The 64,389-nt window shown below is 55.4% G+C and overlaps 1 protein-coding gene across 2 annotated transcripts; it reads right to left on the bottom strand.

Annotated features, from left to right (window-relative positions):
- Nucleotides 1-24,709: 24,709 nt before the first annotated feature.
- UACA (uveal autoantigen with coiled-coil domains and ankyrin repeats) lies at nucleotides 24,710-51,752 on the bottom strand. Of its 2 annotated transcripts, XM_066328156.1 has the most exons (19): nucleotides 51,636-51,752; nucleotides 41,020-41,153; nucleotides 40,454-40,542; nucleotides 39,605-39,669; nucleotides 38,748-38,805; nucleotides 37,269-37,339; nucleotides 37,077-37,183; nucleotides 35,189-35,370; nucleotides 34,706-34,743; nucleotides 33,392-33,475; nucleotides 32,602-32,709; nucleotides 32,092-32,124; nucleotides 31,500-31,598; nucleotides 31,269-31,305; nucleotides 30,449-30,501; nucleotides 26,658-29,318; nucleotides 25,935-26,087; nucleotides 24,929-24,994; nucleotides 24,710-24,822 (listed from the first exon to the last, which is right to left on the bottom strand). In XM_066328156.1, the coding sequence occupies exons 1-19, from the start codon at nucleotides 51,690-51,692 to the stop codon at nucleotides 24,751-24,753; spliced, it is 4,167 nt and encodes a 1,388-aa protein (XP_066184253.1). In that variant the 5' UTR covers nucleotides 51,693-51,752; the 3' UTR covers nucleotides 24,710-24,750. The 2 variants fall into 2 exon arrangements, with proteins under 2 accessions (XP_066184253.1, XP_066184254.1); XM_066328157.1 differs by lacking the exon at nucleotides 32,092-32,124.
- Nucleotides 51,753-64,389: the final 12,637 nt, after the last annotated feature.

Raw genomic sequence — 64,389 nt, 5'->3', positions numbered from 1 at the left:
GAGGAGGAGTGTGGCTGAGGAAGGACACGGAACACTGAGTTCTGCCACTCGTGGCCTCCGCCTTCCCCACTCCCACCGCACGCCGTGCTCTGCTCTGCCAGGCGGGGACAGGAGCCTGGGGGAAGGTCGCGCTCCGTGGCCGCACAATCAAGGCGCTTTAGCACTCTCCCCGATAAGCTGTGATCCCTGAAAGACGCTCCCCTGTATCCTGCCGTCTTACCCGGCGCTCCCCCCGCCAGCCGGGAGGGCGCTTTGAGCTGCAGCCTCGGCTTTAAATGGAGGATCAGAGGCGCAGGTGGGATGTGGCAGCGGGGAGGTGACAATCTCTCGTTTCCCCAGGAGCATCCGCAGAGCAGGAGCCTCCGAGCGAAGCTCCTCTGCCCCGAAATAGGAAAGAGAAGGAAAAGAGCAAGGCTTCAAAAATCAGAGCTGCCCTTTGCAGGGGTTTAAAAGGGAAAAGATGCCGTGAATTTCTCCTCTGTGCGAGGCAGAGCTGTGGAGGGGAGAGCAGCAACAGCCGTTCCTTTCCTTTCCTTTCCTTTCCTTTCCTTTCCTTTCCTTTCCTTTCCTTTCTTTCCTTTCCTTTCCTTTCCTTTCCTTTCCTTTCCTTTCCTTTCCTTTTTCCTTTCCTTTCCTTTCCTTTCCTTTCCTTTCCTTTCCTTCCTTTCCTTTCCTTTCCTTTCTTTCCTTTCCTTTCCTTTCCTTTCCTTTCCTTTCCTTTCATTTCCTTCCTTTTCCTTTTCCTTTCCGTTCCTTTCTTCCTTCCTTCCTTCCTTTCCTTTCCTTTCCTTTCCTTCCTTTCCTTTCCTTTCCTTTCCTTTCCTTTCCTTTCCTTTCCTTTCCTTTCCGGGATTCTCTGGGAGCCTTGGGAGGGACGACACCGGTTTAATCAGGAAAATCCTGGATCCCTTTGGAGCTGCAGGAATTGTCACCACGGCCTGCCCTGAGCCCTGGCCGCGGCACCCAGGGGTGGGACAGGGCACCCAGGCGGTGAGGAAGAGCCGGGAGGATGAAGGCGCCGCAGGGATCGGGAGGAGCTCACACCCAGCCCCCGGCAGAGCTCCGGCTGCTGTCACACCTGTGGTGGCACCTGAGGGTGACACCCAGGGGTGGGGACACGGGGAAGAGTCACCTGGACGCTGCAGAGGTGCTGGGGCTTGGGAGGAGCACAGAGGCCTCTGTGCCCCTCATCAGCTCTGCATCCTGAGGCAGTGTTGGAGTCCAGGACATCCCCTTGGATGGAAGGGAATTGGAGCCCTGCACAGGGGGGTGTGGAGCCGGTCGGGGGATCAGAGACCTTGGCACAGAGCCCAGGAAAACACCGGGTTTGATTTTAATCCATGGGAAAAGCTTCCAGCATTGCAAAAGGAATTACAAACCACCGGGATGTGAAAACTGTAGTTTAGTACAGTAGACGATACAGAATTCAGTAGTTTTAGAGTTTATAGAATAGAGGTAAATGGGGACAAGATGGTGGAATTTGGGTGGTACCTCATGTACTTCTCCTTCTTCCTCGTCCTCCATCTTTTGGGTGGTGATGGCACAGAGTAGTTAGAGTGGATTGGGTCAAAGTAGAAATGTCACTTTTAGTGTGGGCACTGGGCATTGGCACAAAATAGTAAATAACTAGTACATAGTTATCTGTATAAATGTCAGGGGACGTCCCATCTGTGGGGCAGTCCCCTCGTGTCCCAGCTGCTGTCCGGACCTCGGCTGGGAGCAGAGAAAATTCTGAGATATCAAATAATAACGCGAGAAACCTGAAAACAAACCTTTCTCTGCCTTTTTACACCGACGCGACTCGGGGTTTTTGGAGGGCCAAGGACTTTAAACCCCCGAAATCTCGGGTGAGGAAACCCCCCCGACAAGGCAGCACCGCAAAACAAGCCCAAAGGCACGGTCCGGCAGGAACGGGCTGTCCCTTGTCCCCGTCACTCCTCCGCAGGGCAGGAAAGGATTGACAGAAATCAAGGATTCAAGCCTGGGAATAATGTATCAATCAACAGCCTCTTCTTTTGGGCTCACCGAGTGCCATTCAAAGCGCTCAGGAAAAAAAAAAAAAACAACCCAGTGATTCATCCGTGGTGTTATTGTTCAAAATCCACACCGAGGTGCTTTTAACAAGTGTCAAGTGCTCTGAGGAAGAGCACCAGGAATAAAGACCTTTAAAAAAATTAGTGTTTTTTTTCAAAGGAGAGCTGATTTCTTACATTTGAATGCCAACAACCCACAGAGAGTCCAGAGGAGGCAGGGCCTGGCACAGGGTGCCCACAGCTCTGCAGTGTCCCACGCCGGCCTGGACAGGCTGGGAGCAGCCTGGGACACGGGGAGGTGGTCTTAAATCCCGTCCTGCCACGGCAGGAGTGGCCCTGGGTGGGATTTAACGATTCCTGACTGTGGCACTGGGTGGATTTAAGGATCCCTGCCATGGCCCTGGATGAGATTTAAGGATTCCTGACTGTGGCCCTGGATGAGATTTAAGGACCCCAGCCCAAGGCCCTGGATGGAATGGGATGAGATTTAAGGATCCCAGCCCAAGGCTCTGGATGAGATTTAAGGACCCCAGCCCATGGCCCTGGATGGGATTTAAGGATCCCAACCCAAGGCTCTGGATGGAATGGGATGGGATTTAAGGATCCCAACCCAAGGCTCTGGATGGAATGGGATGAGATTTAAGGACCCCAGCCCATGGCCCTGGATGGGATTTAAGGATCCAAATCCAAGGCCCTGGATGGAATGGGATGAGATTTAAGGATCCCAGCCCAAGGCCCTGGATGGAATGGGATGAGATTTAAGGACCCCAGCCCATCCCAGGACCCCGAGCAGGGCAGGGGGCTGCTGTGAGCACCTTCCAGCTCCCAGGGAGGGATGCAGGGATTGCTCCCGAGCCTCTGGAGCTCCCCACGTGCTGCCGAGCCCTCGGCACGGGCGGGACCAGCCGGGATCTGGGCTCGGGCCCAGCAGCAGGAGCTGCACAAGGCTTTCATCAGCCCCGGCTGCGAGCCCCGGGGGCTCTGCCGGCGCAGGAGGGGAACCGAGGGCACAACCGAGGGCTCCAGGATCCCTCCCCAGCACGGGCGGCCCCAAACAGCTCGTGCGGGTGCCAAACCCTTGTAAAACGCCTGCTGAATTCTGGGGGAATTAGGAAATTTCCATTTCAATTCAAAGACAAATTAAACTCCGAGTTGTCATCAAAGAAAGAAGAAGATGAGGATCAAAGTGATGCAACACTCTGGGAAAGGAAAAGATTAAAGAAAGTAAATTGAACAAGATTTTAAAGAGATATTAAAAGGTGTTAATGCAAGCTAATGCGGCTAATGAAGAGAAAGGGAGGCTATTCAATTAACATTTGCAGCAAGGAGAGGAGAGCTTTCTACACCTCCGCTACAACATCAAAGGCTGGATGCTACCTCTTATTAAAAGGGAACATAGAATATTTAAAAGGCAGAATAGATTAAATAGATTCCAGATAATTACGTCTACCTCCATAATGGCAACAGTTTATCATTATATTCCAAAAACAAATCTAATAATACGTGCCACATACTGCGGTTAGAAACATTCTTTGAAGTGTTCCAGAAAAGCAGCAATTAAACGCGGGCGCAGACGGGGCTGCGGTTTCTCGGGGCGATGGGAAGCTCGGGATGTCCAGGCTGGAGCTGGGAATGTGCTGGCCAGGGACATCGAGGGCGGCAATTAGGGGTTATCCCCAAATGCCTAAATGAGTGTTAGCCCCAAAACCCCGGCTGCCAGCCTCTGAGCCGCACATCCCGCTGCAGCGGGGCGTGGGAAGGGGGAAAACCCTGGGAGAACAGCCTGAGCCTGCCTCCCCAGCGCTGAGCAGCCAAACCCCGTGGGGATGGTCCCGGTGCTGCGGGGACACCCCTGGGCAGCGCTGCCTGAGCCCGGAGAGGCCGGCTGGCTGCTTTCAGCAGTAATCACCCGTAATTGGGGGGTTTGCAGACACCTCCCACCCAAAGGGCACGGCCCTGGAGGGATCGGAGCTGCGGGCAGCTCCCCAGAGCTCGGCATTCCCGAGGGGATCCCACGGCAGCGGCAGCGGGAGAAAGGGCAGAGCTGGGAGCACCAAAGGGCAGAGCTGGGAACACCAAAGGACAGAGCTGGGAACACCAAAAAGGACAGAGCTGGGAACACCAAAGGGCAGAGCTGGGAACACCAAAGGACAGAGCTGGGAACACCAAAAAGGACAGAGCTGGGAACACCAAAAAGGGCAGAGCTGGGAACACCAAAGGACAGAGCTGGGAACACCAAAGGACAGAGCTGGGAACACCAAAGGACAGAGCTGGGAACACCAAAGGGCAGAGCTGGGAACACCAAAGGGCAGAGCTGGGAACACCAAAGGACAGAGCTGGGAACACCAAAAAGGACAGAGCTGGGAACACCAAAGGACAGAGCTGGGAACACCAAAGGACAGAGCTGGGAACACCAAAAAGGACAGAGCTGGGAACACCAAAGGACAGAGCTGGGAACACCAAAGGACAGAGCTGGGAACACCAAAAAGGACAGAGCTGGGAACACCAAAGGGCAGAGCTGGGAACACCAAAGGACAGAGCTGGGAACACCAAAGGACAGAGCTGGGAACACCAAAAAGGGCAGAGCTGGGAACACCAAAAAGGACAGAGCTGGGAACACCAAAGGGCAGAGCTGGGAACACCAAAGGGCAGAGCTGGGAACACCAAAAAGGACAGAGCTGGGAACACCAAAGGGCAGAGCTGGGAACACCAAAAAGGACAGAGCTGGGAACACCAAAGGACAGAGCTGGGAACACCAAAGGACAGAGCTGGGAACACCAAAGGGCAGAGCTGGGAACACCAAAGGGCAGAGCTGGGAACACCAAAGGACAGAGCTGGGAACACCAAAGGGCAGAGCTGGGAACACCAAAGGGCAGAGCTGGGAACACCAAAGGACAGAGCTGGGAACACCAAAGGACAGAGCTGGGAACACCAAAGGGCAGAGCTGGGAACACCTAAGGACAGAGCTGGGAACACCAAAGGGCAGAGCTGGGAACACCAAAGGGCAGAGCTGGGAACACCTAAGGACAGAGCTGGGAACACCAAAGGGCAGAGCTGGGAACACCAAAAGGCAGAGCTGGGAACACTAAAGGGCAGAGCTGGGAACACCAAAGGGCAGAGCTGGGAACACCTAAGGACAGAGCTGGGAACACCAAAGGACAGAGCTGGGAACACCAAAGGGCAGAGCTGGGAACACCTAAGGACAGAGCTGGGAACACCAAAAAGGGCAGAGCTGGGAACACCAAAGGACAGAGCTGGGAACACCAAAGGGCAGAGCTGGGAACACCTAAGGACAGAGCTGGGAACACTAAAGGCCAAAGGCCGGCCAGGAGCAGCCAGGGCAGGGCTGGGGAGCACCGGGGGGATCTGCGGCTCTGTGCTGGGATCAGCTCCAAATTGGAACCTTTGGAGAGGCTGCAGGGGTGGGCTGCAGGTGTCCTGTCCTGCACAGGTGTCCTGTCCTCTCCAGGTGTCCTGCATTGCACAGGTGCCCTGCACCAAAGCCGACCTGCACCCCGCAGGACCCGAGCGTTCCCCTGCGATGGAATCAGTGACCCCGGCGCTGGAGGACAGGCAGGAGCCCCTCACCGCCGCCAGGACGTGTGACAGCCTCAGCAGAGCTCCGATGTCGCAGCGCAGAGGGTTTGGGGCTGCAGCAGGAGCTCAGCACCGCCCTGTGATCAGCATCGCCCTGAGACCATCTCAGCTCATGGTCACATCCATGTGCCTCAGCCCACGGCAGCTGGAGCAGCTGGAACATCTGGAGCGGCTCTGGACACCGAGACCCCCGAGATTGCCCCTCCCAACCCCCCCGAGCCCTGCGGAGCCCGTCCACAACACCCCCCGGGAGCCCCTCTGACCCCTGCCCGGAGAAACCCCCCGTTTGGGGAATCGTTCACAGGCAAATGTCAGCTCTGCTGAAACATTGGAATTCTCCCACGGGAGACGTCTAAACAAAACATTAACATTTTGACTTAAAATGTCATTTCATTCGGGTTCTTCAATTAAAAACAAAATGACATTTCAAGTCAAAACGTTGGTTTGAAACGGATTTTTTATTTTTTTTTTCTTGTTGTTTTACTTCAGAAACCAAAATTCTGTTTCAAGTAAGAGAGACAAGAAAGGCTCCTTCCGAGCTGGTTCCTCCCAGGTTTGCCCAACAAACGCCCCAGGAAACCCAAATTCTGGGAACAACCTATTTTAAGGGTTTCATTGTGGAGTTTTTTATTTTCATTTTAAAAAGATGTGACAGGAAGATGCTGGTTCCTGGGCTAATTCATCCCACAGAGGAGGGAAGCTCAGCGAGGGGGGCTGGGATTGTCCCCACGTCCCCGGGGCTCCGCAGGGGTTGAGGGTGCCCTGCCCGGAGAACCCCTCACCCCCCGCCGTCCCCACTTGTCACTCGTGTCACCCACGGGCAGCCTTGCCTCGTGTCCTTGGCACTCAACATCACCACTGCAGCAAGATTTTCCCCTCTGGTAAAATCCGAGTCCAGCAAAAAAAAAATTCCCTGAGCGATTTACTGGAGGAATTTAACATCCTTTCCCTGCCTCGTTGTCGTCTCTCTGCACATGAAATATTCTTTTTCCGCGCTACAAAAATACTTGGAAACCACTTTATCCTTAAGTGCTACAAGGGCCTTTTCCTTCCAGCTGCGAAAACATGGTGGAGCAGGTTGGGCTGTCCCCAGGGGCCCCGGCTCTGCGCCGTTTGGAAAGCCGAGGGAAGGCTCTGGAGTGTCCCAGGGAGTGCCCAGCGCTGTGGTTTAAACACGGAACGAGCAGTCTCCAGAAGAGCAGCTCTGTGCTCCAACCTGGGGAATGGAATGGTCAAACCCCAAAGCTTCAAACCCCCCAAAAAGCACTTTGGTTTTGGGGCTGGGGGCTGATCCCAGCTCAGGCTGGGTCTGCCCAGGGCTCATTTCAGAGCCAGCCCAGCCGGGGGTTCTACTGCGGGAGGAATTCCACTGTGCAGTTTCCACCTGGAATTCAGCCACTGCAGCCACCTTTGGGTGGGGCTGTGGGGCTTTGGGAAGGGGCAGAGCCGGAGCTGTGACCCCACTGTCACCTGTCCCCTGGCAGGGACACGGGGCTGGGCACGGCCGTGGGGCAGGAGAGGGGTGGAGGACACTGAGGGTGCTGAGTTCCACCCTCACGGGGCACCATTTGTGACACACCTGGCTGCTTCTCCTCCTTCCTTTCCTAATCCCAGGATTGGGATTAACACACAGGAGTCGCTGTTCGTGTTTGGACTTGGATGATTATTAATTCGTATTAATTACAGACTCACCAGCCATGAGCTCTAACCAGCAATCAGAGAAATTAGGTAAAATGGAGCACCTCTGACTCTTTCCAAGGCTATTTAAGTGCTAATCACCCACTAACGGGGTGACACCTCTGTTATTTATATTTCTGACCCAATAATGACCATCCAAGGCCCACAGTGAAGACCTTTTCCACCCAATTACAGAAAACCACCCAAACCCAGGAAGAAGAAGAAGGTGAAGAAAGACTCAGACAATGCCCAAAGTCCTCCATCTCCACTCACCCGTGCTGCTGTGTACTAAACCCTTAAATCCAAGTTTCCAGAACTCCAGCAGAGGAGTTTGGGAGCACCTCTGGGTTCGGGTTTGGTGGTGTCCTGGGTTGTAGTTTAGGATGTATTCTATCACCATCTTCAGTCAATGGCCCATCAATGCCTTGTGCATGACTCACAGATAACTCCCTCTGGAGTTATCTCTCTTTAATGGGCCCTCAAGGACCTCCTGTATCACTCATCATCCCATTGGGAGGTGCTCCGCCCACGGGGAGGAGCCAAGCATTCTCACCTGGATATAAACTGGATTTGGGACAGTAGAAGCAGCCCTCACCCACTGGATTCCCAGAGCTACCAGACCTTTCTATGGGATCACTGCTTCAGGAAGAGCACCTCACCTGGACTGCTTCCCTCACCCTGATCAGGCTGTATTCTGACTCTGTCAGTGGTTTTTCTTTTTGTATTTATTTTATTTTATTTTATTTTATTTTATTTTATTTTATTTTATTTTATTTTATTTTCCTTTTCTTCTCATTAAATTGTGACTTGGAGCCTCTCACTCGGTTTGTTCTCAAACCACAGCGGGTGTGTGTGGAGTTTCAGGGTGAGAAGCCCATGGAGGGACGGTGCTGTGTGAGCCCTGCAGTGACACTGCAGACAGGGACTGAGGCACCTGGGGCTGGGCCAGTGACCCCTGCGGGTCCATCCCGGCTCCAGCTGCTCCAGGGCTGTGTCCCGTGCTCTTCCACCTCTCCTGGCGGCTGCTCCAGAGGCTGCTCTGGCCCCCGTGGGTCTGGAGGTGGCAGCTGGGGGACACCCAGCCCAGGGTGCACCCCGGGGTGGGGCAGAGCCCAGCGGCTGGACACGTGGAGATCCAGGACTCGCCTTCCCCATCTGGGCGCTCACAGGAATAGCAGAGCCGCATTTAGAAGCCCCAGGTCGTTTTGGGATGGAGCCGACGTGGCTCCCAGCAGGATCCAGGCCTGTTATGGACACATAGACGTGGTTTTGCTCCAAGGAGGTCACTTATAAGGCAAGGCTGGCAGAGAGGAGGAAAAGCAGCCCAGGGCTGAGCAGAAATTTGCTCGAGGCCGCCCCAAAGCAGTGCCAGGGCAGGGAACAGCATCCAGGGCTCAGCTCCCAGCCCCGGCCCTCGACACACAAACCACATCCAAGGCTCCCGGAGAGGAGCCAAACCCACGCACAGACCCAGGGCAGCGCTCTCAGCTCCCTTTGTCTGCGGAAAACAAAGGCGTGGGGAGAGGAAAACCCACCCTTTCCCTCTGATCCTTCCCGAAGCTTTCTCCCGACAGGACGCTCCGGCGGAGCCGAGCCCAGAGCAAAGGCAGGGTGAGGTTTGGTGGATTCACCGCCCCTGGCAGTGCCCAGGGCCAGGCTGGCTGGGCTTGGAGCAGCCTGGGACAGCGGGAGGTGTCCCTGCCCACGGCAGGGTGGCACTGGGTGGGCTGCGGGGTCCCCTCCCACCCAAACCATTCCGTGACCCCTGGGCTCCAGCCCCGAGCCGTGCTCCAGGGCTGCCTCCAGGAGCTTTGGAGGCTGTTGGCATCGATCTCCTGCTTCCCACGGGACTTCCAGCCCTGAGCCAGCAGCCACAGCCCCGTCCCCACATCCCCTGTGCTCCCTGCAGCCCGAGTCCCTGCACACGGCGACTGTCACCCCCTGTCACCCCCTGTCACCCCCTGTCCCCTGCGGGTGGGCGCTGGCAGCCGGGAGCTCTGCAGTCACACCGTGTTCCTTCTCCGTGCAGGGGAGAAACTGTCACTTGGCTCTAATTAGCCAATTAGGTCCCTAATTAGCTGATGTAATTACTCCGAGGAAGTGATTTCATGTATGAAAAACCTTATTCCCGAAAGCAGACGGAGCCAGCTCGGCACCGGCAGGGAGGGCCCGTGGTGGCTGTCACCGGGGTGGGGACAGGACAGGGATGGGGACAGGACAGGGATGGGGACAGAGATGGGGACAGGACAGGGATGGGGACAGGACAGGGATGGGGACAGGACCGGGGTGGGGACAGGACCGGGGTGGGGACAGGGATGGGGACAGGACAGGGATGGGGACAGGACAGGGATGGGGACAGGGATGGGGACAGGATGGTGTGGAGATGGTGGACGAAGGGGACAGCACAGTGTGGGGACAGGACCGGGACGGGGACAAGATGGGGATGTTGGTCAGGGGGACAGGACTGGGATGGGGACAGGACCGGGGTGGGGATGGTGGACAAAGGGGACAGGATGGGATGGGGACAGCACGGCGTGGGGACAGGGCAGTGTGGGGACAGGACAGTGTGGGGACAGCACGGTGTGGGGACAGCACGGTGTGGGGACAGGGCAGTGTGGGGACAGGGCAGTGTGGGGACAGGACGGTGTGGGGACAGGACGGTGTGGGGACAGCACGGTGGGGGGACAGGGCAGTGTGGGGACAGGACAGTGTGGGGACAGCACGGTGTGGGGACAGGGCAGTGTGGGGACAGGACTGGGATGGGGATGATGGACAAAGGGGACAGCACGGCGTGGGGACAGCACGGTGTGGGCACAGGGCAGTGTGGGGACAGCATGGTGTGGGGACAGCACGGTGTGGGGACAGCACGGTGTGGGGACAGGGCAGTGTGGGGACAGCACACCGTGGGGACAGCACGGTGCGGGGACAGCACAGTGGGGGGACAGCACAGTCTGGGGACAGGGCCAGGCTGTCCCAGCGGGCCGAGGCCCGGCGGAAGAGGCTCAGTGTCACGGCCACCACCCCCCAGGCCGGCAGAGTCAGAGTCACCCACAAAGGCTTCCCACCAACAATTTGTTCTCCCTCAGGAGATCAGATAAACTAATCACAGCGGCTCCATCTGTCCAAAGGACGGGGGGAAGGGAATAATACTGCTTATTTACATTTTTTCCCTTTTCTTGATGTAACTCCTAGATCTAATCAGCACCAAGCTGCGCTTTAATTGGAATTACGGAGCTGACGTGCATTTCTCTACAGCTCGTTTGTCTCCTCAGCACAAAAATATTCCTCAGTCTGGTGCCAAAGGTGTCTGTGGGCATCCTCTGACCTGGGGCAGGGGTGGTGGGAGCTGAGGGATGGAGGGAGGGATGGAGGGATGGATGGATGGATGGAGGGATGGATGGATGGATGGATGGATGGAGGGATGGAGGGATGGAGGGAGGGATGGAGGGATGGATGGAGGGATGCACGGATGGATGGAGGGATGGATGGATGGATGGAGGGATGCAGGGAGGGATGGAGGGATGGATGGATGGATGGATGGATGCAGGGATGATGGAGGGATGGGAGGAGCCAGAGGGGACTCGGTCACTCGGACAATCCCTCCCCGAGCAGGAGGAGCTATTTCGGTGTGAGGCCGCCGACAGCTCGGCTCTGCTCTCCCCGATTAGAGCCGACAAGCACAGACTCTCCCGCAGCCCTGCAGCGGCCCGAGCCGCAGAAGTCGCTGCAGATATCGTGACCTTTGCAGAAGGCAGGGATCGGGGAGGTTCGGATCGCGCTCGGCGGCGGCTCCCGGGCACCCGCACGGCTCCAACGCGGCAGTTTCCAGGTCAGCGGAGCTGCAGCAGCCCGGTGACCGCCCCTGGCACCCCGGACACGCCGTGCCCGAGGAGCCGCCCCGGGAACGGCCCCAGCCCGGGCTGTCACCGCCACACCGATTTGGCACCGCCTGCTTCTCCGCCCGACGGTGTTTGAGCTGCGAATGAGCAGTCGGGAAGCGTTCAGTGCTTCAGTTGAAGCGGGTTAATCAGAAAGGGATGGGGACAGGGACGAGGCGCCCCGTCTGCTCCCCAGACGCCCCAGTAAGGGCGGATGGAGGCGTGTGCGCCGCGAGGGTCATTGGAGGACGGGGATGTTTGCGCTCCTCCTTTCCCACAGCCCGGCTCTGGCTAAGCCGGGACAACCCCCGAGATGGGCAAATGCCAGCGCACTAACCTGCGCTTTGTGTCACCTGGAGCATCCCGCAAAGTCTCGGTGATCTGCGAATAATGCGCGGAGAAAGCAATCAGCGATTATCCCGGGAGAAGGGGCGCTGGAATTCCGGCGGGGCCCGGGGCAAGAAGCAGAGCTGCGAGTCCTTAGGGAGCTCAGGGAGCTCGGGCTGTGCTCCCTCCGGCCGGGGCTTGGGTCACAGGGCCCGGCCCGGGGAAACCCTCGGCGGCTTGTCCCGGGATGGATCCGGGATGGATCCGGGATGGATCCGGGATGGATCCGGGAGACTCACCCGGCCACGCCGCCCCGAGGTGTCCCCGCGTGGGGACAGAGCCCTGCGGAGGGCCCGGGGGGTTTCACCGGCTCCTTTTTAGAACCGTTTGGCTCGGAAACCTCTTCAAGATCAAATGCAGCTGTTCCCGCGGCACTGCCAAGGCCACCACTCCTCCGTGTCCCTAAGTGTCATCCGCACAGGGCTGGGGCTCACTGCAGCACCGCCCTGCGCTCTTCCACTCTTCCTTCCTTCCTTCCAGGGAGGGAATTTCCCCGGAGCCGCCCTGGCACAGCCCCTCTCAGGGCTCACAAACCTTGTCCCCACGCGTGAGCAGGGCCGAGCGTGTGCAGGAGCAGCGGCAGGGCAGCGGCTCCGAGTCCCCGGGCAGATCCGGGTGGGAACACAAAGCTCATCCCCCTCTGCGGTCTCTGGGAGCCCCAGCAGGAATTTCCCCATGGAAAGGCTGCTCGGGCCTTGGAGGGGCTGCCCAGGGAGCTTTGGAGTGGCCGGCCCTGGAGGTGTCCCCTGGAGGTGGCACTCAGGGCTCTGGCACGGCTGGGACAGGACGGGCTGGGAGGGATTTCCAGCCTGGATGACCCGGGGTGGTGGGACAGCCCCAAGGTCTGGCTGCAGGCGCTGCTGGCCCCGGGGAACATCCCCTGAGCTCTGCCCGGAGCCAGGCTGTGCTCCAGGGCACGGGAACCAGCAGCGATCTACAGGAGAACGGGGAGGGATCTGCAGGAGAACCAGCAGGGATCTGCAGGAGAACAAGGAGGGATCTGCAGGAGAACCAGCAGGGATCTGCAGGAGAACAAGGAGGGATCTCCAGGAGAACAAGGAGAGATTTCCAGGAGAACCAGCAGGGATGTGCAGGAGAACCAGCAGGGATCTGCAGGAGAACAAGGAAGGATCTGCAGGAAAATGAGGGATCTGCAAGAGAACAAGGAGAGATTTCCAGGAGAACAAGGAGGGATCTGCAGGAGAACCAGCAGGGATGTACAGGAGAACCAGCAGCGATCTCCAGGAGAACAAGGAGCGATCTCCAGGAGAATAAGGAGAGATTTCCAGGAGAACCAGCAGCGATCTCCAGGAGAACAAGGAAGGATCTGCAGGAGAACCAGGAGGGATTTCCATCTGCGGCTGAAACCTGTGGGAGCGGCGCAGGAATTCCGCGGGAGGCGCTGAGCGCTGAGAGAGGCCGGGCTGCAATTAGGCAGCCAATTTGGGTCATGTTTTGATTGGGAGGGGTTTACATGCCGGTGGTCTCCGGGGGCAGAACTCCTGCCCGGGAGGGTTTTCCTCCCAGCCCATCCCTTTGTGGCCGGCCGCAGCTGAAAGGATCGGCCCCGCTCATTATCAAAGCCACAAAAGCATCTGGTTCCACTTTGCCGGGGGAAAGGCAACGGCTGGAAATCTGGTTTCACTCGGGTTTTCCTTGCCGGGGTTACGGTTTGCTCCGTGTTTAATGTTGTTACTGCAATTCGATCGTTGGGCAGTGGGTGGCCCGGTTCCCCCATTCGAAACTAATTTACAGCTTTGTCTGGCAGAATTGTTGCTTCCAATCAATTAGCGCTGACACCGAAATTAAACCGTCCCGGGGTCTCGACCCACGAGGGAGCAGGTCCTCGTGTTTGGGGGAAGAATTTTGCTCTTCAGAGGGGAATCTGGCGGCTCAGCCTTCCCCCGTGCCGAGCCGGATTTTTCTGTTTGAAAGAAGCTGCAGCCTGCGTTTCTTTCCAGGAGGTTTCACGGGGAAGGCTGAGATCCCTCAGCGGAGGCTATTTTTGTTTTACAGCCGTGCCCTTGTTAAGGAGATGGACAAACTAGGCAGGAATGGAACATTAATAAATAAAGCCAGGAGCCATCGGAACATCCATCAGCCCCGCAGAAAGGCCGGGAGTGTTCCCCAGCACCTTCCCGTGCCGCCCTCAGCCGGGCTGGGGCAGCTCCTGCCCCTCGCAGCCCTGCGGGGGATTGTCCTGCCCTTGTCCCGAGGGTGGGGACACCTCTGAACTACAGCCGAAGTCGCCCTGAGCCCCCCCAGGCCAGGCTCAAGGTTGGGCTGTAAATTCTGGGCTTTCGGGGCCCCGGGGGGACAAACCCGGGACAGGGACAGGGCTGCAGCGGGGGCCTGGAGCTGCTTTGGGAGCTGGAGAGGGACAGGAGCCACCCGGTGGGGTGAGGGCACCCTCAGCCTCCCCTCCTGCAGCCAGAAATGCGGGGTTCCCTTGGGTGGGGCCACACAGGGGTCCACAGGGGGCTGAGCCCCAGGGCAGGACCCCAGAGCCCAGAGCAGGACCCCAGACCCCCTGAGCAGGACCCCAGAGCCCCAGGGCAGGACCCCAGAGCCCAGAGCAGGACTCCAGAGCCCCAGAACAGGATCCCAGACCCCAGGGCAGGACCCCAGAGCCCCAGAGCAGGATCCCAGACCCTCAGAGCAGGATCCCAGAGCCCCAGGGCAGGATCCCGGATCCCCAGAACAGGACCCCAGAGCCCCAGGGCAGGATCCCGGATCCCCAGGACAGGACCCCAGACCCCCACACACAGGGGCTGAGCCCCAGGGCAGCACCCCAGACCCCAGAGCAGGACCCCAGACCCTCAGAGCAGGATCCCAGAGCCCCAGGGCAGGACCCCAGACCCCAGGACAGGACCCCAGACCCCCAGAACAGGACCCCAGACCCCAGAGCAGGACCCCAGACCCCAGAACAGGACCCCAGAGCCCCCCACGGGGTCAGTTCTGGCTCCAGGAGCCGAACAAAAGCAGCACCAGCAGCAGACTGGGACAATCGGAGCTGTGCCCTCGGCTCAGGGCTCCAGGGTCACTCCAGGGTCCCACCTGGGGCAGGGACAGGTGACTCTGGCTGGGCACAGCCCTGCTCTCATCACTTGTGAGGGGCTGGGAGCTGCCAGCGGTGCCCGAGGGCTCCTTGGACGGGACAGGGACAGGGACAGGGACAGGGACAGGGACAGGGACAGGGACAGGGACAGGGACACTGACAGGGACAGGGACAGGGACACGGACAGGGACACGGACAGGGACACGGACAGGGACACGGACAGGGACAGGATGGTGCTGCTGATGCAGCTCTGGGAGAGGAACGGGCAGAACCTGCCGGGGCCAGGAGCCCAGGGCTGCTCCCTGCTGCCTCAGGCACCAAACCCCATCTGCAGCAGCCCTGCCAGGGCAGAGCTGGGCTTGGCTGAGCCCCGGCCGCGCTTCGAGCCCGTTTCTCCGCAGCCCTGACCCTTCCCCACGGCACAGGCACCTCCTGCCAGAGCCCAGCCCAAACCGGCCCTTCCCAAATCAGCCCCCAGCAGCAGGACCCTCAGCAGAGCTGGGCTCTTTAGAACCGGCAAACACCACGGGAAAAAAATAAAAAATAAAAAATAAAATAAAATAAAATAAATGGAACCCTCTCTCCCAACAGGAAGAAAAATATTTTTTAAAGCCTTGAAGTTTTTACAGCTGCTGAGAGGCAGCACCGGGAAGGCTGCAGGGCTGCCCTGGCCAGCGAATTCCAGCCAAAGCAGGAGCATGGGAGAATACCAAAGCAGACAGGAAGAAAGAGATGAAGAAGAAGAAAGGAGATGAAGCAGCTGAGATAAAAACGAGATCGCTGACAGGCTGGTGCCCACGGAGCAGGGCAGCACCAGAGCCTCGCGTCTGAAGATGCACCAGCCAGAGCTGGGAAAATTCCCTGGCTTTGAAGAGCGGGCCTTCCTGGAGACAAACAGCTCTAATCCACACTCCTGAGTAATTCTCTCTTTGGCAGCACATCATACCAGCATCGATTTAAACCTCAGGGCAGCTGCACTGGCTTTAATCTGGGTTTTATTTTTGTAAACTCCAGTTTCAAGGAGCTGCTCGCAGAGCGGAGCGGGGCTGGGTGGCAGGAGCAGAGCCAGAATCACTCAGGGCTGCGCTGGAAACACTTGAGCTCCTTCAAGAACAGCCACCAAATGTGAAAAGCTTTGATCCTAAAAAGGTAACAGCTCTGTCGGGAGGGGGAAAAGGGTCAAGCTGCTCCGTTTGTGCCGGGCCGGCTCCCTCTGCTGCCTTTGCCCCCGAGGAGGCCCCGACGGGCTCCCGGCAGCCACATGTGGTCATCGCTCTCCCCTGTAAAGTTCTCACCTCCCAGCAAACAGAACCCGAAGCTGGAAAGGCAAAACGCCATCCCCGGAGCTGCCCCACTGGGGAACCAGCTGGGTCTGCCCGGGGGATAAATCACATCCAGTTATTCCACGAGGAATGAACCCCACCCAGCTATTCCACGGGGAATAAACCCCATCCAGTTATTCCACGGGGAATAAATCCCATCCAGTTATTCCACGGGGAATAGACCACATCCAGTTATTCCATGGGGGATAAATCACATCCAGTTATTCCACAGGGAATAGACCACATCCAGTTATTCCATGGGGGATAAATCACACCCAGCTATTCCACGGGGAATAAACCCCATCCAGTTATTCCACGGGGAATGAACCATATCCAGTTATTCCACGGGGAATTAAACTACATCCAGTTATTCCACGAGGAATACACTACCCCTGCGGGAAGAGGAGGGCACAGCGCAGCAATCCCAATCAAAGACCCCAATGAACAGCTCTGGGCCCGCTCCAGGCTGGTGCTGGGGGCAGCAGCGGTGGGTTTTATCGGAACCGGGGGCTGAGCCCGGCTCTGAGCAGCGCCCGCAGCGGCAGGACGAGCGGTGACACCTCCGGGATGGGGAGAGGAGCAGCTCAGCCCCGGCTGCCCGTGGAGCTGCTCCCCAGACTGCCCCCGAGCAGGAGAATCACCAGCCGGAGAATTTCCAGCCCTGGCGGAGCACCGAGACTGAGACTGCTGGAAGTGTCCCCAGGGATGCTCCCACCCCGGGAGATGCTCCTGGAACAGCCCAAAGTCGGCATCGCTGAAGGGCTCAGGCGGGAAAGGGCCGCCCGCGGGTCCCCTGGTCCCACCGACACACACGGGATGGGACAGGGACCTGCCGTGAGCCCTCTGGGGACACATTTCCTCCCCGTTCCCCGGCTTTACCCTCCGAGTCCCCGGCAGCGGCGGCTCTGCCGAGTTTGTCCCCGTCTCTGGCACCATCTGCAGGTGGCAGCGCGAGTCCCTCCCGCAGCACGGAGCGTGGGAAGCGGCTGCATCACCCAGGCCGGAGTTCCAGCCGGAATTCCAGCCCCGCATTTCCCGGGAAGGGTCCCTGCGAACCCCCCGGGAACAAGGGAGCCAAAGCACATCCCGGGAAAGGGCGCTGGCTGTTTGGGGGGTCAGCACGGAGCTGTCCCCTCAGCCCAAAAATCCACCAGAGCCCAGTTTATCCTCCTGGAGAGCCCCATGGGGACAGAGAGACCCGGGGAGATCTGCTGGGTCAGGAGGGGAGGATGGGGGAGACAGAGCCCGAGTTCCCAAATCCATCCCCAAAGGGACACGGGGGACAGCCCCAGCTCCCAAATCCACCCCAAAGGGACACGGGGGACAGAGCCCGAGCTCCCAAATCCACCCCAAAGGGACACGGGGGACAGCCCCAGCTCCCAAATCCACCCCAAAGGGACAGAGGAGACAGAGCCCGAGTTCCCAAATCCAACCTAAAAGGACACAGGAGACAGAGCCCCAGCTCCCAAATCCACCCCAAAGGGACAGAGGAGACAGAGCCCGAGCTCCCAAATCCACCTCAAAGGGACAGAGGAGACAGAGCCCCAGCTCCCAAATCCACCCCAAAGGGACACAGGGGACAGAGCCCGAGCTCCCAAATCCACCCCAAAGGGACAGAGGGGACAGAGCCCGAGCTCCCAAATCCACCCCAAAGGGACACAGGGGACAGAGCCCGAGCTCCCAAATCCACCCCAAAGGGACACGGGGGACAGAGCCCGAGCTCCCAAATCCACCCCAAAGGGACAGAGGAGACAGAGCCCGAGTTCCCAAATCCAACCTAAAAGGACACAGGAGACAGAGCCTCAGCTCCCAAATCCACCCCAAAGGGACACGGGGGACAGAGCCCCAGCTCCCAAATCCACCCCAAATGGACAGAGGATTCAGAGCCGGAGCTCCCAAACGCAGCCCCGGGTGGTTCTTCCCCCAGCCCAGCAGCACCCTGTCCTCATTCCTCATGTCCAAGCTGCAGGTGCCAGGCCGAGGGGAGGAAGGGAACATTTCAGGGAGAAGGTGTCCCATCTGAGCCTGGCCGACATTCCATCCCACCCCGGAGCTCCACCCGCAGGGCTCAGCCTGTCCCAGAAGAGGCGCTGAGTTTCCAGGGCTGGCTGGAAGGTGGGAAGCGCCTTCCCCTCTGTGTCCCCTGCTGACAGCATTTCCAGCAGCGCTCGGCCGCAGCTCGGGGCGCTGATTTCTCTCTCTGTGCAGGAGGAAGCCGCCGGCAGGGCTCTGGGGAAGGGGCTGTGATCAGAGGAAGGGGAGGCACAGGGCTGAAGGAGGCCGGCAGGGCTGCTTTGGGACAGGGCACACGGCTCCCGGGGCACCGAGAGCTCCGAGCCTCTGGGGCAGATTGTTCTCAGCCCTGGAGCCCTGGAATCCTGCCCCCGGCTCTGGCACCGCGGCTGGCCGCTGGCCCAGCACCTCCCGGAGGGAAAACCAAACCGCCCGGGAGGCTGCTGAGGAGCTCCGGCTTTCCCCTGCCATTGCTGGGGCTGGAAGGCTCCGCGGTCACTGTGCTGCCCCAACACCCGGAGGTGGCTCCGCAGGTACCCAGCGGGCAGAGCTGAGCTCTGAGATTCCGGCCCTCGCAGCCGGGGTGTCCAGCACACAGCCCCGAGCGCAGAAATGACCGTCAGCAGCACCGTGCCCAAGGTGAAACCTTGCCCCGGGTACCTCAGGCAGAGCGGAGGACAGAACCCAAGCAAGGAAATGGAAAAAACCTTCGTTCCTGGATCACCAAAGGGAGTCCAAACGCAGCATTCCCAGCACGATGAGAGATGCCGCAGGATTGGCACGTTTCCTTCCTGAAGAATTTGCAAAATATCCTCTTTATTTTTCTTTCTTTTTTTCCTTGCAGCAAAATCAAAGCCAGACTCAGCCTCAAATGATTAAAGGTTAGCGAAGACTTCAAACAATCTCACGCGATGGGTCGTTCTCCCAAGAATGACGGGACATAAACTGGGCTGGAGTTTAATGTCTGCCTTTAATTAGGGCCGTGTCAGAGGGCGATGAGCAGGAAAAGAGGCTCTGGCACAGATGGGACATTCTGCTCGGGAAATTCTTCGGAAAGAAAAACACTGCTGCACCTGTTCGGGGCAAACTGCCGCCCGAGGGAAAGCGTCCCGAGCTCGGGGTGAGGTGGAATTGGAATTGTTTTAGAACAAGATTCCACTGAAATACGCTGCGGTTTTTTGTTCTCTGGCAAACAAGGTGAGCTGGCTGGGGATGTGAGGAGGCAAACACAGCCCAGGCTGGAGGCAGCCCCGGGTTTGGTCCCGTTCCCGAGGGTTTGGAACGTTCCCGAGGATTTGGTCCCGTTGCCGAGGCTGCCGGGGCTCCAGCAGCGTTTGGCAGGCACAGGGTGGGATTTGGGGGCACTGTGCGGGGCCGGGGCTTGGATCAGTGACTCCTGGGGGTCCCTTCCAGCTCAGGGAGTTCCGTGACTGCCAGGGTCGGTTCTCCTGGGGGATTGGTCTCTGGAGAAGCCGGGGCAGCGCCCGGAGGGACACAAACCGCACCCGGGGCAGCGGCAGCAGCTCCGGGCTCCTCTCGCTCCTCCCCGGCGCTCGCTGCAGCCCAGCCCCAGCGGCCTTTTAATTAAAAGAAGTGGCTCCGTGCACCTTTTTCCTATTGATCTGCAGTCAACAAGAGCCCATAAACGCAGAAATTAAAGCCGTAATTTACGGCCCTTGGCCGGGCCGCCTGCGAGCTCTGGTTGCCACATTGCACACGATGGTTTTCCTGCCTCTGCCAGGACCTCAGCTCCACACAAGAGCTCCAAAAAGGAATAGAAAACCTACCCAAAACCCGCCCCTAACCCTCCCAGCCTTACGGGGCTTCCTCCAGGAGGCAGCTCTGGGCTGGCCGTGGGTGGAGTGGGGCCAAGGCTGGGTCCGATCACAGCAGGAGCCGCAGGTGAAGGGCAGTGCTGGGTGTCCCGGCTCGGCTCGGCTCGGCTCGGTGTGCCAAGGCTGGGTCCGATCACAGCGGGAGCCGCAGATACACGGAGAGCCGCAGGAGCCACAGGGCAGAGCCTGCGGGCAGGAGCCGGGGCTACAGGACAATTAAATGTCTCTGAAAGCACCCGGGGAACGCGCAGCTTCCAGAGCTGGAGCCGCCAGGAGCTGGGATGATCCAGATCCTTTTCCTCCCACTGCTGGAAGAGCAGCTTTGCCAGGCCAGGTCTGGCCCTCTCCAGTTTTGAGCTTTCCTAGAAGACCACAGAACTCTCCTGCCCCCCAAAAAACGATCTGGAGACAATGGAGACAACCCAAAGGTGCACAGAAATGTCACCTCAGAGAGCAGAAAGCAGAGCAGTGTGTGACACAGCAGCCAGCCAGCGATGAGCCTGGAGCCCCTTGGCAGCGTTTTCATCACCTCTCTGCTGCGAGGTGAATGATCCAGGATGGGAATGCTGGAAGTGGAGCCCAGAAGTGCTGATCAGCCAAACTCCCCGAGCCAGTTCAAACACGTTCCCAAGGCTTGGCACATCAACTTTGCCCTGGCAGGGCCCGTGCCAGGGCAGGGACCTCTGTCCTCACCCTTGTCCCCACCCCTGTCCCCAGCCAGGCAGGGACCTGCTGTGTCCCCACGGGCAGTGCCCCCACCAGCTGCCCCAGAAATCCCCAGGAGAGAGGGATTTGAACCCAGGTGATCCCAAAATACCTGGAACACGGCCCCACACACACTGGGAACAGAGCCCCAGACACCTCCAGGCCAAGGGCTGCAGGGACAGGACACGGGCAATGGCTCCCAGTGCCCAGGGCAGGGTGGGATCTGGGGCAGGAATTGTTCCTGGCAGGGTGGGCAGGGCTGGCACAGGGTGCCCAGAGCAGCTGGATCTCTGCAGTGCCCAAGGGCAGGCTGGGTGGGGACTGGAGCAGGGGACAACTGCCCAAAGTGGCTCCAAAGTGACTTTTCTTCTCTTGCTCTGGGTCAGGGCCCTGCCCCAGCAGAGCTCAGATTTGGCAGCACCAGAGCCTTTTCCAAGGAGTATTTGGGATGTTCCCCCCCTACAGCTGCAGGGACTGAGCACAGGCTCCCCCCAGCAGCCTCCAGTGCTGGCTGAGGTTTGTTCAGCTGGCCTCATACAAAGAAAGTCAAGAACCCAATTAGAATGGATTAAAATACCCCTCAAGCTCCCCAGCAGTCAGTGAGTGTTTCCAAAGGCACAGGAGTGCTTTAAGAACAGATTGGTTGATTTGTTCCACGTAATTTAACTTCTCAATGTGTCTCTGGAGTCCCCATCCACTGCACTGGAGATACTGCAAAGGTGACCGGGGCAGGTTTTGTTCCTCCCCAAATCCCACCTAACCCTGCCCTCTGGCCCCATGGTGTGTCCTTGTCCCTCCTCTGGCTGTGGAGTCACTCCAGGGAATCTCCAGAGCCCACTCCCTGCATCCTCTTCCTCAGGCCTGTTTATGTCCTCACTCAGAAGAGGAAAAAGCAAAAGGCAGACTGCCAGAATTCTTCAAAGCTGCCCAAAGTATTGGGTTTTTGCACGCTGCCCTCTCTCCAGGTGAAGCTGAAGGGCCAGGAGAATCCTGCCAGCCTTTCCCCAGGTGCTGCTCTCCCTCCCCACACCCTCCTGCAAGGCTCTGCTGCTTGCCAAGGAACTCCCTCCCATCCCAGCCAGCCCCTGCTCCTTTTCCACCTCGCAGCAGGAGTGGGATGTGAGGGACGTCAGAGACACAGGAGCAGGGGATTTCCGTGGATTTTGTGTCAGGAGCACACGGGAACAGCCCAGCTCCCTCCCACTCCGTGTGTGTGAGGAGGATTCAGCACCTCCAAAACCTCCCCCAGCTGGAGGGTGGCAGCCTGAGGAGCCGAGATCCACACATGGAGCTGCCTTTGATCCGCATCCCGGGGGATTTCACAGCCCCACGGAGCTGCAGCTCAGAGCAGCTGCTGACAGCCCAGGGGAGAGATGGGGCCGTTCCCTCCCAGGCAAGGGAAACACGGAGAGCAGCCCTGGGAATTCCAGGAAAACACGGAGAGCAGCCCTGGGAAGGCCACAGTCCCTGCTGGAACTCCTGGCTCCTGTAAAATCGGCTGCTGAAGGCCCTGCAGATCTGCTGCACCTGAACTGTGCAGCCAAACCCTTCCCTGCAACGCCCCATTTCTCCCTCCAGCACCCAGAGGTGCTGCCTGGGCTGGGCTGGAGCTCTTTCCAACACCAGCAGGAGAAATGCCTCCTGAATGTCCAACGTGTGTCCCTCCTCTGAGCGGGATCTGAGATCCTGCAGCACTTCTCACTTGTTTGTCCACTGGGGCAGAAGTCAAAACCTCCCAAAGCCCAAACTCCAGCGAGTTGTACAGTGAGACAAGGGCCAGCAGAGGTGTCTCTGAACTCCCACTGATCCTTATCCCCGTCCTGATCCTCCTCAGACGGATCCCATCTCCCCCTGAAATTCCTCATTACATTAGAAAACTGGAACTTGATGCCCTGCTGAGAATTTTTAAATCTTCTCCACCGTATTCTTGAAGTATATAAGCAAAACCCCCCCCTCACTTAATGAAGTGTAAAACTAATTATTATGAAATAAAACTAGCTGTTCACCGAGTGGAAAACCAGCCCATTTCCATGTCCTATTTTCCTCTGCAGCGTATTCCCTCCCCTGCTCTGCAAATGTAAAAATAAATATCCCTGCCGGCGTCGTGCTGCCTCGGAGGCTGCAGCCCACCAATGGAAACCTGCACAGTTTAATGGCCCTTAAACGCTCAACATCTTTTTCCCTTCCTGTAAAATCCATCTGACCTAATGGCTGTGACAATTACGTGTATGGCCTTCCTATTAAAAGGCAATTTTCTGAGTTGGCAGAGCAACGCAGGCACGAGATGACAAAAGAGTGAACTCCAATTCCCAGCCAGCTCCTCCAGACAAAAAGGCAGAATTCCCTTTCCAGGGAGCTGCTCCTGACAGAACCCGGTGCCAAGAGCAGCTCCAGGCTCCATTACCTCGTTAATGTGGCACTGCTGCTGCTCCAGGGGACACTGGGGCCTCTCTGGTGGCTTTTGACATCCTGGTGACCTCCCCTCACTCCTGGGGAACCTTCCCCAGGGAGGGGACAGTGCTGTGGTGTGCCCTGTTCACTCCATGAGCCAGGATCCACACACCCCACACCTGCTAAAGCTCAACACCCCACTGGGATTTCTTTTAAAAAAAAATCGACCACCATCACCACAAAAAAAAGGGAAGAAACCGTTTTATTGGTGTTGTAAGAGGGGAGAGATTTAGAAAATAAAAACAGACCTAGAACTCCCAGGATAAGGAAACACAGTATCAAAATAGGCCAGTTAGTACAACAAAACAAATCCTCTTTAATAAGTTTCAAGTAATGCAAATCGTAAAAGAATTTGGCTAAAAAGTAACTCTTTACTCTGAGATGTTTTCTGTAATAGTCCTCTAAGAAACTAAAGGGAAAGCAGCAGCAGATCCGTTTTACTACAGACACCGATTTAGTAAATATATTAAGGGTATTTCTATATAAAAACTGCCCTGCACATCCACCACTGTCTGCAGCCTCCTCAGTCCTACAAGACTCTGCCCAAAAGGGGGGTAAACACTGGAAAAACAGGAGCCCAGGGCCTGGAGGGGCAGCTGGAGGAGCCCAAAGAACACCAAACGGGGAACTCTGACTCCAGCCCTCATTTTTTAGGAATATGGAGAGGAAGTTTGGCTTTTCTGCATCAGGATGCCACATTCCCCCTCGGTGGTTATCAGCAAAGGCTTTTAAGATGTGGACTGAGGTCAGCACTCACCGGTGCCCAATTTAAACAGCCCCTGTCATTAACAGGCTCATTTTTCAAAGACTTCCCTTGAACAGTAACAAATTTCATGGGTTTGTTGGGTTTGGGTTTTTTTTTTTTTTTTTTCATAAAACTTCTTTATGGAAACCACCCTTCAGTTAAAAAAACATGAAGCCCTGTTTCACGGGGAGACTGCAGCAATTAAAACTTCTCCTTTCATTAATCCTCACTAGTGACATCTTCCCCCATAAATGAGATTAAAGCACGTCGTTTACAGCTCAGACTTTGGAAACCCAGCGCCTGAACTGCCTCAAGGAGCTGCTCAGCCCCACCCTGAGGAGGAAGGCAACTGCAGCAGGACCCTGGCACTGGGATCCAGCTGCTGCTCCCCAAACCAGGCCACTCCAGCCCCCTCTTCCAGCCTGCAGGACCAGGATTGGAGCACTCAGGAGCAGTTTGGGGGGAGTGTTAGTGTTTGGATGGAAAAAAAACCTGATTTTTTTCAGTCCTGTAGAAGCAAAGGCACTAAATCTTAAGCTTATATATTAAATAAAGGCTGTAACTTGGCCAGCCAAGTTACAAGAGACACTGAAACTCCTTCCTGTGTGTGTCACAGCACATCCTGCTCAGCCAGTGTGACAAATGAGCCACTTTCTCTTCATCATTAAGGGACATGCACAGCTACAACACTCAGCCACGCTCCTCTGCACAGTTTATTTTTAACCATCCCACGAGAGTTCAAGTTCAAGGATCAACTGGAGCTTCTGGCTACAGGTCCTGCTTTAATAAGTGGTCAATCAGACATCAAAACCATTTAACCTCCGTGTCATCATTTTGACAGTCTTAAAAGATGCTTCTATACCTTTTTCCCTAACTCAGGACAAAAGTGTCAGGCCTGAACCGCCCCAGCCCTGCTTTAGTGTTTCACGAGAAGAAAATGCTTTGCTCTGAGAGGCGTTTGGCACTGGCAGGTCGTGCCTGCAGCTTTGTCAGCGTCACCCAGCTCAGTGTCCCCACCCTGCAGGGCGTCAGCAGGGCACAGCAGCACCTCAGCACACCAAGCCCTGCCTCATCCTGATGATCTGCAGCAGGGCAGCCTGCACATCCTCATCCATGTGGCCCTGGGGGAGCAAACACGGGTCACAAACAGCGGCCACAGGGCCTGAGAACCCTCCCCTGAGCAGCACCAGCCCCTCCCAGCCCCGGGGGACAGTCCCTGGGCCTCACCTGGACGGCGCTGAGCAGGTGAGTGCGGTACACCGAGACCACCTCCTGGTGCTGCCTTTTGGCATCCTGGGGGACACAACAGGGACACCAGCTGAACTCCTCGCCTTTGTAACCCCTGCTCCTGCCCCTTCCAGCCCTCTGCACTCGGTTTGGGGCACTGCCACGCCGACCAAAGCTGAAGTCCCAGGTTTTAGTTTTTATCCCCTCCATTGAACAAGGAAAAATAGTGGCTGCTGTTTTGGTGATAGTCACTGCCAGAGCCAGCCAGGAGCTGAGATCACAGAAAATCCTGAGCTGGAAAGGACCAGCAAAGCCCAACTCCTGGCCCTACACACTTGTTCCATCACCAGCAGCAGCTATTTGGTTAAAACCACTCCATTTTAGAACACTTTGCCTTGTAAGAACCAACCCTGCAAATACTCTGAAAAATGTATTTGTGAATCTGAGCAGGAGGAGAGAACTCACTTTGCTCAGACAGAGCTTCAGCAATGAGCTTTACTGAAGCCACAGGGGCCACACGAGTGTGCACAAAATCCCAGCACTTGTCCCCTGCTCTGCCAGTGCTTCAGGACAAAAAACACACTCGGGGCTTGCAGGGAAAGGAGCACAGCTCCAGGCCACGGAGAAATTACCACCTCACCCTTTCCAGGTGAGAAAAAAACTAGATGGCAGTAAGGACTGAGTGAGCCTGCATGCAGAAATGCTCTTGGCAGGATTACAGCAGAGTGTCCCACAAGCACCAGCTCTCCTACTTCGCTCATATCCTCTTTATCTGGAAAAGCTGCCAAGTGCTGCAACTCAAACTGAAGAGGAAAGCAGAAAAAAAAAAATCTACAGAGAAGCAAGAACTCAGGGAAGGAGAAGCCCAACAAAGCCCTGGATAGTGCCGTTGTGAAGTGTGAGGCTGCAGTCCCACCCCTGCTCCAGCACTTCCACAGTTCCCTGTTTACACAAGGAATTAAGCAATGCTACTGCACGTCAGACAACACCTTGTGTGAGCACTTACAGCCAGCTGCTGCTGGAGTGTTTTCACTTGGCTCTGGAGCAGTTCCACCTGCTGGTTGTGCCTCTTGGAGGGGATCCCAGTGGTGTATGTCAGCTGGGACAAGCCGTTGAGAGCCTGCTTCAACCGCTCCACGTCATTCAGCAGCTCTGTTATCTTTAAAAAAAAAAACAAAAAAAAATAAAACCCCACAGAAAACACCATGGAAGGATGTCTCACTGCAAACTGTTCTTTCACGTTCTGTCAAGTCTGAGGGAGCCCAGCAAGCACTGAAGGGTCTTTGTGCCAGTTTGCTAAGAGAGGACTTGACTTCCCTGATGTGCTGGTTCCTGCTGTGCTCCTTGGCACTGGGGACAGACCCTGCAGGTCAGCAGGGACACGAGGGGCTGAAAAAAAGGGAGGAGCTAAGGATCTTCCAGGTCTAACTTCTAGGAAGAACAGTGAACCTTCAGAAGGCAAGTCAGAGATGCCCAATAAGCACAGCCCCAGTGGAAGGAGGAGCTGATATCTCCACAAGTCTGAAGCTTTAACTGAATTTAAATACTCCACAATGTCCAGAACATGTAAGGGACTAGAAAAAAACTTTGTATAATGTAAAATCAGGATTTGAGCTGCTCTGGGCCAGCCCTGGGGATGCACAAAGTGGTGCTGGAGCACCTCAGGAGCTGCAGCCCAGACCCCGAGTGCTGAGCTGAGAGCAACGGGAGCACAAACCCCAGATCTCACCTTGTTGTCCTTGGCTTCCACCTGCTTGGCAGACTCCTGGATCCTCTTCTGCAGCTCAAGGATGGTTGTCAGTGACTTGTCACACCTTTCCTTCTGGTCCTTGATCTCCTGCTCGATGCTGCAGCTCCGCAGCTGGAGCAGCTCCTTCTCGTCCTTGAGGGACAGCTCACTCCTCCTGGCCAGCGCGGCCTCCTCGCAGGCCTGCTCGTACCTGTGGCTCATGCTGGCCAAGTGGCCGGCCATGCTGCTCACCTGGGCCTCCAGGGAGCTCTTCATGGAGCTGTACTCTGCCACGGCCACCACCTCCTGGCTCTGCAGCTCTGCCAGAGCCTGCTGGCTCAGCCGCAGCTCCGCCTGCAGCCTCAGCACCTCCTGGCTCTTGGCTTGGCTTTCTGCCTCCTTCTCCTTCAGGCTGGACTTGACGGCGCTGATTTCTCCTTCCAGCGCTTCCTTCAGCTGCCTGTACTCCACCAGAGGCACCGAGGAGCCCCTGAGCTCATCCAGCTCCCGCTGCAGCTCCCCGACCCGGAGCGTTTCCCGGTCGTAGCGTTCCTCCTTCCTGCTCAGGGCTTCCTGCAGCTCCTGCACAGTGCGGCCCAGAGCCTCCCTGAGGGCCTCCACCTGCTCTGCGGGCACCTGCTGGCCCGGGGGCTGCTCCTGCTGGCCCTCCTGCCCCGTGCACCTCCTGAGCAGAGCCCTCAGCTGCCGGTTGAGCTCCTCCATCCCGCTGGTGCACAGGCGCTCCAGCCGCCGGGACGTCTCGGCCAGCACGTAGTTCTGCTGCAGGTCCTTCTGGATGGACAGCACCCCAGCCCTGAGCTTCTCGTTCTCCTCTCTGCACCTCTGGGCCTCCTCCTCGCTCTCTCGGCGCCTCTGCTGCTGCTCCTGCAGCTGTGCCCTTAACTCCTTCACTGTGGCCTCGAAGCTCTGCTCCCTGTCCTCAAAGGAGGCCACCGGCGCGTATTTGGACTTGATGCACTCCTGAATTGTGTCCAGTTCCTTCTTCTGGGCTTCAATTTCCGCGTGCAACTGGGAGATTTCGTCCTGCCCCCTCTTGTGCTCAGCCCTAATGGCAGCATTGTTCTCCTGCAGCTCTTGCACGCTTTTATTTAAAGTATTTACCGTGGTCTCGTGATCCTTTAAACTTATATACTCCGTTTGCAATTGGTTCTGTAAGAGTTTCACCTTGTTTTTCAAAGCTCCGTTTTCTTCATTTACCCTCAGGAACTCCTGCTTTATCTCTCCAATTTTGCCCTTCAGCTCTGACAGCTCCCCGTTGGTCTTCTCCAGGGTGCTGTTGAGGACAGTTTTGACCTCCTCGTGCGTGGTGGCCAGCACGTACTGATCCCTCAGGCTGTCCCTCAAGCCCGTGTTCTCAGTCTCCAGTTTGCCCACTTTCGCCTGCTCCTCCTCGTATTTCTTCTGCAGCTCGGCAAGCTGCTTTTCAAGCTCCATCCCATTAGATTTTAAAGCTTCCACCTCTTTCTTGTGCTGCTCTGGAGACAGGTACACAGCTTGGAAGTGGCTGATATTCTCACTTAAGTCCTTCTTCTCTGCCAGCAACTTTTCAGCTTCTGCTTTGCTTTCATTGTACTTCTTTGTTATTTCAAAAAGCTTTTTTGTCAGGTCACCCACAGCCAGATCGTTTGTTTTCTTCAGCTCCTCATGAATTTTTAAAGGCACATTCTGGTTTTTAATTTCAGTTTTTAGCATTTGGACTTGCTGCTTCAGCACCTTGTTATCAGCCTGCAATCTTTCAAGTTCCTTCTGCAGCGTCTCATTCTTCTGCGACAGCTCGGAAATTGCCTTCCCCAGCTCCTCTTTCCTCTGCTCAAACCCACTCCTCATTTGCTCCAGCTCTTCTGGCCTCACAAGCTGTGCCAGCTGAGCTCTCTGGCTCTCAGACTCGCTCTGTAAAAGCACCACCTCTGCCTGCAGCTTCTCCCTCTCCCCCTCCACCTCTGCTAGCCTCCTCGCCTTCTCATTCAGCTCGTTTGTCAGCGAGCTCTTCACGCCCTCAAACCTCTCTGCGCTCACAGACTGGGCCAGTTTGGCTGCTGTCTCCCTGAGCTGCCCTTCCAACTCCGTGACATTCCTGCTCCTTTTCTCCCTCTCCGCCTCCGACTTCACCAGCTCCTTCTGCAACCTTTTGTTCTCCTCCAGCAGCCTCCCCTCGTCGCTCCTGAACTCCGCCACCAGCAATTCGTTCTGCTTGATCTGGTTCCTCAGTTTCCCCACCTCGGCCGAGGCTCCCTCGTATTTGGTTTTCATCTCCCGGAGCTGCTCCTTGAGCTCCTCCGTCGCCTTGGCGCTCCCCGAGGCCACCTCGTTGGCCAGGTGCTCCTTCAGGGCCAGGAAGTGGCTCTGCATCTGCTTCACTTTGCCCTCGGAGTCAAACATCCTCTTCTGCACGTCCTTGAGGGCGTCCTCCAGCTGCCTGACCTGGCTGTCGGACTCAGCCTTGGTCCTCTGGCACTCGGAGGCCAGGGCTTTGCACTCGCTGGCCTTCAGGGACAGCTCCCTCTGCAGCTTGCTGATCTCCTCCTTGGCTGCCCCAAAGCTGCTCCTCAGGCTCTCCAGCTCCTTCTTCAAAGTCTCCTTCTCTGAGCTGGGTGACTGGGTGGGCAGGGAGAGCTCCAGGGGTCTCAGCATGGACCTGGACTGAAAGGAAATTGGCACAAAAAAATCAGAGTTCTCAGCTCTCACAGGTCACAGGCACATGTTTATAACTTGTTATTTAATATGGAACTGAAATCCAGTTGATCTGAGCATAACTTGTACCTTGTGCAAGAGATTTTTTTTTAATTTTTATTTCTCTAAGTTATTCTTGTCTCTATTAGAGAACAGGCATTTCAGCTTTTAACAGCAAAAATCGTGGATACAGCTCGACATTACTGCTTCCCAACCGTGGACTGGGTTAGGTTGGAAGGGATCTTAAAGCCCATCCAGTGCCACCTCAGCCATGGCAGGGACACCTCCCACCATCCCAGGCTGCTCCAACCCCGCCTTGGACATTCCAGGGATCCAGGGGCAGCCTCAGCTGCTCTGGGAATTCCATCCCAGCCCCTCCCCATCCTCCCAGGGAACAATTCCTTCCCAACATCCCATCAAAACCTAGAGGGTTTGTAGGTATAATGCATTAATTCCACTCCCCTTGCTCTGCACTCATATTGAATCACTAATCTGCTAGAACAAATTTAATTCATTAAGATATTGCTCCCAACCCTCAAGTGTGTGAAAATGATTTTATAAGCAATCAGAGCAGAGAATGCCGTGGTTAACAAACCCTTCTTGCTGAGAAGGCTGAGGAATGCAATAATTTGGAATTCCAGAAGGGTTTGGGTTGAAAGGGACCTTAAAGACCATCTCATTCCACCCCCAAGGCTCTGCTGGACCTTGTCTTATTATACCCAAATTGTTGCTTTAAAAGGCTGATATCCATCAAACAGAACTGCCAGGGAATTATATAGCAGGCAGGAAAATGCAATCTTCAAATATTAGCTGAATTTAAAGCAGAAAAACATGATGGAGATGAATCCCCAGTTTACAGAGTGACTGTGTAAAACACATTTAGGAGAGCCCATGACAGACCCAGCAGTTGCCAGCATTTACAGTCCTGTCACAGGCAGGACTCTAGAGGGCACCCCCAGTTAAAAATAAACATGGAAAAGCAAGAATTCCTCAAAACTGCGTGTTCAGAAGCAGTGCTCAATGAACACTCATTTATAAGCACGTTTGGCTTTCCCAGCACGACTGTCTCAGAGTTCTTCCAGTGGTAAAATATTTATTACCTGGGATTCCACTGCAAATGCTTGGCCTTGTTTAAGTAATAAATCTTCTTTTCCTGGATTTACAAAGCAAACAGTGTTTAGGCTCTGGTTAAAAACAGTAACACAATCACAAGAACACTGATTTTCCTGCCCAGCTTTATTCTGGCCACTGGGGTCACACCAGGCTGAGGGCTGGCGTTTAAGTACTTGTCATTAAAACAACTTCTACTTAATTAATCCCCACAGGAAGGCTGGCCAAAGCCCTGCTAAGGAGGAGGAGAGAAGTGGTTTTGCAGGCTGGGTTCTGGTCCTGCAGAAGGCTCAGAGCTGGCAGCGTGCCCAGCTCATGTCTGCACGTGAGCAGAGCAGGGAGAGCATCCCCTGCACTCCACACCCACAGCTCCTCCTGCCAGGCAGCCAGACACTCCAAACACCCTTGAATCTCTCCAGAGCCCTCGTGTCACACAAGTGCAAGGCAGGCCTGCAGCTGGGCTGGCTGCAGGAGGCTGCAGTCCCTGCAAACAGGTTTTTTTCCTCACACAGGTGCCCAAGCTGCTGCCCCTCGGGAAGGATGCTCAGCTGGGAAGGATGGCAAGGGCAGCTCCATGGGGAGCACAGATCCTGCTCAGCCCATTTCTCATGTCACAGGACACAGCAGAGCCCCCAGGCACGATTCCCAAGGCCAGGCACTCCTGGGGGATTGAGCAGCTCCCACAAGCACAGCTCTGCTCAGGGCTGTATCTCAGAGCAGCAATGGGAAGAGTTGGCCAAAACCTTCCTTTATCCCTGTGTTCTAACAGTGCACCATGCACAGCAAGCTCTAACAATTAACTGTACTTACTGTTTCCAAAGTTCCCTCCAGAGCCTGCAGAGTCACCCTAAAATCAAAGAGACAAAAGCAAAGCTGAAAATTCATTTCAAATTTCTGGTCCCTGTTGAAGTAGGGGGTGAAGGGGCAGGGAAAGCTTTTGCAATGTGATAACCATTCAACAGTTCCAGCAATTTAAAACGCTGAAGTATTTCCTATTGCAAATATCAATTGCCATATCCCATTTCAAATTACTCAACATACTTCATAATACTTGAGTTTAGCTTTGAGAGCTTCAATAGTCCTTAAACTTTCTTCCTGCTGCTTTTCCTTGGTACTCAGGATTTTCTTCAACTCATCTTTCTGAAAGAGAAGGAGTGCCACATAGCCAAAGCCACAGGAATGGACAGGTTTGTAAAACCTCAAGTAACTTTTTAAGGAGTTTAGACAGAACTTCAACCAAGACCAGCACCAAAAGAATCCCTAATTTTTTTCCTTCTGGAGCTCTCCTTCAAGACTGCTCCTCTACAGGAGGAGTCTTGAAGAATGAGTCAAGAACAGGCACCAATAGAAGCTGCTACTGTTTAATTAATTCATATTTGTTAGTCTTGCATTGCTGAGAGTCACTACAGAGATCCTTAATATTATCAGTGTGCTGAAAATCCTAAGTGCGCTTTAAAGGAGCCACGGGAATGGCAATTATTTGTGCTTACAGAAATGCTGTGGGGCTGCACAAACTGATCCACAGCAGTTGATAAATCTGGCATTTTTAGGTAGCTTTTATGCATTTAAAAGTGCAGAGGAAATAAAAGAGAGAGCTGCTTCCCCTGCTCCCCAGTCCTGTGACACATCCTACCTCATTCTCAAGATCATCTGCCAACACTTGCTCCTGCAAAAATAACAAAAAAGAAAAAAAATCCCCCCCCAATCATTTTCTCAATGATGTTTTAAAGAAAATACTTAAAACAGGAGTTCAGACAAGCCAGTGACTGCACTAAGAAATATTATTTCTGTCCATGGGCTACATTTAAGAGAAGCTGCATAAATGTACCTCTGCAAAAATGCAGCAAAGAAACAGCCTCCACAAAGCAAAAATCCAACAAAAAATCCTCCTTATATTTTCTTTCCACTGGTCCTACTTAAGACTTCCAAAAAGAGGGATTTTTTTTTAATTAACGTTTAAAATTTGGGTTTTTTATTTATTTTAAATTTAAAATTTAAATTTTAAATTTCCAGCAGAAGGTGAGTGACACGCACTGCAGTAATCCCCAGGAAAGCAATGGACACCACATCCTCACCCCAGGTGTTTTCCTGGCACCACCAGGTGGTTGTCCCACATTTCCAGCTGTTCCAAGTGCTGGTTTACCTCACTCAGCTGCAGCTGTAACCCGCTGATGGTGTCCAGCAGCATCCTCTGCTCCTCCTGCACTTCTCTCACTCGATCCTTCAGATCCTGGTTTTCCAACTCCAGGTCCTTAGAAGTAAAAGATGAAATTAAAACAAAATAAAACTAAATAAAGAGCTCCCCACACTGCACACACATTGGGAAAGGTAAAGACTCTGAGGCAACTGATTGAAGTCCTTAAAAGTAAAAGATGAAATTAAAAAAAAAAAATAAAACTAAATAAAGAGCTCCCCACACTGCACACACATTGGGAAGGGTAAAGACTCTGAGGCAACTGATTGAACAGCTCCTGAGGACTCTGAGCCCTGCCTTGCCCTTTGAAAACTGCAAGGACATGGGGAAATGAATGAAAATGAATGCTGGTTAGTAGAACAATTATGACACTGATTATTTTTAGTATGACACAAACATGCGTCTCTGGAGAATGTTAAAAAAAGCAATCTTCCTCATTTGTGACTGATTTTACTGCAGAGGCAGAAGGTTAAGAGGTAGGAAAGGTTAAGACAGGGACACTTCCAATTATTTATCACTCAAAAAAGTGCAGTTTTTTTTTTTTTTTTATTTTTACTGAAGAAGTTTACAGTTCATCTGCCTAATTGCCACACTCCATGTCACGCAATTAGGCTTTTAAGTAAACAGCAACACACGACCTGTGCTGATGGGCTCATTAGTGCTCATTAGCAGCTCAGCTTGTCCTTAGTGCCCGTGGCTCATTATCCCAGGGGGAATCCTCAGGATCCTCCCTACCCACCTGAGTGCTGGGCTCCTTCTGGAACACTCGCAGCTCCTCCTGTGCTCCATAGCCCCGGGCCCACTTCTGGGACACGCTGGTGACCTGTGAGTGCAGCAGGAGAAGATTCCTGCAGCCCCTGTGCCCATCCCAGCCCTCCCCAGGGACATGGGGCACCCAACAAACCATCCCCAGGGGGAAAATGGGTTTGTAGGGAGTTTTGGAAGTCTGACAGAGGGCTAACATAATGTGCATCTGTGTGCAAACTTGGAGATAAGGAATGCTGCCTTGGAAATGCCATGGAATGGGATGGACATTGTGGAGAGAGAAATGGAAATGGAACTGGAATAGGATGGACATTGTGGAGAGAGAGGTGGAACTGGAAATGGAATGGGATGGACATTGTGGAGAGAGAAATGGAACTGGAATAGGATGGACATTGTGGAGAGAGAAACAGGGAACTGGAATAGGATGGACATTGTGGAGAGAGAACTGGAACTGGAAATGGAATGGGATGGACATTGTGGAGAGAGAACTGGAACTGGAAATGGAATGGGATGGACATTGTGGAGAGAGAACTGGAACTGGAAATGGAATAGGATGGACATTGTGGAGAGAGATATGGAACTGGAAATGGAATGGGATGGACATTGTGGAGAGAGAAATGGAACTGGAATAGGATGGACATTGTGGAGAGAGAAATGGAACTGGAATAGGATGGACATTGTGGAGAGAGAAATGGAACTGGAATAGGATGGACATTGTGGAGAGAGAAATGGAACTGGAATAGGATGGACATTGTGGAGAGAGAAATGGAACTGGAATAGGATGGACATTGTGGAGAGAGAAATGGAACTGGAATAGGATGGACATTGTGGAGAGAGAAATGGAACTGGAATAGGATGGACATTGTGGAGAGAGAAATGGAACTGGAATAGGATGGACATTGTGGAGAGAGAAATGGAACTGGAAGCAATTTTTTCGGGATGGTTTTGTAAATAAGGCTAGAAACTTTGGAGAAACAGAATTATGAAAGGTGTATTAGGACTTAGGACGAGTGATTTTAGATAATTGGCTTTAAAGCATTTACAGCATCCTGTGGCAAAAGCTGACAGGCCAAGAAACACTTATAATGGATTGTAATTGGGAAATAGTTTGGCTGCTGATTGTGATGGTGTGAATTGTTACATCTGTAGTGTCTCACCCTTCACAGGAGACTGAAAATGGAATTAGAGCTTTTAACACACCTCTCAGTTACCTCATCTCCAGGTCAGAAAAAAGAATAATGTGACACCCCCTCCCAACACCCCAGTGACAAAGGGCCCCAGAAATTACCTTCTGCTCAGCCTGCCCTCTCTTCACGCTGTCTCTTCCTAAAAAAGCACCACAAAACCAGCCAGTCACAAAAGGCATTTCATTCAGATTTATACAACACCACCACACATTCAGCTCATTCTGTCCCCTTCCCACCCTGGGAGGGCATTTCAGAAAACAGCTCACCACACCCCCAATTAATAAAACATGGAAACATCCACGAGGGTTTTTCTATAAAATAAAATAAATTATAAATATAAAATAAAAATTAATTTCTACAAAATAAAGGCGATTTCTATAAACAAGGGTAAATAACTCCCATGATCAGTACTGTTAAACCCTCAAGGCACTACAGCCAGCAACCCCAAAAACTTTTCCCTCCCAAACAGGCAGTTTGTGACCTCAGTGGTCACAGGAGCACAGCTGCCCTCCAAAAGATCTCCTGGAGACCCAGGGGCTGAGGACACACCTCCAGCCCAAGGAAGGTGCTGTAGTTCCTCCTACCTCTGCTGGAGTCCTCCAGAGCCGCTCTGATTAAAGCCAAGATGTCGATATTGTCCCCAATCCTGGCGTAGTAAGCGCAGTCGTGCCCAAGGCCATCGGTCAGGGCAACATCAGCCCCATTCCTGAGCAACACCTGCACGGCATCCTTGCAGCCATACTCACAGCCCAGCATCAGGGCAGTCCTGGGAGGGGCAGAGAGATGGCATGGGCAGAGATGGCATGGCATGGCATGGGGAGAGATGGCATGGGATGGCATGGGGAGAGAGATGGCATGGCATGGGGAGAGAGAGATGGCATGGGATGGGGAGAGATGGCATGGCATGGCATGGCATGGGGGGAGAGAGATGGCATGGGATGGGGAGAGATGGCATGGGATGGCATGGGGGGAGAGAGATGGCACAGGGAGAGAGAGATGGCACGGGATGGGATGGGGAGAGAGAGATGGCACGGGATGGGGAGAGAGAGATGGCATGGGATGGGGAGGGAGAGATGGGATGGGATGGGGAGGGAGAGATGGCATAGCATGGGCAGAGAGAGATGGGATGGGGAGGGAGAGATGGCACGGGATGGGCAGGGAGAGAGATGGCACGGGGAGAGAGAGATGGGATGGGATGGGCAGGGAGAGAGATGGCATGGGATGGGGAGAGATGGCATGGGATGGGCAGGGAGAGATGGCACAGGGAGAGAGAGATGGCATGGCATGGGGAGAGATGGCATGGGATGGGGAGAGATGGCACGGGATGGGGAGAGAGAGATGGCATGGGATGGGGAGAGAGAGATGGCATGGGATGGGGAGGGAGAGATGGCACGGGATGGGGAGGGAGAGATGGCACGGGATGGGGAGGGAGAGATGGCACGGGATGGGGAGAGATGGCACGGGATGGGGAGAGAGATGGCACGGGATGGGGAGGGAGAGATGGCATGGGATGGGGAGAGAGAGATGGCACAGGGAGAGAGAGATGGCACGGGATGGAGAGAGATGGCACGGGATGGAGAGAGATGGCACGGGATGGAGAGAGATGGCATGGGAGGGGGAGAGATGGGATTCCACAGAGCATCAGCCATAGAGCTCATCACAGAAACTCCAGCCACAAAGCTCCTCTCCATCCATTCCTAATCACAGAAACTCCAGCCAAGCCACCTTCCCTCTGTCCACAGAGGAAACAGCTTTCAAAAGTCACTCAGGCAGTGTTTAAATATTTGTGGAAAAGCAAACAAACCCAGGGTAACAGCAGTATTTCCATGAAAGCAGCACGGATGTGCTGCCTTTGAAAGGCACCCAGTGTTTGGAGAACTCCCATGGCTTTGGTTTCCTCTGCCAGATACACATCTCAACAGACACAACAAACACCAGGCAAGGAGTTTAGACAAGGTTTGCAGAGGGGGTGCCTGGGGGCCCTGGCAGTGCTTCCCCAAACCCTTCCCAGCTGCAGGACTGCAGGGTGAGTAGCCAGGCTCTGACCCACGGCAGCCTCATGTCAGGGAGGAATTCTCCAAGAAAGAACTGGCAGAAGCAGCAGCTCCAAACAGAATTCTCCTCCCTAACCCCTGGAATAAACAGCTCAAGGTCACCTTGGGAGCTCCAATGGACTCAGGACTTCTTGCCAGAGCAGCATTTCTGCCATGGCCCATTGTGCACATTGATCCCAAAGGCTGCTTTGGACCTTCAACCAACCAGGTGCAGGTCCAAGAAGAAGCCTGGGGATATTCTGGACGCAAGCAGGAGACGAGGCCAGGTTTATCTGCAGCGCTGAACTGGCAGATCCACTTCTGACCCAAACCCCAGGCCCTCTTCCCCCCACACTTGGCACATTTACCCTGCCAAGGGGCAGCAGGCACTCCAGCAAAGCCCTGCAGGAGCTCTGGGCACAGCAGATCCTCCCCTCACCTGCTCTGCTTGTCCCTGGCATTGACGTCGGCGCCCCTGTCAATGAGCAGCTGGCAGAGCGCGGGGCGGCACATCTGGGTGGCCAGCACCAGGGGGGTCCTGCCGTCCTGGGGACACAGGGGACAGCGTGAGGGAGCCCAGCAGGGGCTGTGCAGCAGCAGCAGCAGGAGGAGGAGGAGGGCAGCTCCTTACCCCGTCCTTGGAGTTGACAGCGGCGCCGTGGTCGCAGAGCAGCTGGATGCTGGCGGAGCAGTCGGACATGGCTGGGGACAGCAGGGAGGGAGCTGACTCTGACTGCAGGGAGGGCAGGGGAGCAGCCTGGGGGGCTCCTGGGGTCACAATCTGCCTCTGTCTGCCCCACCAGAGCTCCCACGGCTCAGTTAGACACAGATCCTGACCAGGCTGCGGGGCTCAGCACTCACAACACACAAGGCACCCAAAGAAACCAAACCTTCCTGTGCCAGACAAAGAACCAAACCCTCCCCTGTGCCAGACAGGACATCAAACCCTCCCCTGTGCCAGACAGGACACCAAACCCTCCCCTGTGCCAGACCAGACACCAAACCCTCCTGTGCCAGACAGGACACCCAAACCTGCCCTGTGCCAGACAGGACACCAAACCCTCTGTGCCAGACAGGACACCAAACCCTCCCTGTGCCAGACAGGACACCAAACCTTCCTCTGCCAGACAGGACACCAAACCCTCCCTGTGCCAGACAGGACACCAAACCCTCCTGTGCCAGACAGGACACCAAACCCTCCCTGTGCCAGACAGGACACCAAACCCTGCCCTGTGCCAGACAGGACACCAAACCCTCTGTGCCAGACAGGACACCAAACCCTCCTGTGCCAGACAGGACACCAAACCTTCCTCTGCCAGACAGGACACCAAACCCTCCCCTGTGCCAGACAGGACACCAAACCCTCTGTGCCAGACAGGACACCAAACCCTCTGTGCCAGACAGGACACCAAACCTTCCTCTGCCAGACAGGACACCAAACCCTCCCTGTGCCAGACAGGACACCAAACCTTCCTCTGCCAGACAGGACACCAAACCCTCCCCTGTGCCAGACAGGACACCAAACCCTCCCCTGTGCCAGACAGGACACCAAACCTTCCTCTGCCAGACAGGACACCAAACCCTCTGTGCCAGACAGGACACCAAACCCTCCTGTGCCAGACAGGACACCAAACCCTCTGTGCCAGACAGGACACCAAACCCTCTGTGCCAGACAGGACACCAAACCCTCCTGTGCCAGACAGGACACCAAACCCTCTCCTGTGCCAGACAGGACACCAAACCCTCCCTGTGCCAGACAGGACACCAAACCCTCCCCTGTGCCAGACAGGACACCAAACCCTCCCCTGAGCCAGACAGGACACCAAACCCTCCCCTCTGCCAGAAAACCCAGAGTAAAGGGGTCTTAAACCTTCTCTCAGCACTCCCCTAAAACTCTGCTCTTGATACTTGAAGATTTCACTCTACTTCCTTTCCTCCATGCTCCCTAAGACTGCTAAGTTAATTATTGATGACAAACGTCGTGACAATAAAAACCCCTCTCTCTTACTACAGTCACCAAAATTAAGAGAAGAATTCACCCCATCTGGAAGTCAATCCATGAATTAAATCCTCATTTCCATACAGTTACCAGCAAAGCAAACCCCTTCACCTGCATCATGAAGAGCAGTTCTTCCCTGGAGATCCACATTCTCTGTTGGACAATTGTACTGTGAAAATAAATAATCCCAGTTATCAATCAGAATCCAGGCTGCATTTACAGCTTTAGGCGCTTTGAGGTTTGAATTAAAGCAATAAAATATTATTTAAGTAAAAAATATGCAAGTTTGGAGCTACAAATATAGTGACAGACAGGAAAAAGAGCTGTGGGTCTGTGCACTTCAGGGGTCTAAACACACACAGTGAAAAAACAAATGACAGGCTGTACACAGAAATGACACAATTCATAGACTTTTCACAGATAATAGGCCATTTATATCTGCATGGAGACATGCATCAAGTAAAAGTTAAAAAAAACATTAAAAACAACAAAAATTCAAAGGAGCATACACTGATCAAGAATAAATGAAGAAAAAACAAACATCACACAAACCTAAGACAACTCTCCAACACTGTTTCATTAAGGAGAGTCTGTGGCTTTAAATGCCTTTTTGCTTTTGAAGCAAACACTGCTCTGGAGCAGCCAGTGTTACTGTTCCTAAACTGCACTCAGACAGGGAACAGCAGGCTTGAAAATACACTCAGCCCCATCTTCTTCAAGAAGCACCATCTACAATTTGATTTGACAGTCTATGAAAAGATTAAAAAAAAAAATTCTTTATTTTAGCTCTCTTTCAGTCCCTACCTGGTATTTAAAAAGTCATTCCCTCCACGACTCTCATTTTTAAAAAAGAACCCGATTTTTTCAGAAAGAAATCCCACATCCCAGTTTTGGGTATCAGTGCATTTAAAGCCACCTTTTCCCCCCCTGAACACAAGAGGTGTAAGAGACAAGCTGCATTTTCTTACCTGCAGGAGCTTCTGCAAGCACAGAGCGTGGCCATACTTGGCAGCCAAATGCAGGGCGTTCCTGCCTGGAAACAGAGAACAGCAGCTCAGGGCCTCACTGAATTCCTGGGGAATATTCCCACTTTAGGAACAACAGTCCCCTCCAGTCCCTGCAGGTGTCTCTGTGCTGTAAGTGACAGCTCCTGTCTGCATCTCACTTTGTTACAGCCTTCTCCTATTCTAGAGAATCTTCAGTCAAGGGTCAGAGGTCATTCCTGAAATTAGTCCCCAAAATACTGCATCTGTGACTCCACACAAGGATTTAATACATAAACTCGCCCAGAAGAGGAGGAGGCCAAGTTATCTCTGTCAGTTTTCTGGTTTTCAGCTTCATATTAAACCTATTAAATGCTCAGGTAACAAGCTGAAAATCACCACGTGTTTTTAACTGTCTCTTCCACAAACTCTGCTGCCACACAAGGAAACCTGGAAGGTCCAGATGAACCCTGGGTTCCTGAGGCTCAGCTGGGCACACAAACATCTGAAGCCTCACCTCAGGTTCATTTAAACCTCTTCTCACCCTGTTCTTCTCACCCAGAAATGCTGATCTCTCCAGTGAGTCTGCAGCACGTTATAAACACAATTACAGCAGCACAAACCCACACCCCTCACGTCCTGCTGCATTCATGAATTCCAGGACACAGCCAGTTTCCTCAAGACCAGCAACAAATCACACGAATAATTCCCTTTTTGCCAGCTACAGGAAGAAGGAAGAGCTGTCCTGTGGTTCAGCTAAACTTTATTCCAGAATGAAAGCCAGCTTGAATGAGAGCATTTTCAGGCTGCCCCTGGGCCTGTGAGGAAACCCACCTGCAGCATCAGTGGCTGTGATATCAACTCCGTGCACCAGGATGGTGTTCAAGCAGTCCAGGTTCCCCTTGGATGCCACCACATGGAATCTGAAAAAAGAGAGAATAAGACCTTGCTTAGGCACAGCTGGTTTTTACAGAAAAATGGCAATATTGGCCAGCAAAGCCAAGAGCTGTGTAAGGGAAGTGTTACAGGGGCCAGCTCTGGACAGCAGCCAAAGGTAAGGGTTCTGCAAACATTACTTCAAGGAACAAGGCTACTTTCTTGAGAAGCAATCATTATTGGCCTGGATCAGTGAACCAGGTGAAAATACCAGTGGGGTTTCAGTTTCTCTTTAATATTCAAACCTGGCAAGAGCAAGTCTTCACGCCCTGATCTTCACTTTGGAAGTGAAGATGGATTGAGACTTTCCCCACTCCAGCCAGCTGGATTCCAGCTTAGCAAAGCCAGATTCAGGTGAGGTATTACACAGCTTTCTGTGCTCAAAAAGGCTTCTAGAGCAGCAGGAGAAAGACTTTCAGCAGCTTCTCACCACTGGAATCCCCAGAGCTCTGGCAGTCACTTACGCGGATCTGCCCTCCACATCCAGCTTGGTGGGATTGACCCCTTTCTTGGCCAGGATGGATGAAACCTTCTCCACATCTCCCCTTTCAGCTGCCTTCATCAGCCTGTCATCGTACTTGTTCCAGTCTGGGTTCACCTGTGAGACAGAGCAGAGGTGTGAGGTTATGGAGCACCGTGGATCCCCCAAGGGCTGGGACACAGGAAAATCCACCTTGGCCTACAAACAGCCTCATTGTTGGTGTTAAATGTGCAGAGAGAGCCTGGTTCAGCCACTTTTGGTCCTAAAGGAGACCTTTAGGATCAAACTTTGGTTTTCCTCACTCTGTTTCAGTGTGTCTTTGTTCAGTTTTCATATTCCAACAAACGGAGACCTTTAGGATCAAGCTTTGGTTTTCCTCACTCTGTTTCAGTGTGTCTTTGTTCAGTTTTCACATTCCAACAAACGGGTGCTCTAAAAACAGGCCCCAGGACGTGGCTTTTCCTGGCTGTGCCAGACTGTTCAGTGGGTCACAAATGAGCTAAGGGTGATACCCAAGGGAAGAACATCCACTGAGCTGCAGAAGGAAAAATTCCAAGTTGATAGTTTTGAAGTGCCTTTAATTCCCAGAGCACTGTGGAGGGCAGAGAAAGCCCAAGTCAGTTATAAATAGCCCACCCCTCATCCAGCCCCAGACAGTCATCACCCCCACTCCTCTCCTGTTTACTTCAAACTCAGAATGTCAGGCCCCAGGCCAAGCCTCCCATCCCAAAATGCAGAGTTTGTTCTCTTCCCTGCCAAAGCAGCCCTCTGAATGGCTCGGGGCTTTTCAGGAAACTGGTCTGGGACAGAAACCACTCATCCAGGCTGGACACTGAGACTCAAGGAGCTTTTAACAGAAGAACAAGGCTTCCAAAGGAGTATTATACCCAAAAATAGGAGTATTACACCCAAAAATAGGAGTATTACACCCAAAAATAGGAGTATTACACCCCAAAATAGGAGTATTACATTCAAATCCAACTCTGCACAGCAACAGAATTTTCTGGTAAGGGTGAGACACAAGCAGCCTGTGGGTGCATGAAGTTACTTTTCACTGTGGGTCAGAAATCCCTCACAAAATAAAGAGCATTGAACCAGATAACCCCAGCCCAGGGGTTGTTGAGGCAAAAGAGGGCACACAAAAAAAGCACAACCCCAAAAATCCACCACGTGCATCTGCAGTGATTTGTAAAAGGGAGCTGCACTCACGATCAGAGGAGACAGAGGGGACCCCAGCAATCCACACAAATACCTCCAAGGCGTGTCAGAGCACGATCCCACACTGTTCAGTGGGACCCAGGACAAGAAGCAATGGCCAGAAACTAAAATACCAGAATTTCCACCTCGACGTGAGGAGGAGCTTCTTCCCACAGAGGGGCAGAGCCCAGGGAGGACTGGATTGTCCCCCTCTGAGACATCCCAAGCCACCTGGCCACTGTGTGTCACCTGCCCCAGGTGACCCTCCCTGTGCAGGGCCCTCCCAGCCCTAACACCCGCGGGGGATTGTCTTCACTCTGCTTTCCCACAATAAACAAGATTACAGTAATCACGAAGGCTTAGCAGCAGCTAACCCAATCCAACCCTGCTAGGAGTGACAGGAGTCACAAAAATAGAGCCCTAATGAAATTAGCACCAGCGCTGCCGGGCTGAGGTGCTGCACTGACTCATCGATCAATTAACACATCCATTAGCCTGAAAGCCAAGGCAGCCTGGCCGGAGTCACTGCACCGGTGACATCACCAGAGCCATGTCCCTGCTCAGCCTGGCCAGGCTGCCCTGCACAGCCACCTCCTCCCGCAAGGCTCAGCTTCTCATGTCAAACACCCTAGAGACTCTTCGTGCATCCAGCTCCCGAAATTCTCCTGGCACCTTCCCATCCAGGACAGACATCTCACCTTGGGGTGGGATTGCTGGGCTGTACCTGTGCAGCTGATACCTGCCAGCACAACTCACCCAAATGTACAGAAAATCCTCCCCCAGCCAGTCCTCGCTCCCGTTTCATCAAAGTTCAGATTAATAGAAGCATTCCTTCAAAAAACCCGACACTTCAGTAGTTTGTATCCACGGCCTGTGGGGTGCTGAGTTTAAAAGGGGATGGAGGGACAGGGAATGGCTCCCAGTGCCCAGGGCAGGGCTGGATGGGATCTGGGGCAGGAATTGTTCCTGGCAGGGTGGGCAGGGCTGGCACAGGGTGCCCCTGATCCCTGGAAATGTTCCAGCCCAGGCTGGACACTGGGGTTTGGAGCACCTGGGACAGTGGGAGGTGGCCCTGCCAGGGCAGGGGTGGAATGGGATGAGCTTTAAGAACCCTTCCAACCCAAACCCTTCCACGATCAAATAATTATATATTTAACAAACGCATTTCACACCGAGGGAAAACTCCTCGCAGGAGGAGTTGCTAAGGAGATACAACACTCCCTAACCAGACAGAAGCACTACACCACATTTGCACCATCCAAGCTTTCACACCTCTGCTGTGAATCACTGCCAGGCTAAGAAACCTCAGCTAAAGCTGCAGAGCCGTGATACCTACTGTGTCTCTGGCAGCACAGGAGAACCAACAAATCATGCTGAACTCAGCTGCCGGGAGCAGTTGGTCCTGTCCCGTCCCAGGAGCTCACGGCGAGGAACGGTGCTCCTCCTGCTCCATCCTTCACTTAGCTCGGCTCCCCGAGGGTCTTCTCCCCATCTTCAGCATCATCCTCAGCATTCATAACTCTGGGACTGGTGGCCGGCCAGGGGAGCCCAGGGCCCGGAGCCCGGCCAAGGCCGCGGTCAGCGCGGGACAGACGGACAGACGGACAGAGCTCCGGGGAATATCACCCAGAGCCCCGGGCCCTGTAAGCAAGCCACAGGCACTCTGAGCAGCCCGATGTGTTTTCTGATACGGCACGAGGCGATAGAAAACCACGGCTATTAATACATTCCGGGCGTGCCCGTGCCCTGAGTCACGGTGCGCTGGGTGACCTCAGGGGACAGGCACGTCCCCAGCCCCGCAGACGGCCAGAGATGGCTCTGGAATAGCAGCCCTGGCCACGCACCTCCCCACGGAGGTCACGGCTAAGAAAACCCCAGCACTGAAATACTCCCAGCAGTCATTTTTTCCCCCGTTTCCCCAGCGCCGTGGGAGCCGCAGCCAGACTCAGACTTCAGGCGGCTACAAGCGCGCAGCAGATGGAATGCGGGATCCTATTTTGACAGGAACGTAACCCGTTTGAAATTAGAAAACACACATGCCTCTGCTTTTAAAAAAAAAAAAAATTCTCCTTTTACAGCGCTGAAACCCTTCCTGAATAAAAGCTGGTTTCAGCTTACTGCTGCTGCCAGTCTGTCTCCCAACATGTGAAAGGAGAGGAGTCACGGAGGCTGTGAAAACATTCAATAGACAGCGCAATGATTAACAGGAGGGAGAGGGAGAATCCCCTTTCACAAGTTTTAAATTTAAATGGAGATCTCCCAAGTGCCATATTTAGAGGAGTAGGTCAACAAGACAAGCAAGGCTCTGTTTTGTCTGCAGGAGAGAAACCTGGTCCGGGGCCAGGAAAACCACTTACACACACACCCTGGAGGACACACAGCAGAGGCCACAAATAACCCAATAAATGGCTCCTCTCAGCAGAGAATTTCAAAATCACTCGCATTTGGGCAAATTCTCTCCCTCCCAGTGAGTTCTGAACTGTCCCCCACCCCCTGTGTGAGCACCAGCCTTTGCCCCACAGCACCAACATTCCCCAAAGAATGTTCCAAGACCTCTCTGCAATTAGCATCCATGTGACAAAGCCACTCCAAAAAAGTGCACTGACTGTCTTGTCTTCTGACCACAACCGAGTCTGTCTCCTCAAGCTAAAAATGGCTATTTTTTGGGAGGGGGAATAAATACACCTCCCGAGTGGCAGCAGCAGCAAAACTCCACCAAAATCAGTCTGGTGAGAAATGTAGGTAAGACTGTGGCTTCCAGGTGTACAGTCTTCTCCACAGTATTCATCCCAAAGGTTTTCCTTGTCTCCTTCTGCCTGCAAACACTCCTCATGCCTGGTGAGCTGCACTCACCCTGCAGCCCCTTTGTGCTGCACATCCTCCTGGGACAGCCCTGGCCACAAGATTTGGGACTGCTGAACCACATTCCCCAGCCCTGCCCAGCTCCAGCCAGGCTCAGAGCAGCTTCAGGAGCCACGGCCCAGCTCCAAACCCTGTGGATTAAATCCTCTCCAAGGCAGCTGAACCCTGAGAGCTCAAAGGCACCAATTAAAACGTGCTCTTTAGAGTAACCAAAGTGTACAGCCTAATTCAGGCTTTATTTCCAGAATTAAGACCAGGAACATCACCAGACCCCAGCAGTGCAGATCTCTGGAGGTGTTTCACCACCCTCCACACCACAGGAGGTGGCCAAGGCTGATGTTGCCCATTCTGTGTTGGCACAGAGCACCTGTCTCCCTAAGCTCAGCCTGCGCTGAAAGAACTGATTTCCTCAGTTATTCCCCAAATCCAGGTGAGCTTTGAGCATCCTCAGCACCCTCTGCTAAGAAATTGTACCAGTTCAGAGCAGGGGGAGACAGGACAAGGGCCAACGGCCTCTCACAGAAACAGAGGAGCTTTAGGTTGGTTTGGAGGAAATTCTTCCCTTTGAGGGCGGGTGCCCTGGCACAGGGTGCCCAGGGCTGCCCCTGGATCCCTGGAATGCCCAAGGCCAGGCTGGACACCGGGGTTTGGAGCTCCCTGGGATGGTGGAAGGTGTCCCTGCCATGGCAGGGGTGGCACTGGATGAGCTCTAAGCTCACCTACCCCAGCTCAGAAATACCAGCTGTAACCCAAAGCAGCTCCTAAGCCCTTCACAGTGAGCTGGGCTAAAGCTGTGAAAGTGAGCCCAGCTCCTGTCCCCAGCAGGGACATTGTCCCTGTAATGCCATTAGCGGGTGACATAAGCACACAGGAGAGCAAAGAGCTCTGGTGACACTGCCAGCACCAGCACAGCACAGCTCACACACTCTCAGTGGCCCTTCACAGAGCCCCAGGAGTGGGTGGAAGGGATTTAAAGCCCATCCAGTGCCACCCCAGCCATGGCAGGGACACCTCCCACTGTCCCAGGCTGCCCCCAATGCCAAACCTGGCCCTGGGCACTGCCAGGGATGGAGCAGCCACAGCAAATCTGGGAATTCCATCCAGCCTCTCCACACCCTCCCAGGGAGGAATTTCCTCCCAACATCCAGCCCAAACCCCCTCTTCCAGAGCCAGGCTCACACATCCACCAGGCCCCACTTTGTGTCCCTGCTCTTTCTCCAGAGGGCAGAGTACATTTGTCATCAGAACCAAGGAGCAGACAGACACACCCTGCCCTTTCAATGGCACAAAGTGACAAACGCTTTGGAAGTACTTTGATTGCCTTGAAAACTGCACAGACAGAATGGAAGGGGGAGTTAGATTAGAAAACTGGGTTTTAAAACTCTTCCCCAGGCGCAGCTTCCCCTGCAGTGTAAGGGCACTTCACCAAACCCACGTCTCCTGCAGAATTTGGCTTACCTGTCTGAAAAAACACTGCACACACCGGGTTAAACCCCACTGGGGCAAGCAGAAATGGCATTTTCTGTTTTACAGGCACATGTCACTTCCCAGGAAACGTCTGTCTCCACGTGCAAACGCTTTGGAGTGTCAGAGTGCAGGAGTGAGGCTGCAGTGGGGTTTAGTCTGAGCAAGGGAAAACCAGACACAGCCTGAACACAGGCTTCTTGTTTCACCTCCCCACAGGCAGCACTTTGTGTTACCACCTCATTCACCAGAAATCCTCCGGAATAAAAAAGCCATTGAATGCCACCAAGTGGGCAAGGCTCAGTCCAAACCGGGATCAAAACCTGCAGTTCCCCCAGGGCTGCTCTGGTGTCGTGCTGAGAACACTCCTGCCAACAACTCACCTGGGGTTTAAATGTCACCTGTGCAGGTGACAGTGGCCTAAGGAACAGCTCAAAGCAAACAACTCCATCTCCTCACAAACATGCCTCATTTTACCCTATTCTGGAGGCATTTTCCTCCCACGTCAGCATATCAATCAACATCAATTTATTAATTATCAAGAAACAATTCAAATCGACTTCTAGGTGTGCTAGGTGTCACAAAACCCTCTCAAAATCAACAGGTCCCTCGCAGCAGCAGGACTCTTTCTCTTTTCCAGGCTGTGCCAGGGGAAAATCCACAGCACCAGCCACAGGAGCCCAGAGGCTACACTGCAAGTGCCAAAGGATTCTCCACGAGCCCAGCAGGAGGCAAAGCCTGCTCCAAGGATCAGAAACAGTCCCAGGTTTGTTGTGAAACAACTTTCTCACGTCTCAGGACCAACACACAACTGCAGAGCAGTTTTATTGATCAGCAGCCCTGAGGCGCAGCCTGACCTGGACAGCAGCAGAAGGGGTGACAAAACAGGGGCATCCCCAAACTCTGCTAAGGACACCTCGTGGTACCCGGGGCCAGAGCCACACCCGCAAACAGCATCACACCTCCCGGGGAAAGGGAGCTCCTGCTGCAGCCTGCCTTCACCCCACGGGCGCCCAGGAGAAACGTTTCCCCTTTAAACAGGGAGAAGCAGGAGCGGGGTCAGAGTCCAGCTGCCAGTGGGAGCAGCACAGCTCCTGCCTCCTCGGGACTTCAGGAACAGCAGGAGCTGGAATTTCTGAGCTCTCAGGCAAGGCTTCATCGATTTGTGTGCTTCCATTTATCAAAGCATCAGGAAATGTCCGGGGTGATGAAAGCTGATGTGACTGCTGCATCCAGCACGCGGGAACAAATCCCAGCCCTGGCCAGTCACCAGTCAGGGATAAAAACAGGAATCAGCCTCAGATGTTCAAGCATGTGCTTGCTAATATTAATGTTTAAATACTGACAAAGTACTCCAGAAGTTGCTTTCACACAAAAGGTCGTGTGAACTCCAAACAGATACGCACAGAGCTTATCCGTAATTATAATAATGTGTAATTATATCTGCAAATCAGCTCAGGGTGTTGAACTCCCAGGCCCCTACTGAACCTCCACTCTTTCAAATATTTTTAATTGCTACGTTCCAAAGCGATAAAGCCTTAACACTCCTTTCTACGGAGCCTGAAAATTACAATGCACCTGTAAACAGGCTGCACCACAAACTGCCCGTTGTGTTTCTCCAGCCTCACCCCAAACACCACACAAGCGAGCTCTAATTCCAGTTAATTAAATGCAAATGAATCACAAAGAGGGTTGTTTTGTTTTTTTTCCCCAAGAACAAACACACTAACACGAGCCTGAATAAAGCTTCCTGGAACCAAACATGCTCCAAGGAACAGCCCCAGCCAGGCCAGGAATGCCACTGGAATATTACAGTGCTGTGGCTGCAGTGCCTGGGGATGCCACAGCAAAGTCACCTCAGGGTGCCCCGGGGAGGAGGGAAGGGACAGAACTGCTGCAGCCAAGAGCAGCAGCGCTGGGAAAATCCTGCTGCTGGGTCAGGGCACTGGGATCAGCCTGGCTGACAAACTGCTCTGTGCCCTGGCACAGGCAGGACACAACAACACCCAGCTCTTGGCCGTGCACAAACTCCGGTGTGCCCCCAGCAGCAGCAGCTTCTTCCTCTGGAAATGATCTTCAATCTTTACAGGGTTCAAATTAAGCTACCAAACACCTATTTTTCACTTCGCCCTTTCAGCTACTAATGTGCATTCCACAGCACACTGGGGCTACAAATCACTGCTAACATTTATGCTGCTGCACAGCCCACAGGAAGGTGCTGCTGGTGAATTAGAGTCGAGCAGCATCCTTCACTCCCACACCAGAATGGGTCAGCCCAGGAGAGGAGGTGGTACCTGCTCTCTCTGCTGCTGACAGGGCAGAAGCAGATGTTTAAAGGTGCATTGGGTCACCCCACAAAGCTCCACTCCTTTCCCAGAGGAAAACTCATCCATTTAACAGAGCGGGGCAGCATCCACGGGGACAGGAGTGTTGACACGACCTTGGACAAGCTCAGCTGTCACTAACTCCAGAGCTTGCTCAGGTATTCATTTAATAATCACAGCTCATCATACCAGGGCAAGTGCTCAGGTGTCCCTTTGTTCCTTGCACAAGGCTTTCCGCTAATTACACGGCAGGGTTGGTTTCTCTTAATTAAACAAAAGCCAGCACCACTTTTCCCAGAGGAGAAAGGATTGGTAGGAGCCTTCACACAGTTTTGTATCTGCCCATTCCCAGCAGTGCCGGTGGTTCCTGATCCGTGGGGATCCCACAGCTCAGGAGGCAGCTCCAGCTCTGCTCAGAGGAGCCCCAGGAACCCACATTTCCCAGGAACTCCAGGTGCCCCTTCCCTAAATCACAAAGGGACAGCGAGGTTCAAGGCCACCTGAGGAGGTAACACACCCGAGGCTGAGCAGAGCCCCTCCCCAGCTGTTCCCCCAGAGTTACAGCAAAATTCAGGTGCCTTTTCCCCTGCAGAGGCCACAGTCAGAACCCACCAGGACAGTCCATCTGCAGAACCACAAACCAACCCTGCCCAAAGCAGCTCCTCGAGAGAGACCAGCCCCTGAGAACCTCACTGGTACAGAGCCAGGTCCTGACCCTGCTGGAAGAACACATTCCCTTACCACAGCCCAGGTCCCAAACACACATTGATAGGGTCAGGGTGTACTCTGGAATCTCAGCAGCCAGTGGGATTGAGTACGTTAATTAAGATCTTTCTTGTCACTGCTGGTGAATGAGGCACCTCCTCTGACCTTCGTGCCCCACAGGAGCCCACATCCAAGTTTCCAGCCTGCCCTGCTGCCCACGACAGGCATTTGTCTCACTATGCAGAGCACTGGACAGGCTGCTCAGATCATTTTCCAAGCACCACCAGCCAGCTGGAGTTGGCAAAACCAGGTAATTCCACTCTCAGGCACAGCATTCAGCATAATGGTGGGATTGGTAATAACTAAGGTGGTTTTTACTTTCTGCTGCTGCAGCTTTTGGTGGCTTCCCTCCATCACAAATCAGTAGTAAAGCCATTCCCAACAGATCCCCATCAGAAGGGAGCTTCACCTGGAAGAAAACTCCCCAAAGCAGGCTGGATTATGTTTCTCTGCACCCCCCAGGAAATAAGCCTGGGTGGGGAGAGGAGAGAGGGATGAGGTTTCTCCAGCAGAGAAGCTCCTTTCAAGCAGGATCTCTAAAGCAGCCGCTGGCAGGGCTCCCAGCCCCTTCCCTCCTTCCCAGCAGGAGAACAGAGAGCCCCCTCCAACACCCACCGCCCGGGGGATGGAGCTGACCCCAGAGAGGATGAAAAGGTCCTGTTTGATGAGAGGGTGGAGTGATCGCATAACCAAACTAGGCAATAAACGGGGGAAGTAAGTTTGCTACGGACAAAAATCCCTGTTTTTACAGGATCCCGCTGAAAGCAATTTCCCTTCGCGTGTTTTAGAGTAACTTCAGCTCTCGAAGGTATTAAGACGGCTCAAACCTTCCTGCGAAGAGAGAGAGAAGGTTTACTGGAAGCGAAAAACCTCCACGTCTGCCCAAAACCAAACACAGGTGCTGTCAGTCTCTGTTTGAATTTAATCACCGGGGCTAATTTGAGCATAACAAACAGCTCTAAAGCACAGGACAAGTAATGAACGGCGAGCAGCGCCAGCCCACACACGACAAAGGCTCATAGCAGCCTCGTGAATCAGCGCCGAGCCCCGCGGATCCCGGAGCTGTCACCTGCCGGGAGCTCCGTGCTCCTCCCCACGGGCTGCCACCGGCACGGACACACACCTCCAGGCCCAAGGGAATCGCGCAGGACGATGTCCGAGCTGGCTGAGGTCTCCAAGGACAGCTGATAAAGGGCATTTTTCAGCTCGCCGTCCCGCTGTGGCACGGGCAGAGGAGCCCGGGATGGTCCCGGGGAGACACTCACTGAACGGGCACAATGAAAGATCACTGAGCGCCAAGAGCAGCTTCCGAACGCGGCTTTTCTCCAGTCACAAACACCTCCTCCTTCCTCAACAAAACTCATCCGCAGGGGTGGACGAAGTAAAAATAAAGACCAAGAAAGCCGGTTAAAGCCAGCTAAAACCAGCCTAAATTTTGGTAGCCGGACAAGAAACGCAGACAAGTGCCGCATCACAAAGGTGCGTTGGCAGAGGCTGTGCCTGCCCCAGCTCGGCATTCCCGGCGGGATGAACCAGCAATGCCTCGGAGAGCTCTCTGCCCTCTTCCCGAGGGAACTCTCCTTCCCAAGGGCCACAGGAATCCCCAGCGCGGAGCCCGCTCCTGCCGTGCCCCGCACACGGGCGGGCTCCCGAGGGGAAAATGTGTTAATTCCCGGAGGCAGGAGACAGCCGAGAGGCGGCGGTGAGCGGCCCGGAGCTCCGAGAGGCCGGGGGCGGCTGAGGGAGCGCTCAGCCCCGCTCCTCCAGCCCAGCCCAGCGCCCCGAGCCGCCGCAATCCTCCGTGCCCCAGGGAGCCCCGGGAGCCCCGGGAGCCCCGTGCTCTGCCCCAGGAACCGCGATTCCCCCGTGCTCTGCCCCACCCCACCTCACGAACCGGGACCCTCGTGTTCTGCCCCGCTCCAGGAACCACGATCCCCGCGCTCTGCCCCACTCCAGGAACCCGCGGGGGTCCTGCCCCGGCACTCACCGCGCTGCCCCCGATGATCGCTTCATGTTTCTTCAGCCGGGACTTGAGGCTCTTCATGGCGCGGCCGCGGGCGGGGGGCGCGCACCGGCCCCGGCCCCTCCGCGCTCCCGCCGCCGCCGCCACGGCCGGGCCCCGCCGGCCCCGCCCCGCCCGCCCTTATCGCAGCCAATCACCGCCCGCCCTCGCGGCCGCTGCGCCCAATCAGCGAGGGGGGCGGAGGGAGGGACTTCCTCGTCTTGCAGGGGTTGAGGCGGGCGCGGAGCCGCCCGGCCGCTAGGGGGCGCGCTGCGGGCGGGGCAGGCGCCAGGAGGGCGGCGCTCTGGCACCGGGCGGCCCCTCAGGGCACCATAGAGAGGGCGGCGCTGAGGCACCGGAGGGACCCGCGGAGAACCGGGACGAGAACCGGGACAAGAACCGGGACAAGAACCGGGACAAGAACCGGGACAGGTGTAACGTGGTGCCGGCGGGACCCCGCCTCCGTCTCTCCAAGTTCAGAGCTGCCGGTGGCGGAGAAGGAAGCTCAGAGCCCTCCCGCTCACCTGCAGCGGGCGATAAGAGCCAATGGCCGCCGTGCGAACAGTCCCTGTAATAAAGGCGACATCTGTGCGCCAAGGAGTGAAGGGGTGACACAGCAGAGGCCCAGGCTGGCCACAGGCAGCATTCTAAACAACACAATTAACTCCAGCCTCGGTGAGCAGCTCCGAGTTTGAGTTCAGTTCTGCTCATCCCAAGTGTTTAAATTTGCTGTCCCCTTCTCACCCCGTTTCCCTCACAGCCCCGTCACACCGCACTGATGACAGAAGGCTTTAAAGCTTGTTTGAGACTTATTTAATTACAGCCCATGGGTTGGGTTTAAGACCTTGCTTATCAGAGCTGGAGCGGGGCTGTTTGATCAATGGATCTCTAATATAAGCAAGGCTGGAGGTAAATATCACTGCCTTTTAATCAATCTGGCCAAACCCTGTTCAAACACTTGGGTTACTCTGGAGGTGGCCTGTTCAGAAGGGAAGAAAACGGTGAAATATGAACTCATTTTGTGCACGGCAGAGCGGCTGGGGAGTGCTGTGTTTCGGGCAGCATTTCTCTTTTTTATTCCCCCATGGAAGCTTCTGCGCTTCTGAGGCACCAACAGGACTCCAGCACATCTCGGAGCAGGAGCCACAGCTTCAGACACCTCTCGCCAAAAGTTTCCTAAAAGTTTCAGCTTTACAAAACTACTGTCACATTCTCAGGACCCAGCTAACACCAGTAGCTTTCCCCTTTTCCCACCAAATCTGTGCTGTTTAAAGGAAACTCCTTCTGAGTCATTCCAGTACGAGGGAAAGCAGAATCTTAAAAATAACTCCTTGCTCTGGAGTCAGCGCCGAGAAGCTGCACGGAGCGGTTCCAAGAGCTGGGCCAATTCCCTGATAAGCACACACACCTCCAGGCGTTTGCCCCAGCCAGGGAAGGCTGTGCCGTGCCCAGAGGATGGTCCCCAGCCTTGTGATCCAGCTGCATCCCGCCGGAGCCCATCCCGGGGGACGCGTGGCACACCGCCGCTGTGGCTCTGTGCAGGGTACAGCCATCGGCTGGAGCAGCCGGAGAGGAGCCTTCCCATTTTTCTCCTGCTGCCAAAGCAGGAAGTTCCCTATCTGAACACCATCTCCCAGGCCGATGTGTCAGCAGCAGAACAAGACGTTTCATGTTGAATTACGGGAGGCTGACTGGCGGGTGTGAGTGGCAGCCCCGGGAGCAGCTAACCGACCTCACAGTCCCCAGGCCAAGCTGTTCCAGTGCAGTCCGGGCAGATTACACGTTTGGCCCTTCCCTGACCACACTGTCAGGACGTTCCCTCATTCTGGACACTTCTACGGGCTTTTGCTCCAGACTTCTCACTTTGCTCTTCAAATTAATTCAGGCTGCTGCTGTTAAGATTCTTGGCATGGAGTTCCCACTACATCACCCCTCTGCACATCCCATCCCCTCTAGATGATTAGCTGGATGATATATCATGGAATCATAAAATTCTGGAGTGCTTTGTGTTGGAAGGGACCTTAAAGGCCATCCAGTTCCAGCCCTGGGCAGGGACAGCTTCCACAGACCAGCTTGCTTCAAGCCTCTTTTTTGTTGCTGGTCCCTGGTTTTGTTTCGCTCTCACCCTCACTCCGTTGCTGGTTCCTGGCTCCTGTCCCTCACTGTCTGGCCAGACATTCTCCCTGCTCTCTTGGAAGCGAGACGAGCCGGGACAAGCCAGCCCGCCGTGGTTTGTGTTCCCAGTGCGTGGGCACCAAGAGCAGAGCACAACCTGAGGCTGCTGAGATAAGGTCACTCCAACGCTTTCCAAACAGAGCTCTGGAGCTCCCGCCGGAGATTTGTTCCCCGCTCTCCCCATGCCGTGATTTCTCTGCCCGCGGTTTCACCCTTCAGAGCGCGGGTTTCCTTGGAGCAGGGGCTGACCCTGCACATCTCTGTGCGCTGACTCAGGGCCCGGGGGATGCTGCGGCTCAGCAGTGCAGGGAGCAGCTCGGTGTCTGCGCTGACACACACTTAGTGCCGTCCCAGTGACCGGGGCTGGCGGCTCAGCTCCCGAACCATCACCCTGTGTCTGCTCCAACGGCTCATTTTGGTGACAACTTTCGCTTACAGCAGCACAACAAAGGGGAGATTTAGGCCGACGATGTTTGCCTGATAAGTGCCGAGTTAATGGCACACGAAATGTGCTGGCTGGTCCTCTGCAGGCCTGGGATCTAATTAATCTCTGGCAAGTCCCCCTGCAATAGAAGCAGTGTTGGCCTGCACATGCAGCAGCCGAGACCAACTAATTGGAGCCAAACTGTACAGCGAGGCAGGAGGAAGGGATTGCTGCAGCACGGTGGGATTTCCAGAGTTACGGTGCCAGAGCCTGAGTTTCTGCTCCTTTGGAAGAGCATTCGTGCCACTCTCTTCCCCCAGTCAGAGCTCAGAGAGCTTTTGAATCAGTGACAAAAGCACAGAGGAAGGTGGCCACACACTCCACAAGACGAAGTGGTACTGATGTCTGAGGCCCACATCCAAAGGGATGTGACTCCAGGACCTCCAGCTGTGCTCCTGACACCTTCCTGCAGGCACAGATGGGCTGGGGAGCCCCTCTGCACAAACCGTGGCAACATCTGTCCCCAGGAAGAGGCTCAGCCAGCTCTGGTTCTCAGCAGTTCCATACGACAGAGAAACAGATCAGTGTGAATGTATTCCACTTCTCCGGGGGGTTCATTTATCAATCCATTTGTAACAGGACATAAAAATCAAACCCCAGCACGACTGAAAGGGAAACATGCTCCTGGCTTTCTATTTCCACCTGGGTCATTAAATTACCCAGCCACCTTCTGCATCACTTGCTGCCTTAATCATCCAGATAAATTATTCCCCGTGCCGGGCACACACACGGAGGAAGATAAAATTTTATCTCCCTTTGCTCCTGAGCCCAGGAAGGGTCCCGGTCTCTGCTGCAAGGACGGGGCAGGGCCTTGCTGCCGTGGGGTGTGTCACTGGGTGCAGTGTCCCCAGCAGCACACAGGTCTGTGTGGTGTCCCTCAGTCCCGGGGTCACAGCAGCAGTGACCACACGGGCAGGAGCACACACGGTCACTGCTGGGCCTGGAGCCTGGCCGACTCCCACCTTCCCCAGGGCAGCTCCTGAGGAAACACCAGCCAGGTGTGCACAAACCTGCACTGCTGGATGGGGAGGGGACACGGCCCCAGGGCTGTACGGACAAGCAGTGGGAAGGCCTAACGACACACAGCCAAAGCAAACCAGTGCCCAAGCTCTTGAGAATCATGCAATTATAGAATTGTTAAGGCTGGAAAAGACCTCTAAGTTCATCAAGTCCAGCTGTCAACCATAAAACACCACCGTGCTCAGCACTAAACCTCGTCCTTGAATGTCACATCCACGTGGTTTTCTGAACGCTTCCAGGGGTGATGACTTCACCACTCCCCTGGGCAGCCTCGTCCAAAGCTTGATAACCCTTTCAGTGAAGAAATTGTTCTTAATATCCAACCTAAACCTCGGCTGGCACAACCTGAGGCCGTCTGCTCTTATCCTGCGGGTTGTTCTCTGACACCACATCACCACCACCTCCTTTCTTCTTACCCCTTTCACCCCCGCCGTGTCCCGGCTTCCCAGAAAGGGCGGAGGCAGGGAACGTGTTCAGACGGCGAGCTGCGCTCCGCGGTGTTTGCACACCGAGCTCCGAGCCCGCCTGGCCCGCGGCCCAGCCCGGGGAAAACAAAGCGGGTGCCAACCTCCCGCTGCCAACTTGGCCGCTGTCCCTCGCCGCTCACGGCGACTCCGGAGCGGTGCCCGACAGGCGCAGGCAGCGCTCAGCCCGTGCCTGGCAGCCGGCAGGGCACAGCCGGCACCGGGGACAGGTGGGAAAGGGCTCTCCAGAGCTGTACGTCAGCTCACAAGTGGGTGTAGAAACCGGGGCTGCCGCCTGCTGCCGGGAGAGCCAACGGAACGGACTGTCCCGTGGAGTCGTGACGGGTTAAAGCGCGTCCCCAAACACCTCGAAGGGAGGGAATCTGTTTTGGCAGCAAAAGAGGGTAAAGTTCAGGTTGTGGGTGAAGACTGAAAACAGCTCCCCACTCACACGTGGAGTGGTGAATTTCATTTTCTGGTCTGCAGTAAACTCCTGTTCCAGATGCCAAGAGAACGTTTTGGAATGTCACTGGGGGAGGTGTACAGTGAAGGCATCTTCCCTTGGGGCTCCGAGCCTTGCCGAGCACCTCAGCTGCCGAGAGAAAGCAAATCCCCTCTCAGAAGAGTGGAATCGTTGTGCTGAGGCACAGCACAAGAGACAGCCAGCAACCTCGTGTTCACTGTGGTCGCAGAATCTGTGTGATAAATGGTGTTAATTAAGCAGCGCATTCCAGCAAGTGTCAGGGAGCTGAGTTCCCGAGTGAACTGAAGGCAGCGTGTCCCACACAGACTGAGCCCTGTCACACGTGCTGTGGTCGCACCCGAGGATGGGAAGTAGAATTGGAAACAGAAGTGGGTGCGAGGGGCACTAAAAACTTCTCACGTTCCCATCAGGACATTGTTGCCAGTAGGTTCTGGTTCCCATCACCTCAGACAGAAGTGGGGTTTGCTGCTGCCTTGGTTTATCAGCAGGAGCAGGAAGGCTTTCAATGGGATTATGCAACTCCTGCAACACGGAGCAGGGGCAAAAGGGAGCTGGCTGCACCAGGGGACAGAGCAATGGCAGCAGAAACTCTGATCTCCCCTGGACTGGTTTGATCCTGGAGAAAAAGCCTTACCATGGGCAATGGTAAATGGGAGGACAGACAAGCAGCAGGGATAAGGGGAAGTGATAAGAGCCAAGGAATGTAAGATCAAAAGGAACTCAACCAGAGCTGAATGCCTTCCTACACAGAGCAGTCTGCCCAGGGAGTGACCGTGCTGCAGTTTAACTGTTTCATTTGCCGCAAAAAGAGAGAGAGAGACGGGACTCTGTCTCAACAGAGTGTACAAATCCATCAGAGCACTGGTAAAGCTGCAGACAGGTCTCAGGGAGACAATGCTCTATCTGTGGGGAGCCAGCCCAGCTCAGGGAAAAACATCTCAAATAGCTGCTGTCATCAACACATCTTCCTCCCTCCTCACGGCTGGGCTGGCTGGCTGCACTGGAAACCAGAGCTCCCAGGCAACCACAGAGCACTTTCCAAGCTTTAGAGTCAGGAGCAAAGGCAAAGCTCTTCCTGAGCTTCTTGTCCTTGTGTGTGATGTCTGGGGTTGGACCATCAACATCTCGGAGCCTTGTTTAAGCTCAAATGGCTCAACAGTGAAACTGGAGCCCCGTGACCTTCAGTAGCTCCCTCACCCTCTGTCTCTCTTGGGAACTCCTGTCAGCACCGGAGAGATCCTGGATTCATTTTTAGGCTGACGAGGAGCAAAGCAAGCAGGGTCCCAGGTTAGCAGCCATCCAGGCATGCAGGATTTGCGGTGTAATAATAGCAACCCCAGCATCTCCAGCCAGAGAAACCCCACACGGCTCCCCGAGCCTCGCAAATTAGCTCCATTATCTTGGCCGTGCCTTCCCTGCTCTCCATTCTGCTCTGAGCAGTGGGAAACCAGCGGGGTTTGAACTCCTGCCTGCTCGGAGGGAGCGGCTGAACCTGCAGCAGCCAAACCAGCCTGGGCTGACGGAACGGAGAGAGGCTGGGCCGTGAACAGCCCCCGGGGTGGCACAGGAGAACAGGGTGACCTGAGGCTGGCACACCACTGCCACTCACACCAGTTACTGCACCCCCGAGGTCATGGCACTCCTGCGGAACAAATCCTGTGTGTGCTGGTCTCTTGGATGCCGGCCGATGGCAAACGGGGGCTGAATTTCCTGTGAATGGGCTTCGTTCTGGAAAGGAGCTTCGCCTCCTGCTGGGCAGCAATCTGTGCGCAAATCCGGGAGCCGATCTCGCTGTGGAGCAGAGGCCCTGGCAGAAAGGGCAGGCACAGCGTGTCCTAATTCCTGCGGCACCCCGCAGCTTGCTGGACAAAGCGGCCGGGCTGCCCGAAATACCTGCTGGATGGGAAACCTGAGCCGGCTCCCCGCGGATCTGCGCTGCCCAGCTATTCAAGGACGGCTTTTCTCACTCTTGTCATTTCAAGGGAAGGGAAAAAATCCCCGTGGGCAGAGCACCCGAACAGCCTGGGAACCTGTGCGGGAGTGCTGTGCCCTTTAGGTGAGTGCGGTGAGTGCCCGGAGCACACAGCAGACACTGTCCGACATCATCGGCATCGTGCCGCGGGGCATCCCCCTGGGAATGCTCCCCTGGCTGTGCGGCAGCTCCTGCTCCTCACTTCACGCCGCCTTTTAGCTGGTGAGACCGAACAGTGCCAGTGCCCGTCGCCTCTTGGGTTGCGTTTGAACACTCTTGTCTGCTCAGTCTCTCAAGTACAGGGAGAAATCTGCAAACTCCACAGAGAAAATACCTTCTGTCCTGCTACGGGGCAGCTTCCGCACTCAAATGCCACCTCCCGTCCAGCCTGGGATGCATTCCAGCGTGGTCTCTGCCGCGAGAGCCTCTCAAACAATCAGCTGTAGGTCACAGCGTGTGTGTGCACAGCCTCGCTCCCTCTCCATCCCCTGCGGCCCTCCAGGAGCCTGCAAGTGGGGGAAGAGGCACAGCTAAATCCAAACCAGTTCCAGTTCTGCTGGACTGGGGTGAACTCTGCCCTAGGGCTTTCCCCGGTGTCAGACTCCACAGCTCCACGTCCTGCTGCATTTCCCAAGTGAGAACACAGGATCACAGAGTCCCAGACTGGTTTTGGGTTGGAAGGGACCTTAAAGCTGTGTGAAGCCATTGCCCCTTGTCCTGTACCCCCAGGCCCTTGTTCAAAGTCCCTCCCCAGGTTCCTGGAGCCCCTTTAGGCACTGGAAGGGGCTCTAAGATCTTCCTGGGGCCTTCTCCAGGCTGAACTCTCCCAGCCTGGCTCCTTAGGGGAAGAACAGGAGGAACCCGAGTTACTTCAGAAATATTAACTCTGAAAACTTGGTAGAAAAAGAGCCAGGACAAAGCAAGCAGAGAGATGTACTGAAACCAGGGAGTGAGCAGTCAAACACGAGGGTGACATTAAGTGTCAAAACCCAAAAATCTCAGGAGATCATGTCCAGGCATGAAAAACCGAAACCCCAAGGAATGTCCTTCAGAGTCCCCTCAGCTGCCCCTCAGCCTGGCCGTGTCCCCTGCAGCCCCACTCTGTGACACGGGGCCCTGGCGGTGCAGTGCCAGCACAGGGCAGGGTGTTTGTGCTCACACTAATGAGCTGCTGCTCTGCTGTGTCCATCGCTTCCCAGGCTGCTGCACACTCTGTGTGCTGCTTCCAGCTGCTCTGTGCTTGGACATTCTGATGTTTGCACCGAGGAGGGAAAGGAAAATGACTTGTATTTTAAATAACAGCTTAAATCCTGGAGCACGACACCCAGACTTTGGGGAGGACAGCCTGTGCAAGCCACCCTTAATCCCAGCCTTTTCCTTCTCTTTGTTTAACATTCCTCTAATGGAATTTGGGCTACAGCTAATGCTGATAACATTTCCATGTTGGTTATTTCACATAATCTCCTCTGCAGCTGTGGCAGAGCCTAGAAACGCACCATTTATCCTTGTTCACTCTCTGCTCCCCAGGCTCTTCCAGCCAAACCACGGGCACTGAAAGGCTGCTCTGTTTAGCTGCCCCTAACCGGAGCAGCTCCTAAATGCAGGAACGGTGTCCTTTCCCTCTAATGGCCTGGATAAGAAGGTTGTGGATGCTGAGGTGGGAACAGGGCTGCTCGGGGCCAGCAGCACAGACCGAGCCGGACATTTTCCGTGATGGAGCACTGGTAACCGCCAGCCCAGAAATAATCCGGCTAATTTTACACCTGCACTCATTCTTCCCTGCGGGAATTCAGCGCCAGAGACCAACGCCTAAAATTAGGGCAGGCTACAGACGCGATCCTCGACGTTAAAGAGGAAACATGCCGATGGATGCAGCGCCTCATCCAGCGCTCCAGCCGCTTCCCGCTCGGCCCACGGGACATTCCAGAGCCTCGGGGACCTCCCGGCTTTGCTTACAGGGCTCTGCTGGGACAGCTCCCGGCTGCCACACGCCAGGGCAGGAGGGGCGGGGGTGGCACGGGATGCAGGAGCTGAGTGAGGAGCAGAAGGAGTGACAGAGTCCCCAAGCCAACCACTGACAGATCTCCCTCCTACTGCTCCTTCTCCTTCAGCCGCAGCCTGCCCACCAACCCTCACCTCCCATCTGCTTTGGTTTTCCTTGCTCCTGGAGGACTGATCTGGTGTCCTCAGAGGACTGGCTGAGGCACCAGTTTGGATTATTCTGGCGTAACTGGTTTTTAACTCATTAAAAAAATCCCTTTGGTGACACACCAGTTGTTGTTAATCAAAATTAATTGTTCTCTATCATTAATTCTCCAGGGGTAAAAAGAAATAGAATAGATATGTGTGACCGCATCTGTCTGCAAGATGTGATCAGAGGCGGCGGCGATGCTGACTCTGTGGAGGGCCCAGCGGCTCCTTTGGCCAGACCTGCGGCAGGTGAGGCGGCAGCTGCCGCCCGGGTTCAGCTCGGGCAGCGACACTCCAGAGCGAGTCACGGGGAGCAGCTTCAGCTGGGAAACTCCGAGAGACAAGGATCACGAGCAGCTCCTCCCCGGCCGCTCCCAAGCGCTAATTGCTGAGCGCTGGACCAAGAAGCACGCAAGGATGGCCCGGGCCGGTAATTATCCCTCCTCCTCCTCCTCCTCGGAGCGTCACCCTCACCTGCGGCCGGGCTCAAGCGCACACTTTGGGGTGTCGGGGTCAGGGCCCCCGCACAGGTCTGGGTGTGGTGGCGATACCTGCCCTGCCCTGGGCTGGGCTGGCGGCAGGACCGGGCTGTCGGGACTGCCAGCGGCAGGAGGAGCTCGGCCAGCCCTGCATTCCTCTCTCCCGCATCATCATGGACTGATCAACGCACAGAGCGAACAGGCAAAACTGGGACGGCTCGGTCCGTGCCGTGCACTCTCCTGTTCTGTCCCCTGTCCCTCGGATGGCAGCGGGCACTGGAGCAGCAGCGCTGGGCGGCCGGAGCGCCAGGAGCCCGCCCGGCAGCTGTACAGAGGCCCGCAGGTCCTGGGGAGGAAGGGCCAAGCCGGATCTCGAGCACGGAGCATCCTCTGAACCCGGGAGGGCACAGGGATCAGGGAATCCTGAACCCAGGGAGGGCACAGGGATCCGGGAATCCTGAACCCAGGGAGGGGCACAGGGATCCGGGAATCCTGAACCCGGGGAGGGCACAGGGATCCGGGAATCCTGAACCGGGGAGGGCACAGGGATCCGGGAATCCTGAACCCGGGAGGGCACAGGGATCCGGGAATTCTCAATCCGTGAAGGGCACAGGGATCAGGGCATCCCCTCAATCCGGGATGGGCACAGGGATCGGGAATCCTGAACCAGGGAGGGCACAGGGATCCGGGAATCCTGAACCCAGGGAGGGCACAGGGATCAGGGAATTCTCAATCCGTGAAGGGCACAGGGATCAGGGCATCCCCTCAATCCGGGATGGGCAACAGGGATCGGGAATCCTGAACCCAGGGAGGGCACAGGGATCGGGAATCCTCAATCCGGGATGGGCACAGGATCGGGGAATCCTCAGTCCGGGATGGGCACAGGATCGGGGAATCCTCAATCGGGATGGGCACAGGGATCGGGGGAATTCTCAATCCGGATGGGCACAGGGATCGGGGAATCCTCAATCCGGGATGGGCACAGGGATCGGGAATTCTCAATCCGGGATGGGCACAGGGATCGGGGAATTCTCAATCCGGGGAGGGCACAGGGATCGGGGAATCCTGAACCCGGGAGGGCACAGGGAGCGGGGAATCCTGAACCAGGGAGGGCACAGGGATCCGGAATCCTGAACCCAGGGAGGGCACAGGGATCGGGGAATCCTCAATCCGGGATGGGCACAGGGATCGGGGAATCCTCAGTCCGGGATGGGCACAGGGATCGGGAATCCCCTCAATCCGGGGAGGGCACAGGGATCGGGGAATCCTCAGTCCGGGATGGGCACAGGGATCGGGGAATTCTCAATCCGGGGAGGGCACAGGGATCCGGGAATCCTCAATCCGGGATGGGCACAGGGATCGGGGAATTCTCAATCCGGGATGGGCACAGGGATCGGGGAATCCTCAGTCCGGGGAGGACACAGCTGTTTGGTGCCAGCACGGCCGTGGGACTGGCGGGGATGATGCTGATGCCGTTTCCATGGAGAGCTCGATAGAGATCCGAAGAGCTGGGTGGGAGCTCCATCAGTGCTGTGGAGCAGAGCGCTGGGGCCCTGGATAACGAATCCCTGATGTTTTATAGGAGAAGGGACGCCGGGTTTCCACTCCCCACCCAGGTCAGAAACAAAAGCAGCGGCAGGGAGGGACCCTGAACCAGCTCCCAGCGCACGGCCTCTGCCAAAGCCACCTCCCTCGTTCCCCGGGTGTGCCCGGGGCCGGGCGCTGTCCCTGCGGGACGGTTCCCAGGGCCGGGTGTGCCCGTACCACACCGGGGACGCACGGAGCCCCAGCGCCACGGTGGAGCGCGCACAGTTGGTGTTTCCCAGCTCCATTCGCCTAATGACACCCCTGGCCAGCCCCGGTCCTTCCCAGAGCTCCGAGCTGCTCCTGAAAGGCTGCTGTAGAGAATAAAGTAATTAGCCAGCGGCCTTCACTGCTGCATTTAGCGACCCTCGGTGCCAATTACAGGTGAGAGCAGCGCCGAGCCAGAAGCTGCTCCCTGGCCCTGCTGCTCCTGCCGAGGGCAGGGATGGAGCCCCTGGGACTCCCACCCTTCACCCAGTCACATTGCCGGTGGGTGCCGCCCAGCCACGGCCTTCCAGACCCTCCAGCAGCTGGTGAAGCCATGGGAACCACGCGGGAATGGAAATCTAACGGTGCCACCCAGCAGCAGCAGGGTCCTCGAGGGGACACACAGCTCCTGGCAGCCCCTGCTCATGGCCCAGGGCAGCTGCAGGAAGCTGCTTTGCTCCGGAGAAGCCGATTACAGCTCCCTGGGACCACGGAATGCCACTACAGGCAGCAGAAACCACGCCGGGCTGGAGGCTTTGGTGAACCAGGGGGCCTTGGGGTGATGGGCCAGAGGAGCATCCTCTGCCGTGCTCCCTGCATCTCTCCACCCTTCATCTCATTAATTTCCAGTTAATAATTAAACAGGAGAGAGCAGGGCAAGGCTTGGCATAATCCCGGTTTGTGGCATTAGAGCATGTGGAAAGCCGGTGAGCACGTGCCTACTGCAGTAACAGGGAACCCCGTGGAGCCTTAATGGGCTTTGGGAGCCATCAGCTCCTTATCCCCTGCGGTAAGCTCCTGCTCTCGGGGAGCTCCAGAGCCCCCAGCAGCTCTGAGAGCCGTGTCAGGGCCGAGCCCCGGGGTCACACACAGGGCTGTGTGCACACCCAGCAGGGCCCCGGGCAGGGCACAGCGCCCAGCACATCCCGGGACACAGCACACTCAGGACACACAGCCGGGAGGACACCGGGACGTGTTATGGGACACTCACCTGTGCAGATGCCATGGCTGAGCTCGGGCGGTGCCCCAGGGGCCGCTGTGCTCCCTCCTGTCCCGTCCCGCCGAGCCGGGGCTGCGGGAGCACGGCACGGCCGGCCCCGGGCTGGAGCAGCGCTGGGATCACCTCTGGCACGGCCGGGCCCGGGCTGGAGCAGCGCTGGGATCACCTCTGGCACGGCCGGGCCCGGGCTGGAGCAGCGCTGGGATCAGCTCTGGCACGGCCGGGCCCGGGCTGGAGCAGCGCTGGGATCAGCTCTGGCACGGCCGGGCGGGCTGGAGCAGCGCTGGGATCAGCTCTGGCACGGCCGGGCCCGGGATGGAGCAGCGCTGGGATCAGCTCTGGCACGGCCGGGCCCGGGCTGGAGCAGCGCTGGGATCAGCTCTGGCAACGGCCGGGCCCGGGATGGAGCAGCGCTGGGATCAGCTCTGGCACGGCCGGGCCCGGGCTGGAGCAGCGCTGGATCAGCTCTGGCACGGCCGGGCCGGGCTAGAGCAGCGCTGGGATCAGCTCTGGCACGGCCGGCCCCGGGCTGGAGCAGCGCTGGGATCAGCTCTGGCACGGCCGGGCCCGGGCTAGAGCAGCGCTGGGATCAGCTCTGGCACGGCCGGCCCCGGGCTGGAGCAGCGCTGGGATCAGCTCTGGCACGGCCGGGCCGGGGATGGAGCAGCGCTGGGATCAGC

The sequence above is a fragment of the Sylvia atricapilla genome, chromosome 13 (genome assembly GCF_009819655.1).
Source record: "Sylvia atricapilla isolate bSylAtr1 chromosome 13, bSylAtr1.pri, whole genome shotgun sequence".
NCBI lineage: Eukaryota > Metazoa > Chordata > Aves > Passeriformes > Sylviidae > Sylvia > Sylvia atricapilla.
The sequence above is the reverse complement of the archived record's forward strand: the minus strand, read 5'-3'. Positions and strand labels throughout refer to the sequence as shown.

Bases quoted from the DNA above. Each gene is read 5' to 3' on its own strand.
- UACA (XM_066328156.1), bottom strand. From the start codon at position 51,692: ATGAAGAGCCTCAAGTCCCGGCTGAAGAAACATGAAGCGATCATCGGG. The intron at 33,476-34,705 runs GTAATTTCTGGG...CTGCACTCACAG, and splicing joins GAGGGCAGGCTGAGCAGAAG to GTCACCAGCGTGTCCCAGAA. The intron at 29,319-30,448 runs GTAATAAATATT...ATTTCCTTTCAG, and splicing joins CATTTGCAGTGGAATCCCAG to TCCAGGTCCATGCTGAGACC.